The sequence below is a fragment of the Ictalurus punctatus genome, chromosome 14 (assembly GCF_001660625.3).
Source record: "Ictalurus punctatus breed USDA103 chromosome 14, Coco_2.0, whole genome shotgun sequence".
Taxonomy (NCBI): Eukaryota; Metazoa; Chordata; class Actinopteri; order Siluriformes; family Ictaluridae; genus Ictalurus; species Ictalurus punctatus.
The window spans coordinates 17,978,353-18,041,212 of NC_030429.2; the positions used below are offsets into that span (position 1 = coordinate 17,978,353).

The 62,860-nt window shown below is 38.4% G+C and overlaps 4 protein-coding genes and 1 long non-coding RNA gene across 6 annotated transcripts; 2 read left to right on the forward strand and 3 right to left on the reverse strand.

The window, feature by feature from the left end:
• Positions 1-1,010: 1,010 nt before the first annotated feature.
• On the reverse strand, positions 1,011-6,584 carry LOC108275329 (cytochrome c oxidase subunit 5A, mitochondrial). The gene is made up of 5 exons (XM_017486084.3): positions 6,391-6,584; positions 3,175-3,291; positions 2,557-2,678; positions 2,184-2,312; positions 1,011-1,174 (listed from the first exon to the last, which is right to left on the reverse strand). The coding sequence occupies exons 1-4, from the start codon at positions 6,566-6,568 to the stop codon at positions 2,199-2,201; spliced, it is 531 nt and encodes a 176-aa protein (XP_017341573.1). The 5' UTR covers positions 6,569-6,584; the 3' UTR covers positions 1,011-1,174; positions 2,184-2,198.
• A 313-nt stretch (positions 6,585-6,897) lies between these two features.
• Positions 6,898-11,829, forward strand: LOC108275328 (uncharacterized). Its single transcript, XR_001814672.3, has 3 exons — positions 6,898-7,203; positions 10,281-10,410; positions 11,770-11,829. It is a non-coding gene; the product is annotated as an uncharacterized LOC108275328 (long non-coding RNA).
• Positions 11,830-11,936: 107 nt separating this feature from the next.
• Positions 11,937-23,547, reverse strand: parp6b (poly (ADP-ribose) polymerase family, member 6b). 2 transcript variants are annotated; one of them, XM_017486082.3, is made up of 23 exons: positions 23,323-23,547; positions 22,520-22,713; positions 22,085-22,162; positions 20,726-20,820; positions 20,575-20,635; positions 20,068-20,158; positions 19,874-19,940; positions 19,204-19,353; positions 18,791-18,941; positions 18,038-18,169; positions 17,838-17,933; positions 17,604-17,696; positions 17,358-17,483; positions 17,149-17,214; positions 16,947-17,014; positions 16,543-16,591; positions 16,320-16,432; positions 14,519-14,591; positions 14,311-14,380; positions 14,142-14,221; positions 13,270-13,333; positions 13,090-13,174; positions 11,938-12,989 (listed from the first exon to the last, which is right to left on the reverse strand). In XM_017486082.3, the coding sequence occupies exons 2-23, from the start codon at positions 22,529-22,531 to the stop codon at positions 12,893-12,895; spliced, it is 1,917 nt and encodes a 638-aa protein (XP_017341571.1). In that variant the 5' UTR covers positions 22,532-22,713; positions 23,323-23,547; the 3' UTR covers positions 11,938-12,892. The 2 variants fall into 2 exon arrangements, with proteins under 2 accessions (XP_047015861.1, XP_017341571.1); XM_047159905.2 differs by lacking the exon at positions 19,204-19,353 and having other exon boundaries at positions 11,937-12,989.
• A 2,786-nt stretch (positions 23,548-26,333) lies between these two features.
• pkmb (pyruvate kinase M1/2b) lies at positions 26,334-33,541 on the forward strand. Its single transcript, XM_017486260.3, has 11 exons — positions 26,334-26,413; positions 27,692-27,869; positions 28,076-28,167; positions 29,294-29,425; positions 29,670-29,856; positions 29,997-30,267; positions 30,597-30,747; positions 30,917-31,069; positions 31,823-31,989; positions 32,553-32,734; positions 32,967-33,541. Exons 2-11 carry the CDS (start codon positions 27,719-27,721, stop codon positions 33,071-33,073), a joined length of 1,593 nt encoding a protein of 530 aa, XP_017341749.1. The 5' UTR covers positions 26,334-26,413; positions 27,692-27,718; the 3' UTR covers positions 33,074-33,541.
• A 4,603-nt stretch (positions 33,542-38,144) lies between these two features.
• On the reverse strand, positions 38,145-57,796 carry hcn4l (hyperpolarization activated cyclic nucleotide-gated potassium channel 4l). The gene is made up of 8 exons (XM_017484802.3): positions 56,899-57,796; positions 50,232-50,655; positions 49,533-49,694; positions 47,608-47,826; positions 45,702-45,848; positions 45,310-45,550; positions 40,796-40,960; positions 38,145-40,320 (listed from the first exon to the last, which is right to left on the reverse strand). The coding sequence occupies exons 1-8, from the start codon at positions 57,516-57,518 to the stop codon at positions 38,795-38,797; spliced, it is 3,504 nt and encodes a 1,167-aa protein (XP_017340291.1). The 5' UTR covers positions 57,519-57,796; the 3' UTR covers positions 38,145-38,794.
• Between the last annotated feature and the right edge of the window lie 5,064 nt (positions 57,797-62,860).

Below are 62,860 nucleotides of genomic sequence, written 5' to 3' on the forward strand. Positions count from 1 at the left end.
TTTTCCCCCTGTCGTTCAGCGAGACACGGGCCGTCCAATTATATTTGAACTTTAGATCATGTGCCTGGAGCCTCTGCTGTTGCATAAGAGTGTGACAGGTGGCGCTATAGCACAGAAAGCTGTTTTGAAAACCAGTGTGAACACTGAAGAAGAGTATTCCGGAAGAGAATGGATAGAGTTCTTGTTATCGTTTGCCAAATTTCTATCAATTTTTTTGCGCATTTCTGTTATCGACAAAGTGAAAGTGCGTACTTTTTTTTTTTTTTTTTTTTTTTATATTTACTATCTCTCGTTTCTTTCCATCCAATTGGCCTTTTACCCCGCAGCACAGGGAGAACATGAAAACTCCGCACACACAGGGCTGTGGCAGGAATCAAACCCAAAACCCTGGAGGGGTGACGCGAACGTGCTAACTACATGCTAAGCCACGTTGAAACGTGTCAGTAATAAAATATAACAGGAGAGTAAGAACTGAACTGTCAATTTATTTATCAAAGTTCTTCCACCACAGAAAAAAGTGGGCTGGTCTTGGGCAATAAAGTGGGGTTTTGTCGCACTACTGTGTTATTGCATTATATTTCACATTATTTCATTCATACTAAAACAGCTCTATGGTGCTGTTCAAAAAACTTTCTGCCTCCCTTACTGCGTAGAAAACACATAAAATAAGAAGTTAGTTTCTGTGCTTCTTAACACTGTGTTGTGGTGCTATGCGCCAACGTTTAAGTGATTCTTCTTCTCAGTGGTCAAAGACGAGAGGCCGAATATTGAGTGTGCAGGCGTAAATTGCATTCTCGGTCAGCGCCACCTATCGTGCAAGCGTGAATTAGCTGAAGGCGGTCAATCGTTTGAAACTAGCTCGCGTACTGACCTCTAGTGGTGCGAGTTGACTTAGGTGTTTATTCCTGTATATTTTCATGACAGGTGCTGGTGTTGCACAAAGGTCCTACAGCTCAAGCAAAATGTAATGTTACAGTGAATTCATACACAGCTGTAATTCAAAAACAAGATTCAGTAAATATATATCTCCCTTTATTATGTCCACCATTATTTTACAAGCAAAAGAACATTATACAGGGCAATTAAATATAACACAAATATCCTGACATGTGGCAAAGACTTCAAGTACAGAAGATCCACTCAGCCCCAACAATGGCAACGGTCCCTCAGAAGACTGTCAGAAGAAAACACAGGAGAAACACAGACAAGTTACACGCAAATATGCTCATTTTCCTGACTTTACAACAATTTGCTGCTTGTGCCACGGCTGTACTTACTTTGTTAGAGATCCTCATTAACAACACAGACAAAGAGCATGTTATTCAAGATTAATTAGTTGTCCATAAAATTTTACCTGCAGAGCTTTGTTTGCTCCACTGTTGCACTTCATGATACATCACCCTTTTTAGTGAGGATGATATTTAGACCAATGAATTGAGTCTCAGCCTAGTTAATTCATCATTTCGAAATGTTATCAATAACATGCAAGTCAGTGTGTTAACACAAAATATGTACGTTTATACATATACATATGTATAAATTGTGTATGCTCTATATATGTTTTATCCTTCTTGCTTTTGAATTTAATTAATTCACTCGGTTACTCTCACTTATGTAACACCGGCATGAATAACATGAATAACACTGGACAGGAAACGTAAACGTACACTAATATATAGCATAGCATAGAACAAAAAGAACACAAGCAAACCCATGCAATTTAAAATCAAATCTTGATCATATTAACATTTTTAATAAGCCCCGACTTCACAATAATACTGTAATTGTACAGTTTGTCTGAGAGTTAAGCAGATATTATCACTCAGCAAATAATATTGTTCCACTTTATATTGAAATTGGACTATTCCTGTGATTTTAGAAAACTGATAAAATTAGACCACTATTAAGAGAGATAATATTTTATTTCATCTTAGATTAATATTTGCACAATTATATGCAAAAATTTAGCCACAGGTTTATGTAAAATATTTTGGGTGAGATATCCTTACATCAACTGTAAACTACATGAGCTCATAGCTCTAGTGAAAAACTAATGAAGCAAATGATGGACATCGTGTGTGTCTTGGTTGATCTACTACATTTGGGGAAGATTGTGTTTATTGATTCATAAAACTGTCCCTTTAAAAGAGGCATGATTGTTGTATGCATGTGCAAACACTCACCATGACTGCAGAAGTCTATGCTTTGTCAATGCCAAGCTCCTCAGGTGTAGGAATTCCCAGCTCATTAAGCGTGGGACGAAGCTCTTGGATAACATATGGATAGATCTCTTTGTGTGGACCTGCTTTGTCCTGTATCCCCCCCCAAAAAATAAGAAGTATTTGTATAAACATTAGCTGCATGATAATTACTGGATTTGTTTTTAAAACTAAAACATTCACAATTACAATGTTAAGGTAAATAGTATGCTAGGGATTAAAAAAAAATTACATTGTCTTAACTAAAACAAAGAGGAAAGTTAATAAATGCACAGAACAATGACCACATCAATGCCATAATATATCTCAAAATGTTTGCTTAAAATACTGTACTGACCTTAACTGCCTCAAGAATACGGATGGCGCTGCCTAAGTCATTCAATCGCCGACAAGCTCTCAAAGCTGCTTCCAGGATTTTGGGCTCAGGTACCAGGTCATACCCAATCAAAGTGTTCATACCTGGAAGAAGAAAAAAAATCAGACACACAGTGAAGCACGTGTTATTCTGACTGATGGAGGAACAGTAGACACTTCAATGCACTCAAAAACCTGGATGGATACAAGTTTCATTACTAATCCAATTATATGTAGGCCATCATCATGATTCACAATTTGATCAAAGTTGGACTTGCAGTAAGAAAATGTCATTTGTACTACTACAGTCATTTGAAACCAAAGTTTTCAGCGATGAATACACTCATATAAATCATTTAAAAACGGGATGATCTGGTTTTAAGAAACCAGGAAAAACATGGTCTTGAAAAGCATGAACAGTTGGAAATGTTTTCTCCCTTCATCACCATATCCTTTACAGAGAATGCTAAGATAATATTCAGTTCAACGAAAAAAGGTCACTTATCTACCCAATAAAGGTTTAAGAGAAAGATTAAAAAGAACAACAAAAGCAAATATATAACAAAAGCACAAATTTATATTAAATTACTTATTAAATTACCTTTCCTGAGCTCCCAGGCATCAATGTCCGGTTTGTTGAAGTACGTGACCCAACGGGCATCAAACTCCTCATCTGTCTCCTGCTTGCCATGGGAGTAGCAGCGGCTAGCTAAAGGAGCTGACAGGAAAATAATATATTAGGGGGGACAGCAGGCTGCATGAAACCCCAAATTAGTAATGAAATATACTATATGGCAAATCTTTGTGGACACCTGACCATTACACCAATATGTGCTTACTGAACACCCCATTCCTGATTTACACTCCTTTTGCTGTTATAATAAGCTCCACTCTTCTGAGAAGGTTTTCCACTAGATTTTGGAGCATGGCTGTGAGGATTTGTGCTCATTCACCCACAAGAGCATTAGTGAGGTCAGGCACTGATGCAAGAGAGGAGGCCTGGTGTGTAGCTGGTGTTCCAGTTAATACTACCGGTGTTCAGTGAGGTTGAGGCCTCTGTGCAGGACACTCGAATTCTTCCAATCCAACCTTGGAGTGTCTACATGGACATTGCTTTGTGTACAGAGGCATCCAGTGAAGAGTAATCTTAATACTACAGCATACAAAAACATTCTAGACACCAGTGTGTTTCAAACTTTCTGGTAAAAGTTTGGGGAAGAACCAAATATGGGTGTGATGGTCAGGTGTCCACATACTTTTGGACAGTGTACGAAAAGGCCAAATCATAACTCAGAGCTGACCTGGTATACTATAAATGCATTCTTATCATAGCACATTAATGTAAAAAAGCATACAGAAATACAGCTAGTGTGCAGGATTCATTGCAGGTGTGCTTTTTGTATCCATTGATGTTCATGAACATGGTGACCAAAGACAACTCGACATGTTGAGGCTTCACAATTCAACAAGAAACCAGATAAAACAACGAGTCAAGATCAGAATCAACTGCTATACTAAAACAAGGTTAAGAAGCAAGAACATAAACATGGAGTACAGGCGGAAAAATATATACACACACACCAATGTTTACTTATAGACTGAACACTAAATATTACCAACTCAAACTATTTATTACATACATAATGAGTCCAAGTGAAAGGCTTAACCTTTAATAAATATGTGATATGGAAGAGCAAATATTCGAAGAGTTTGGATGTGTTAGTAGGCCTTGTTCAAATTTCTATAAAATGCTTCACCCAATAAAAGCAACAGGACAATCAGGCCAGTCACTGACAGTGAAAAACATCAGGGTCCCTTAAATAGAAGGCAACATGCACTGTATCTTTATGACATGTGTCAGGGCAGTAACTTAACAGGTCCTCAGTAGATGAGCCGTTCTGGCCTATTTGGAATACATATACAGCAGGCATGATTAATAAACCGTCAGAACACGCTGTATAGTTTCTATAACTGCAGAATCGAGCTCTGATCTCTATAGCAGTAACAGTACTTCAACTATGGCTAGGGGAGTGTAAGAGTACACTGATAGTGGGTATTAGCTGGAGATTACAGCAAGGTTTCTCTGTGAAATGTCACTAAATTGATACAACAAGTAAATTTTTGAAAGCACACGTGTCACCAAAACACAATGTTTTATTAACAATGGATCAGACTTGATAATGTCTTGATAATAGTTCTCCCTGGGTGGGTCAGCGAAGTCGAATCATACATTTGAGAGAGTCCAAATCAAAGCAAAATGTTACCCAACTTCATTCAATCTGTAATCTACATAAAGTGCCATATCCGGTATGACTTGCTCAGTAAACTTTAACTGACATCAAAAACATTCTCTCTGGAAATATAATTTTTTATGTTCTGCAAGATTTGAACAGCAAATAAATGTTATGCAATGAGAAGCACACAGCACCCATGCACAGTATACATCTTAATCAGATTGAATCACTTTCATACTGAATAAAAATTACGATCTACGCCGACACAACGTAACCTGAGCGAATCAGGGTTAAGTCTTATAGTCTAAGGCAAAATTAATCAACTAGACTTTGTAAAGGTACAGTTAATTTCAAGATTTTATACATGAACGCACATTTCCTTGTCCAAATCATCATAAATGTTTTGTCTTCGGTGACAACCGTTCATTAAATGGATGATGGAGGGTTTAAATAATATATAAATAAAAATCTGTGTAAACTCTCCTGCTGTAACTGACCTAGTATCTCCAACCCTGTAACTACTCTCAGGGTCTGATGACCAGCTAAATAATTATGATACATGCTAACTTATAGAGATTTATCAGCCCTGTAACAGGATTGATTCGTGTACTCTGTGTGGTCCGCTGAAATACTTTGCTGGCTCCAGATCCGATCGGAGGTCCACCAGTTGACAAGCCCTGCTCTGTGGTCCTGTTAGGGAAAGCATCCAGTGTGACATGGTGACACAACAAGGCCATAAAAGGCTAATTTTATTGGACAGATCGAGTTGACGGTTATATATTAATCAAAGTCAACAAGCAGTGCATCGAAAGGAGGAATTGCATTTCTGCAGTCAGTTTCGTGTGTGGAGAAGAGGTTTGATCAGACACATACTGATTTGCCTCCTACAGCTTCAAAAAGCCTTTCACTTACACAGCTGCAGCACTTCCTTCTGTAGTGTACTCTTTCACAACTTCACCAGTATACACACAGTTAAGGAAAAAAGCATTACTAGTTATTACTAACAGCACTTATCCACCCAGGATTGTAGACACTGGTAGACATTATCTTGCAGTGCATGTACTTGGTAAGCAAACTGCTGACTACGGCAGGCGAGCACTCTCAGTTAAACGAAAATAAAACGACAAAGTGTGTTTTACTAAAGAAACAAAGGAGTACAATGGGACAACGTAACTCACGTTACATGTTTGTTAAATATACAAGACCCAAAAATCTGTTCTGAGCTTGAAATGAGCAAGGACGAGTGAAACAAGGGCAGAGTGCTACAGAGAGCTAGCCAGCCTCATGCACTTTGTCTGTCGGGCCTGAAACCTATAGCGGGTCATTACAAGGACACGGTCAAAATATAACTAGTGCCGAAATATCATTAACCAAAACGCAACTTATGCTTTAAAACATAACTAAACGATGTAAAAGATTAGACAGGATTACAAAGAGCAATATCTAGCTAGCCAAGATTTTCTGTCTAACTGTGATTAGCGCGCGAGCTAACTCGTTAGCTGCTAAGCTAGCTGATAGTCAATCTAGAAGGTGCTCTCAGCACAAGGTCGTCACATCAAACATTAAACCATGCAACATTTTACCTATATTCTGTGGCCGGGCTTGTGTTATGCTCCGAGCAGCGGAGAAGGAAAGGCGGACAGCGGATCTGAACATGCTGCAGGACACCAGGCTCGCTGAGGCTCTGAAGTACAGGGTGAGTTCGTGAACACGGGAAGGCCGACACCGGGACCGGTCTACAGCAGAGACTCCACCGCGCATGCGCACAAAATCCAGTCCATCCTCTTCTTCTGTGGTGTTTTTTTTTTTCTTTCTTTCTTTTTTTTTTTTTTACGGCAGCTGGCATCCAAATTGTTGCATTACTGCAACCTACTGTCTTTCTTTGACTTAGTCCTTGTTAATTGAATTCATCTTTCCAGTCCACTCCTCCTTAGGAAATTAATCAAATATTTCCATCGTTGATCATTAATTCTACATCCTATCATACTTTTAATATGGTACTCTCCTATATCCATTCTCCTTAGCTGCTACTTCATCTCTTCCCTTTCTTGTATATATCTCCTGCATGACATAAAGATCTGTTTAACTGTCTCTTCTTCCTGACATTCATTGCATAAACCTGTAGGATGTTTTCCTATGAAATGTGTGGAGTTTGCATGTTCTCCCCGTGCTGCGGGGGTTTCCTCCGTGTACTCTGGTTTCCTCCCCCAGTCCAAAGACATGCATGGTAGGCTGACTGGCATGTCCAAAGTGTCCGTAGTGTATGAATGGGTGTGTGATTGTGTATGTGATTGTGCCCTGCGATAGACTGGCACCCCGTCCAGGGTGTACCCCGCCTTGTACCCGATGTCCCCTGTGATAGGCTCCAGGTTCCCCGCGACCCTGAAGGATAAGTGGTAAAGAAAATGGATGGATGGGTGGATTTTCCCATTATCTTTTTCCATACTATATTCTTCCCTTCTGAATTTGATAACTTAATATTGACATCAACATGTCCTTTTTCTGTTGCCTCTTTTGCCAATCTATCAGCTCTCTCATTTCCCTTTATTCCCATATGCACTGGGACCCACATGAATGTAATACTTCTCCTTAGGCTGCATATTCTTGAGTTTGTAAACAAAATTTCATACAATAATTATTGATGATTTCGAGTTATTCCATACTTAATACTCATAAGGTCTGCTACAGAATCGTTACATATTAAAATGTTGTTATCCCTGGTCTGTTCAATTCATTCTAATGCTATTAATATAGCATACAATTCAACTGTATATACATTTAAGCTGTCAGATGTTCATTTGCTGACTCCCATTTCATATTTAGGGATGAATACCACAGATCCTTTTGCATCTGATTGTAAATCCTTTGACCCATCTGTAAATATTTGAAAGCTATCGTTGTACTTATAATGTATTTAATTGTATTTAAAATATTCACTGGCTATATCTATACTTCTTCTACTTCCTTTAATTTGAATCTTTAAAAGATCTAGATTAACAGAAGACTATATCCTGTTTGAGGATATCTGATTTCCCTGCTAAAATATGAGAACCATTACAGATTTCTACTGTGTTTTGAATGGGTTGTCTGGAATGATAGTTTCATGAAAGGTGTTATTTCTAACCTCATTAGACCTCAGTAGGTCTAATTTTATTCTGATGGCAATCATCGCTACCCATAAACAAAGAACCTTTTGGGATCTGGTGGTATTTAACAATAACCAGAAAACCCATAGCTTCAGGAATCTGATTAAGCCAATTCCCATTAAAGTCCTTTATTTTCCTAATGCATTGTAATTCTTTTTCCAGAAGGGTTGTTCCTTTGTGCAGAATGATAAGCAACATAATGACAATAATGTACTGGCTTTATATTTGGGTCTATAGTTTCTAATACTCGTGGGATTTGATAAAACTATGTAGAACACTTCCCTGTAAATCTCAATGAACTAAACAATATTTATTAAATCTGCATTAATTGCAACAGATGTTATTTGTTGCCAGAATTGTAGTTGAACCGCGTGTCAACTCAAATATGGAAAATATGCTCAGATAATAAATAAGTTGTTTTGAAATTGACACATGCATAATTAAAGGTACTAAATTTGACATTTTATCTAAGAGTGATTATGTAGTGCTAAAAATATTACAACCATCTGTTTATTTGAAGACTATTAAATAAAACCCATTGAAATTATTTAAACCTACCAGATGTGGAATCTCTGGTGTTGAAAGCCACTTGTGTAATAATATTTCATGATGTAGATTGTGTTGAGATCTCCCTCCACAGTGAGTGACCACAATCATAAAGAGTTCAGGTCTGTCCCAAACTGTATAAGGCACACTAAACAGTATACCTAAATAGTATTAACAGCAATGTTGTAGTAACATACTATTTAGTATGCAGTGTGGGAGAGTCTGCTCAGTCGTTCAGAAGTGTTATGAGATTAATGCAAATTTATTGTGCACAAAAAGACTGTCACAGTTAGTGAATACCAGATGAAACCGGTACTGTCAAGCAGCAACAATCATGAATCACAGATACCACATTGTAATTGTGTTCATTTTGCAAAATCATAATCAGCATTTAACATACAGAATGAACTAATAATCACATAATAATGTTAGCTAGCTAGAGAGAATATGTATGCTCTAGCTCTAGTTCTAGAATGCATTCATTCAATAATATAGCGGAGGTTCATGTCCAGCAGAGGGCAGTATTATCAGCTTATTTATTAATTATTTTCCCAAACAATAATTTGTTGATTCCCCCCCCCTTACTTCATAGCTATTCACACATTTTTTTGTTCTTTTGAACAATAGAATCTATGTTTGGATATATTACTGTTTAAAAAAAATCATTTAAAAATGCTATATTACAGACTATTCAACTGATAGAGCTGTTTGCTACCATGCCCCATGGCAGTTCTTTGTGCATTAGGAAAAATCACATGAGAGGAATGCCTGAAAGTTCTTTTCCCAGTAGTTGCTGTACCACTTGCATGTTCATTCTCCTCTGATTTGGAGCTTGTCTCAGTAGGGGATTGGTATCCTAACTCCTGTGGGTCCAGTGGCTCTTAGGAAAGGAGAATGCAAATTGAAGGAACAGTTTTAAGTACATTCACTCATTCACCCTCCAGGTTCTCCAACACCTCCTGAATGTTCCTTTACTGAAGCTTTGACATTTGATGCAACCCTTCGACTTTACATGTCACAATCTCAGCACAGGTAATGGTCTTAGTGATGGCTTGACTCAGGCTAGTGAACAGAACCTGAGATGCAGGCATCACATGTCCTTCCCCCTGCAAGTGAGAAATAGCAAAATGCAAAAGGTTTCCAATTTCAGTCCCCTCCTTGACGCGCATCTTAGCAATCCAGATCCTAATCCTGGAATTGGACATTGGCTTGGTTCTCCAGTGGAAGTCACTTTTCTGAATAATGTTTGTCCTGGCTTTATAGAGTAGACACTTTGACTCACAGTCATGTCTGCAGCAGAATGATCAATATCAAAAACAGATGAGTCAACTCTCCACTGGACATGATTAGAAAACATAAGAAAATTACAAATCGGTTTGCATTTAGTAACTTAAAGAAAATGAAGATATATTAGGAAATGTGTCAGTCTGCTCGAATCCAAAACAAGCTTGAAGCTATCAGCAATTTCCCACTTACTAACTTTCTAATTACTGTTAATTTACTTTAATTCTGAGTGGGCTTTATTGACGAGCTCCTGTCAATCTGAGTGTGTGTGAGTGTGTGTGTCTGTAATGTAAATAATTGCATAAATAAATATGACTAAACCAGTTCAATCAGAGATGCACACAGCATAGAAGCACAACACAATGTGTAAGTAATATTGTGTAAGTAATACAGTGTGTAAGTAATAAAGCATCTTCAAAAATTCTGGACAAAATATTTATACAGTGCATTATTCCTCTTTGCTCATTGTATGTTCTTTGCCTGTTCCAATTTGATAGCCTTGAGGCAGTGAATTCACCCAAAGAGCAGAAGGGCATGCAGTGCTCCCGTTCTGCTTCACAAAATCCACAGACTGTATCTGAGAGACTGTAAGGCATCTATGACCCTCATATCGACACAGAAAACAAGGTCAGCAAGAACGTTGCAGTGTAGAACTATTTGATCTACAAAACACATCCTATTATCAGTGTATGAAGGTTGCATAATGTATGTTTTTGAGATTTGCAAACAAAATCTCTAATAAATAGGGAAAAATTACAGTAGAAATGTGCGGCAACTGCACAAAGTGTAAAGAATAATATGACTACTTTGAGAATGGTGTAGTTTAGCTATGCTACCTAATATCTAATAAAACTTAGTTACATAGTAGTTAAAAGGTTGACTGATGTGATCATTATATAGGGAAAGTATTTTCAAGGTCCATAACACTACTGGTTCCAGGGTTTACTATTCAGAGCATGTCTTATAATGCATACCAATCAGAGTGACAAATCTGCAGGCTGCTGCATAAGCACACATAGAATAAAGATTACACTTCCCCCCTAAAACACTCAGCTAATTAAAGTGACCTATTCTGACTACAGCTTCTGTTTCTTTTATCAAATGCCACAGATGCTGCACACACTCAGCCATTATCTGGCAGACAACAAAGGCTTTGCCACAGGCTCTCTCCAGTGGGTGTTTCTAGAAGTCTTATTAATTTGATTAAAAGGAAATGAAGGCTCACAGGGAACTCAGGAGGTTTACAGTATGGAAATGTACTAAAATTGAGTTAATGGTTTTAATTTTCTAACCTGGAGCTCTGTTTAAAACATTCATCAAATGACATTTTAATAATAACAATTAAAAAAAAGTGCAAGATGAACGAAATAACAAACCCTCTGCTGAAGATGGAACTCTAACATATACGGTATGTCAAGATTCAAAGCTTGTTTTAAAGCACACATAAATGTGTAATTCTTTAAAGCCTTCCTTAAGAGTATCACATAGAATTGATGATATTTGTGTATTATGGAGTTTAACTATTTTGTGTTTACTATTAACAGTAAGGTGGCGGGTTTACAGTAAAAAGAATTCATGAAAAATGTCATTGTAAGTAGGGAGGGTGGGGCGGTGACACAGTGAGTAGTATTGTCACCTACAGCTCCAGGTTCTCTGGTTCAACCTGAGCTCAAGTCAGCATTTGTGTGGAGTGTCACATGTTCGCCACATGTTTGTATTGTTTCTTCTCACTGTCAAAAACATGCATGTATGCAGATTGGCTACAATAAATTGCCCAAGGTGTTAATGTGTGTGTGTGCACTGACATGGACTAGCATCCAATCCAGGGTTATTTCTCCTGCCTTGAGCCCAGTGTTATAGGGATGGGCTCCAGATCTACCATGACCCTGACCAGGATGAAATGGTTACTAAAGATGAATGAAATAAATAGTGAGGAAGCAGATATGGGAGGGAATGCACTGTAATATATGATGTTTTCTTCCTCAGGAGAAACAAGACTGAGCCTAAACCATGCCAGGCATGCTGAAAAGCCAACTTGGATTTATTCACAGCACCCACTATGTGTACTACATCCACAGAAACACTCTCCTTTTAACACAGACAGACCATTGTATGCAATTTTTAGTATCATGCTTTTATTTAAAAAAAAAAAGAAAAAAAAAGAAAAGAAAAAGGAGTTTCCGTACAAATGTGGGCCGTGTCCACAAAACATAACCTTTTTTTCTTACCTCAGAGGAAAACAACATGGTCATACATTTATTGTATGCTTATCTACAATGTTAAGACAAAACTCACTGCAGGTGTCTCTTTGCTGTACAGCACAGATTAGGTTAAGTGTAAAGTGTTTGATGATACAGATATTGCCTAGGTATTCAGCTTCAGAAACATTACTAAGTGTACAGCAGGTTCATGTCACCTTTATAATATCTCTTTTCTTCAGTACCATTAAAAACAACAGACCACATCTCTCAAAAACAGCTCAGGATTGAGCCTAATCAAAAATCAGTGGCTTGTACTGATTTCTAAAAGTGTAAAATTAAACAACTGGTGTTAAGTGAACATAGCTGAGTACTTAACAGAATAATACCTTACAGTATATATATTTTTTTAATTGGTCATTATGTAGCATATTTATCAGGGCTCTTCTGGAAATACAAGCTTTAGCACCCCTTCTATGCTGACATCTAATGTAGCACCTTTTTCATGTAAGAACAACAATGTCAGTGTTAGAAAAGGGTCGGAATCATAAACAACAAATAAACCTGTGCATTAATATTGACAGTGCTTGAATGTGGTGACAGAGTCCCTAAGTGGACACATGGAAGGAATAAAAAACAACCCTCTGAATACATACTGTAACAAAGCATGCAATCAGAGGAATGCTGTCAAGATAAAACACACACACACACACACACACACACACACACAAAAAAAAAAGGAACACACAAAGGTGGAATGTGTAAAAAATAGGTTAAAAACAACCTTAGTAAAAAAATTTAAAAAGTTTGCTTCTTCACAACCACTTTGTAATTTGGCAACAGCGATCAGAGGGATGACAATAACCCACTGCAGAGTTAATTCTGTCTCTCAAAGAGTCAAATCATGACATTCAACTCGACTGAGTCCCAATAACCCGCAAGATCTCTCTCTGAATTCTGGCTTCCTGTGTGTTAATGTTGGCATCTCCCACCTGACCATCCTCATACCTGTTTAACATACACATGGGTATGGTTAGCATTTGTGAGCAGGTAAAATTAGTTAGTTGTTTAAGAAGAACAGGAAAATGTAGCTCGATTAAAAACTCACACAAAAAAGAAGCGTGTGCAGACATGGTCAGGTATTGGGCACACCCAAATATTCCCATGTTTCTGGAGATCTTTGGATGTTATTACTGTGTATATATGACAAGAAAAACAGTATGTATGAAATTCAAAATGCTTTTATTTTAATGCTTGATATTGGAAGGTCATTATGGCTGTATCTTACCCTCACAGAGAGCGACACAGTTGAGATTCCGACTCTGAAGAAACCTCGACTGAACTGGGAGACTCTGGGAAAAACATGAAAATAAATGCGGTAGAATATCGCAATCCTCAATATCAGTCACTCATTCATGACAGATGTACAGTTTAACCTACTGACTTGTCTGAAGTAAACTTTTAAGTGTGATTAAAACTGCCTTTTAAGATTAGTACTCGCACACTGAGATTTTCACAAAATCTAGGTTTAATTCTAGAACAGACTGTGAATTTATGTGTTGTCCATAACAAATTATGTGATGAAGATCCTCTAACAATAGACTTGTGATTAAAGGAAATTACTATGTTCTGCATATGCCATTAATCAGAGGGATACAGGCTCATGCAGAAAATTAAGAGTTTCAGACAAAGATATTTTTTCTTTCCATTAGCATGTTTCATTTACGTTTCGCCATTGCTACTACCATATCTGTAGCTGTCCCATGAGATTTCTGTAATCCTATGTGGCCCTAGAATCCCAAGAATTCTTTTATGACGTGTAATTTTTGTCTGTGAATACAAAATTGGGCCAAATAAATCATGAAATGTAAAGCTGGCTTCATCAAGTGTAAAGATCTTCCTTCATGAAAACTTTAGCTCCAACCATAATCATGCCCACCCAACCACCTAATCATTGAAGTTCTTGATCAACTAAAACAGGGGTGTTACATTTTGGTTGGAGATTAAACCTGCAGGAAGGTAGCTCTCAAGGAAGAGGATTGGTGACCACTGCTTTCCATAAATAATTCAAATAGAAAAAAGAACCCCATAAGTCCAAGGAAAACCTGTAAAACTCTCAGCTGTCCAAATGAACACACACACACACTCACACACACACACCTGTGAGATGGTGTTGACTCTGTTATAATGATGTACTAGCTCCTCCTTTGTGGGCATGTGGTGCTGTCCTTTACCCATACCTAGGAAAAAGCATTTTAGTTAAACTATTCCTCAAAGTGCAGTGTTTAGTCTGACCCAACCCTACAATACATTACAAAGCCTGTCCTACCCGAGTATCCAAAAGAGATGCTGGAAATGGGACTGAGGTAGATGCCCTTCCCATATGCTGCCCCATGCAGCTTGTATTAGAGAAAACATATGGATGTATATGAACAACACAGTTTGTAGAACAGGGTATCCTAAGAAGTCATCAGGTGATAGTTTAATACTCCAACAGTTCTCTATCAGTTTGTTTGCTAAGGTGGGACATACTATACCTGCAGCTTTGTGTAGGAGGCGTTAACTAGACCATTTCGTAGAATAGAGTGCCAGTTTTCTATGTGGGAACCACTAATACACATAGGTAGAGATAAACATGCATTATATTGAAATATTGTTGTATTATATTGAATGTACAGTCATCTCCTGAATTATTGCTCCCCTTTGGTAAGGTGGGAAAAAAGGTTAGGAAAAAAATATCTTTGTGGTTAATTAGCTAAATCTCACACTGGATATATTAGAGAAATCTAACCTTTAATTGAAGTAAATTTATTCTAAGAAAATAAAAAATAAAAAACCTGAAAATAGTCTGAAAAGAAAAAACTGAAAAGTCTACATCCCTGAGAGCACAACAATTTTGTTCTCTTGCACTCCCGGCCATGAATGGCTGTGGCATCATCGGGATTTAACCTCCTAAGTCTAGACGATAGGTCAAACGGTTTACTGTTGTACCACTAAGGAGCCCTTCTATACAATTCATGTAGTCATGATACACGTGTATATAGTTCATGGAGTCATGGAGTCTTTATACAGTCCATGGAGTCCATGATGCCATGCATCCTAAAAAGGTTTCCAGGGGGTTTGAAGGAAAAACACAGATCCTCCACTATACTTATCAGTGGGGAGTAGCTTCTTTTCTGTATAACAGTCTTTCTTCTTATGCCAAACCCACCTTGAGTGTTTGTTGCCAAAAAGCTTTACTTTGATCTCATCTGACAATAGAACCAGGTTCCAGTCAAAGCGTCTTGCGAACTACAGGTGCCTCCAGTTATGGTTAGAAGTAACAATACTTTTCAACATGCCAAAAATGACTAATTTGCTACTAATTAGTGACTAATAGGATCCCAAAATGCTATCCCAAAACTATCTTCTGTGATCCTTGGGGAAATGTTTGCCACTCTAACCATCCTTTCAACCAACCATTTATTCTCTAATCTTCTCCATGGTGATGAATGACAGGAATGAAGGGAATTTGATCTCTGTCACATCTAACATTACCCAGTGACACAGGAAGTCAAGGATGACAAGAGTTTATAAACATTTAGGTGAACTTAACAAATATGAATGGGGAACATTCTTCAGGTACATTTTGTTAATCAGATGTACATTTTGTTAGTCTGATTTTTAAATGTATTTAGTTTTCTTAGAAAGAAACTTTGAATAAATTGACTTCAATTAAAGAATGTACTTCTTTAATATTTTTAGGGAAATGGCTTTGTGGAATTGGTCAGTGTTTTGCATGATTATAGTTTCTTCTTCTAAAACCATCCATCCATTTTCGATACCGCTTATCTTTATTGGGTCACGGGGAGCCTGGAGCATATCTCAGGAGGCATGAGGCACAAGGTGGGGTACACCCTGGATGGGGTGCCAATCCACTGCAGGGCACGATCACACACTATGGACAATTTTGGACATGCCAATCAGCCTACAATGCATGTCTTTGGACTGGGGGAGGAAACCGGGTACCCGGAGGAAACCCCTGAAGCACAGGCAGAACATGCAAACTCTGCACACACAGAGCTGCGGCGGGAATTGCACCATCAACCCTGGAGGTGTGAGGCAAACGTACTAACCACTAAGCCACCATGCCCCCTTCTTCTAATACAGATTATGCAAATTAAGCATAACCACAAATATTTTATTGATTTATTTATTTTTTAGAAAACCGTTCCCCCCATCTTTTGCAAGAGTTCCAATAATTCTGGAGCTGACTGTAGATCAAATAAAGATGCCAGATTATCAATCTTCGCTGTGACCACGACAGTGAAGATCTAGATATCATATTAATGCACCCACTGAAAGGCAAAAGTGCTGCCATATAGTTTCCTAGCTGTGCGGAATCGAGCCTCTTTGGCTGGAGGGCTACTGAGCAACAGAAACTGGTGGGTAGTGTGCATGAACTTGAGTTGCTGTCAGCAGAAACAGAAAATAAAGAAATTAGATAAAATGGAATCAACTCATGTGTGTCTTTTGTTCATATAATAGCAGCATTTTGTTCATTTCTAAGAAGGGCACTTACCCTGCTTAAAGGCAGCTTGACAATATGAGATCGATTGCTGGATATAATCCTGCAACAGATGAATATACAGCATTATAGCACAGAACTTTGTTTTGCACCGTTACAACATCAGTACAACAGTAGTACAACAGTTTACCTGTTATCACTGCACAAAGCCAATTTCACTGTTACATACTGTATGTCTGTAAAAATTTTGACATTTACAAGATTATTTACACCTTTATTTTATAATGCATTTTTAGCATATATTAATTGATCTAAAAAATAAACTGTTTCTTTTAAGTCAGTTTACTCTTTTATTTATTTTGTGCTTCTTGCACGTTTGTAAATATTCCAGTGTCTGTTATCTGTATTTCCTTATATGTGTAACAAGCCTGGCAAATTAAACCGTGTCTTATTCTTACCACTGTAACAGAGGATGTGCAAGTGGATCCAATTTGTCCATCTGTTTCTTTATCTCTACATATGAGCCCTATAGGAATGTGACAATGTTGGTCATTTTTGTCAGACCAGATGATATCCGGTACCATAGTCATAAGTCAAATATAAGGTTTCTTTGAGATCAAAGGTAAATTTTTCATATTGATAGCACAGCTCTTTCCATACTTGTGTTATTTCTCGTATTGACATGATGCTGTCCAGTGCTTTTTGCAGCCTATCATAGCTTCGTTTCTGTCAAAAAAGGACAGAAAAAACAAACTATTATAGGGTGACATGAAAAGAATGTAAGTGTAAACAATTTATTATTTCACATAGTGTAATATAATGGTCATGACCACTGTCAGGATGTTATTATGATAGATAAATCCCTGTACCTTAGGGTTAAAGGCCAAAGCCTTGGGATCGAAAGGGTCCACCACTGATGGATAGGGATCAAATATAATGCTTTTACGAGATGACTCCAGGGCAGCTCTGCACATTGCTACCAGCAAGTCAACCACCTGCATGAAAGTGATCAAACAGCCACTTTGATCAGGCTGATGGAGTTTCAGCAACGCAGGACAAACTCAAGAACTCTTTAGGCTTTCTCAATATATTTGTGTGTGTTATATATGCATTACCTCGGCTCCCGTTGCCACATCTTCAACAGCCCCTGACATAACTCCCAGTGTGTAGTAGGAGAACACACACAGCTCTCTTGTACACACTGCTGGCTGGAAAGACATGTAGATTTCATACATAAATTTATCTCCAATGACAAATTTAGTCAGAGACCGCAAGTAGTTCAAATATAAACAATATAATGTGTACAGTATATAGGAAATCTATAATTATTTGTAGTTACTTGTTTATACCTTGAGCATGGAGCCATTCTGAAAGACATGCTGCTCATCACATACCACACAGTACTCATTCAGGGTGGGAATTCTCTGTTCTGAGTACTTCATAATCTAGAAAAATAGACAAATTTCATGTATATAGATACAAATACAGGCATCAATATAATAAAATAAAACCTTATAAAGGAATTTAAAATTTTTAATTTTTTTTTTACCTGTACAAGAAAACCGTATTCCAGAGTAGGAATACTCTTGCAGTGTAGGAGAGCTTGTGAAGAGAAGAACAGCTCAATAAGCTGCTTGGTAGTGATCTGAACTGTGGATCTGGAGCCAGGGACTGCCACATTCTACAGAAACACCCAAAAAGTTTATTTTATTTCTAGGTGACCATATACCATAGACCAGTCGCTCTCAAAGTCTTTACACTCAGAGGCCCCTTTAACTGTATAACTCTACATTCATGGAGTCCCTCAGTACAGATTTAATTTGCAAACAAATTGTTAAAAAAAATAGGTGCATTATTTAAATGTGTACAATACTCTTCTTGCTATTTATTAGAACCAGAGATTTTTTTTATTTCTGAATTTTACATTTAAATGAAAATTAGATTAATCATTAGATTCCAGTTGACATTGTTTATAGGCATAATAATAATGGTGGTTAACAAAATGAGAATCCCAGAGCCTCTGGTTCTGCGTTATGGACCCCTGGGGGCTCCCAGATCCTACTTTGAGAACCATGGCCATATGCCATTCAACTTACACTGAATAAGTCATTGCATTCAATTTGTACTCCATCGAAGCGTAGAGCATGAATTTGTTACGCAAAAGTCACTGACACATATAATGCCAATATACAGTAATGAAAAAATATGACAATGTAATGAATGTAATGTAATGAATAATAAAACAAAGTAGTTTTTCTCCTCCTAAATTAGGAGTGAAAGAATGTGGGTTTGGGTATCTCACCTGTCCATTGGGTGCGTATGTGAGCAGGTCTCCTTTTGGCATTTTCATGGTACAGGAAGCTGAGCGGCTCATAAGGCGGCTCACTCTCGGCTCGGGTCCTGATGTCCTCCCCTTCTCTCCAGGGCCCTGGATCAGAGGTACGTTAGGACACCTGGAAAAATGGACAGAAGCAGCCATGAAAAGAATTAATATTGTCCTGATGTTGCAGGTATAGAGTGCTAATGATTTATACATTTCTATAACTTGTGACTTCTATTATTGGTCAGGGTTTGCCCAAATATTTTAAAAAAAACATCTATAAATGGAATGCTAACTCATAAAATGTCATTTTAATTTTGTCAAAATATTTTAGATTGAGGTGGGTTTTATCAGCATGAGTCCAAATGAGGCTAAATATGCTTATCTGTAGGTACTTGGCTATTGGTGTGAAGATGCTGAGGCCAGCCCGGAATTTCTTAATCGTTCCTCCAGCTTTGAACCAGCTATGTCTCTTCTTCTGCTGAGTTCTCAAAAATTCATTACTGAGGTGTTTCCACTGATTTGATATGAATGTGCTTAGAATTCTGGGAAGGAAAGTAAGAAATGCATTTGAGTAATCATCAATGATTACTACTATATACACTATACTATTACTATAATCAGCTAACTATCCATCAATCCATCTTCTATACCACTTATCCTTCCTTCAGGGTCACGGGAACCTGGAGCCTATCCCAGGGAGCATGGGGCACAAGGTACACCCTGGACAGGGTGCCAATCCATCGCAGGGCACAATCACATACACATTCACACACTCATTCATACGCTATGGACACACTGGACATGCCAATCAGCCTACCATGCATGTCTTTGGACTGGGGGAGGAAACCAGAGTATGGAAACCCCCACAGCACGGGGAGAACATGCAAACTCTGCACACACAGGGCCACGGTGGGAATCGAACCCCCGACCCTGGAGGTGTGAGGCTAACCACTAAGCCACCGTGCACCCTTCAGCTAACTAATAATAATAACAATAATAATAATAATAATAATAATAATAATAATAATAATAATGTCAGAAATTTAAAAGAGAGCTGCTCACCTCTTGAGTTGTACACCAACACTGAAGCTATCTTTACAGGAAGGCTGGAACACTTCCACTGTCGGCTCTAAAAGGAATTAACTTTTCAGGTGAACACAGAATATTGCACATGTAATAAGTATGTGAAATGTAAAAAAAAAGTCAGTTACCTATACACAGTGTATAGACAACCTACATATAGTTGTCGTTCCTACCTGGACCATCCAGGTATTGAGACAAAGAAAATCGAAGGCGTAGAACAATAGGTTCTGTTCTGTTGACTTTCCATGCTGAGGCCACCTCCTCCTGTTGGATAATACACAGATATACAATGTTCTCCAGAATTACTGGCATCTTCATAAAAATGAGCAACAATGACTAAGATAAACAAACAATAATTCAAATGCTCCACCAAAATCAAGTTTTCATGGTATTATTTTTTTCACTGCAGTGAATTTTTTTAAATTCTGCTTGAAGCGGTATATGACATAAATCAATCAGGACGTCTGTGAACAGGCTCTGTGCAGACCATTTGCACTTGACCTGCTAATATTTGCAATTTCTACTTTTCAGTACACCATACAGCTTCACACATACTGGTTTGATCCATGTTATAAATGTTACGTTGTACAAAATGTAATAAATAGGAGAAAACAATGAACATTGACAGAAATATCACAGGGCCAAGGTCGCAAATCTTAGATACAATCAGGTTAACTTGCATCTAAAAAGCTGATGTTTATGTGCAAGTCGATGTCCACGTCATCAATTGCCTCATACTCCCTGAAAAGAAAAAGGTACATTTGAGCTAAAGCTCTGATGATATTAGCCTTATATTAATTAACAAATATATATTAACCTTATTTTAAGTACCTTACACCAACAGCATTGTCAGAGTAGATATCCTTCACAGCTCCAACATCTGTGTCCAATTGCGGGTGGCAATAGAGATCAGCAGCATAATTACCCTGTAGGAAACATGTATTTGTTCTGTATAGTAGAAGAAATTGGCATTTCTTCTTTCTTCCCTTAGAAATTGCTGCCTGAGCGATGTACAGCAAACAGTTCAAACAGTATTGTCTTCTATGTTACATTACACTGTCATCTGGGTTTCTGTTCATTCAAGGACTGTGTCTTGTCTGTATCCTATATTTATCTGCCGTTTGCTTTTGTGGAATTCTGTGGGTTTGTTTCTAATGAAGGGTCATGTAACAAGTCCACTTCCACCTGCATTAATCCAAACAGCATATACACCGATCAGCCATAACATTAAAACCACCTGCCTAATATTGTGTCGGTCCTCCTTGTGCCATCATAACAGTTCTGACCCAGCAAGGCATGGACTCCACAAGACCTCTGAAGGTGTGCTGTGGTATCTGGCACCAAGACATTAGCAGCAGATCCTTTAGGTCCTTTAAGGTATGAAAGAGGTGGGGCCTCCATGGATCTGACTTGTTTGTCCATCACATCCCACAGATTCTTGATCAGATTGAGATCTAGGGAATTTGGAGGCCAAGTCAACACCTTGAACTCTTTGTCATGTTTCTCAAACCATTCATGAACTATTTTTGTGGTGTGGCAAGGCACATGATCCTGCTGAAACTGCCATTATTGAATACTGTTCCTCTGAAACGGTGTACTTGCTCTGCAACAATATTTAGGTACATGGTATGTGTCAAAGTAACATCCACATGAACGCTGGGACCCAGTGTTTTAATCTGTGCTACAGTAGCTCTTCTCTGAGATTTGACCAGACAGGCTAGCCTTCGCTCCCCATGCGCATCAATGAGCCTTGCGTGCCCATGACCCTTTTGCTGGTTCACTGGTTGTTATTCCTTGGACCACTTTTGGTAGGTATTAACAACTGCATATTGTTAACAGCCCACAAGACCATTTTGGAGCCCTTTTGGCAATTCTCTGACCCAGACTTCTAGCCATCACAATTTGGCCCTTGTCAAAGTTGCTCAGTTCCTTATGTTTGCCCATTTTTCCTGCTTACAACACTTCAAAAATTGACTGTTCACTTTCTCCTTCATATATCCCACCTCTTGAAAGGTGTCATTGTAATGAGATAATCGATGTTATTCACTTCAACTGTCAGTGGTTTTAATGTTATGGCTGATCAGTGTAGTCAGCAACACTCAGGTCCATAGAAACCAAAATTTATGTTGAACTGACTAAACTGTATTACACAAACAACGGTTCAGCCTATTGTACATTTTATATAGATACCTGTGCTCCATAGATGATGTTTTCACAGTCAATGTCCCCATCTGATTCCTCATCACTCCAGCACTGCCCACTGACACTCTGAGAGGCAGACAGGTTAACCAGGTCAGCTGTGTCCTTCTCTGTCTCCTTAAATCTCAGTGATTTACTTGTTCTCACCACCTTCACTCCCCTATCCCCGTCCCTTCTTCAGCAGATACTTGTATCAACCAGCTTAAGTAATCTACTCAACTAGGTGAGTGTGACAGTAGGACAGCTTAACATATTGCACACATAATCTAAGATTATCTAAGACGTGTCATGTTGAATTTCTCCAATTTATTTTCCATGTTATACAATTGTTTGCACATTTCAAACAGTCAACTGAGCAAAAATAATATTAATAGCATTATGTATCTCAGGCTTTATATGTTAAAGATTTTGCGAGAGGATCTTTACCATGTTGATCATAGATTTAGCTCCAGTGACCTTTTGTTGATTTTCTTTTCCATTCCAGTGATGAGGAGTTTGCCAAGCACAGTATGTTGAGATCTGGTTCAGACTCTGTGATGAGGTCAAGCATTACAACCAGCATGGAGATGATGCTTATTCAGCCAGAACAGCTGAGTAATCCCAAACCATCCCAAAACAACCTGAAAAACAGAAAAAGGAAAAAAAAAAAAAGAAGAAAAGAAAAAAGAAGAACAAGAAGAGGAAGAAGAAGAAAAAAGGGTGTGGGCGTTTTCCACTCATTTATGTTATTTCCATTCCATATTTCCAATAGATGAAGAAAACCAAAACATAAATAAATAAATAAATAAATAAATCCACATAGACACGAATAGAACAAACACATAGACAAAGGAGATAGAAAAGAACAATAACAGTATCCTCAGTAAAATCGCACAATAAGTTACAACCTCATTTCCCATTGTAAATGCCTTTGTTTACGTGTTTGATGAAAGAGATGCATTTCACATGTTTGATCCACAGTTTTTTAGTGCAATAAATAATAATTCAGTTTTATCACAAAGGAGAGAAAAATCCAAATATACAACATCAACTGTATCTAGTAAACATTTTTTAGCAATTCGGTCATCCTTTAATCTCTTTGGCTTGCCCTGTTGATTGATTTCGAATGTGCAGCACCGCAAACGCCCAAATCTCAACATGCGAAGGGCTCCTCAGTGACAATGAGCTAGATAAAAACCAATTCAGCACCAATCTATTTCAGCACCATGAAGGTAAATTGTACCTCTTACCTTCTGAGAATAGGGAAGTGAAGATTCTCCGTATTTTATGTGTCATTAATTAAATGAAACACGTAAAAAGACCACGATAGAAATGGCAACAAATGGGCAATTATTTAAAAGGTTTCATTGTGTGCTTCTCTGTCTATCCGTGTCAGCTGATAGCCCGGCCCTGTCTCGCATTTGTCGCTGTTGATGTCTCGCTGTGCTCGCCGCTTTCTCCCTGACAACGCTTGGCGTGTGCGCATGCGCAGGATGCCCTTGCCTGGTCACGAGACCACCCATAGGGCGCGCGCTCACAGCAGCTGGATTTGAACCGTATACAACACAACAGGAGCAAAAAACCGCGTAATGAGCAGAATGTGCGCTATTGTCTTCTGTAATAGAACAGAACAGAACAGAACAAAAGAGAGTAGAGCGCAATCTGTTCATTACGAGGTTTTTGTTCGTGTAATGAAAATAACAGAACTATTCCCTTCTGTTCTGTTCTATACTCTTATCTTCTGTTCTATACTCTTAACTTCTTTTCTGTTCTATACTCTTCTGTTCTATACTCTTATCTTCCGTTCTGTTCTATACTCTTATCTTCTGTTATCTTCTGTTCTGTTCTATACTCTCATCTTCTATTCTGATCTGTTTCTTTCTGTGCTATACTCTTATCTTCTGTTCTGTTCTATACTCATCTTCCGTTATGTTCTTTTTCTTCTATTCTGATCTGTTTCTTTCTGTTCTATACTCTTATCTTCTATTCTGATCTGTTCTTTACTGTTCTATACTCTTATCTTCTGTTCTATCTTCTGCTCTGTTTTATACTCTTATCTTCTGTTCTGTTCTATACTTTTATCATCTGTTCTGTTATCTTCTGTTCTGTTCTATACTCTTATCTTCTGTTCTGTTTTATACTCTTATCTTCTGTTCTGTTCTATACTCATCTTCCGTTCTGTTCTATACTCTTATCTTCTGTTCTGTTATCTTCTGTTCTGTTCTATACTCTTATCTTCTGATCTGTTCTTTTCTGTTCTATACTCTTATCTTCTATTCTGATCTGTTCTTTTCTGTTCTACACTCTTATCTTCTATTCTGATCTGTTCTTTTCTGTTCTATACTCATATCTTCTATTCTGATCTGTTCTTTACTGTTCTATACTCTTATCTTCTGTTCTGTTCTTTTCTGTTCTATACTCTTCTATTCTGATCTGTTCTTTTCTGTTCTCTATGCTGATCTGTTCTTTTCTGTTCTATACTCTTATCTTATGTTCTGTTTGTTCTTTTGTTTTATATCTTCTATTTCTGTTTTATGGGTGGAGGTACTGAGATATCATTCACTTCACTTCATAAGGAGTCTAAAGTCCTTATTTATTTATTTAGAAAAGAAAAAAAACAATGCTTGCATTACTTATTCTACTGGCAACCTTCTGGGAACAGAGTGGGGCATCTACAGGACAGAGCATTCCGAGGACCACCAGCTGTCCATAAACCATTTGTGATTGTCTGTGATTTCTTTATGTTGTTACCGTGATGGAAATCACAAGCCACCATGATCACCAAGTTATTGTATTTATTATTGACCTCTTAGTTATTAGCTTATTTGACTGGTCACTTGAACTGAATTGGTTTAATCAAAACCTCAATAACACAAATACAAGCAGGCCTAAAAGTAGTATCAACTTGGACTTAATGATATTTTTAATATCATTCTGTTTTAACGTGTACCATGACGTGTTCTGTTAGTGGAAATGTCTGAAATCACTGAGATCATATTTCCCCCCACTTCTGATGGTTGATGTGAACATTATAGCTGTTGGCCCGTATCTGCATGATTTTATGCATTGCACTACTGCCACACGATTGGCTAATTAGATTACTGCATGAATTAGTAGGTGTACAGTTGTTCCTAATAAAGTGCTCGATGGGTGTATATCTTAAGCCAGTGAATTTATACAACATATTTAACAAAAACAATTGATGTATTAATATAGGGCTCTAAAGACCTCCAATGTTCGGAAGTCATAGGTTGAGCCTCAGTAGGCATACATATAGGGCATGAAATAATGCGCATCCAGGTAATGCCAAGCCAGGCACGTTTCTGGACTGGACCATCTCCATGATCAATCATGCATGCAGCTGTGCGATTTTAATCGCTATACTTTTGACACGTACGGAACATATTGCCCAAATGTTTGGATCCAAGTAAAGTAGCTTCCACTGTGTAGTTATTTTTGTCAATTTTCCTAATGTGTAGGAAAATCTTCATTTTGTACAGTGAAGCCATACTGTAAAGCACGCACATAGACAATATGCAAAGGTTAGTTATGGAGCAAAGTTAACCCTTGTGTTCTGCTCAGATCCAATAAGCTATATTAAATATTTACTGAATGAGCAAGCCTAAAGGGTATTTTCCACAACAGGACACCTTCTCAATTTCTATAATAAATAACCTCTTGCATTTTTTTAAAATGATAAATTTCTGTAATAAATGGCTGACCTGCAGTCACACGTGCACCTGCATGCTGCCCAAGCGCGAGAATGACTTTTGAGCTCTATATCCAAAAAATGGTGTTTACATTGGTAATAACTGAAATGTAGCCTACAGGATATATGATAGTTATTTTATAACATAAGTTTGGTATTTTATAACAAAACGAACATCCTGATTTTTCAGTGTTACCAGTGCTTTGCTTTTTCATTAACCGATTCATGTGAACGTCACCCTGCATAAAAACTCATTGGAGCTAGTCCCAGAATTGTCAGTAATCATCCAACTAATATCACGAGCTTCATTGCCTTCCTATAATTTATCCCAGGTGAGGTTTTCGAACACCTTGGACGTATCAGCTCATAGTCTAAACATTGCTTTATTCAAAATTATTATTATTTATTATTATTTTTTAATGTAAAACATTTCAGTGGAGACATTGTTTAAATTGCTAGACTTTTGATTTAGAGCGGGAACTAATGTTTGTAGCGGGGAATGGAAACATGAACAGTCTCGCAAGGATACAGTGTTGTCCCTCTGGGAAGTAGTACCGGTTAGTAACGGTGTTAAATTAGGAGCGCGCGGTGGGGAACGGCGCTCAACTGCTTGTGACCGGCCAGCGGCTCCGGTAGGTCAGAGAGTATTTATGATTCAGGGTATTTTTTTATTTGCAGAAGTAGACTATCTTTACCTAAATAAACTAGATTAAAATAAAAATCATCGCCCTTTATGAAAAGTCAAAACCTCGATAGTAGAGTAATATTGTAAATTCACCGCGCGCTTATATAATGTTACTATAAAGGTATTTTAAATATAGCTAGTGTTTGAGCGTTTCTGCTATGCGTTTTTACTGTGCCTAATCTGTGAAAATGTACAATTCTAGGAATATCAGATTAAAGTTACAGATTAAACTATACAGATTAAAGTTATTATTATTATTTTATTAGTATTATTATTAATTCAGTAAATACAGTGACACGTGACATTCTGCTGACCAGAATAATCTTAACCTTTGACACACAGAAGAATGTAACATATAGTCCTTCTAGGTTGCAGTCAAGCATTTAAACACCTTGCCCTTTCTTTGCACTCATTGCTAATATCATTGCCACTGGCTTCTAGTTACTTAACCTTTAGTGACAGTGACTGCATTTGGATGACCAGTGTTTGAAGAGCCACAGAAGCAATATGATCACACTGTTTTAAGATATTTTTAGCACAGCAGATGCTGTGGGGTTTTCTACAACGCTAGTTGTTAGCTTATCAAACTATTTTTATAGCAAAGCTTGCAAAATTACATGGTGTTTATATGATATACTGTATATACTCTTTCCTTGCCAAAAAAGCTTTCTTTATTATAATTTTTATAGCTTTTGTTATCTCATCACATAATTAAATATATGTCTAGCTGGTAGCTGGTTGTCACTTTCAGACAGACATCTTTTCCCAGACAAATGCTTTTAACTATTCTAAAGGCTATTTTTTAAATGAAATTTACCTGAGAAGAAATATAGATTGGGTCAGTAGATTGGACAATGACTAACATGTGTATGGTTTATAAACTATGGCTTTGAATATATTAAAAAAAAAATATAATATATATAAAATATATAAAATATTTGAACATAAAACTAACCACCTTCAGTAAAAGCCAAACCTCTATAAGCAGTCAATCCTTAACAAGGTCTAAGCAGTTTAGCACATTTAGCTAGAGCTAGTTCAGGTGGCTTTTTGAATTTCATGTGAATCAGCATCTATTTTTTCCCCAGTGAATTTATAGTAAAATTTTAGCAAAGTCATAAAAATATCTTCTACAGGATTTAATTTTTCAGAACAAAAGAGTCCTTATTTTCACATACATTTTTGGGCAAAGCGATTAAGATTTTCATGCTTTCTCATATTGCAGGACGTTCCAGCAGACACTGCTCCAATAATGTCTAAGGCTAAGGATATGAGCTCTTCCCTCATTCACTCTCAGCAGCTCCGTGCTGCTATGGCAGACACTTTCCTGGAGCACCTGTGCCTGCTGGACATTGACTCTGAGCCCACAGTGTCTCGCAACACTGGCATCATCTGCACAATTGGTCAGCAAAACACTGACACTTTAGTCACCTAAAATTATTATTATGTTATTTACATACAAATGAAATTCTCACACCAATTATGCATACTCCATTACATAGTGTGGCATTAAATGAATATAAATGTAATTAATTACATTGTGTATTTGTCCTCATTTTTAACCCAGAACTCTCTAAGATGCTCTAAGTTTGATTTATACATTTTTTAGGGCCAGCTTCTTGCTCTGTGGAGAAGCTGAAGGAGATGATCAAGGCTGGCATGAATGTTGCACGCTTGAACTTTTCACATGGAAGTCATGAGGTTGGTACTCTCATTGAATTATTACAGGTCCTCATGGTTAAAAAAATTATGTGGATATCGTCACAATAAAACCTCAGTAGAAAGGAGTTGGATGTAGGATTGACCTTTCCATTAAACATTCTCTGCCATTACACCTTCATATGATACCTTTGATATTTCAGCTATAGGTCAACACCAGTTAAAGGTCAGCAGGACTGTTTATTAGTTGTAGGTAGAAGTTACAGTCAGTAATAGTGAAACTGTTATACCCTGTCTTGTCCAGTTAATGAATTTGAACCTTATTTATATAAAACTAAAAAGCGAAATTTATTTACATATTAACATGCACCTACTCTTTTGCTTGAAGTCTGATGTAAGGTGAATCCCAATCATTTGACTAGAGGGCTGTTCTTAAATATGACAGCAGTTTTATATTTAAGACTTTTTGTGGAGAATATCCGCTGACATTTTCCACAGAGGAAGAGGATCTTCACCTTTTTGAATCTTGGGAACAACACTGACTTAGGGTGATTTCTCAGATATTTTAAATTCAGTTATTTACCTCTTCTGATATACAAGCAGTTGTGTAAATCTTTGTAGTGTGGCAGTCAGCTGGTCAACTAATTATATCATAGGAAATATGATCTGTGCAGACATGCAGTATACAGTATCCTCCAAGATTGCCTTCTCAGATTCAGTTACAGTTCACTATATTCATGGCATCTTTTAAATATGCCCTAGACTCCTCACAGGTACTTAATTATCGATGGACAAGTAAAACAAGCAGGGAATAATTGGCAAATATTTGTAAGTGCAAACATTCTCTCATATATGCAGAATATACAGTACATATACACACACAAATGTGTCTGAAATGTTTGAATTTAAACATTAACAAATGATTATAAATGATACATCATATATTGTTCATGTGTCTATTGATAATTACATCATACATGTTTTCCCAGTGAAAGCTTTTTATAAAGTTTTGCCTTGTAATGTTTTGTCACATGGAAAAAAAATCTTATTCTTGTAGATTTGCTATTGGGAAATTGATGTTGATCAAAAGCATGTTTTCAGGTAGTGTATTATTAAATATTTTTAGTGTAGCACTTTAGTGAGATTTACCTGCTTCTTTATTCTTTAGTACCATGCTGAAACCATCAAGAATGTGCGTGAAGCCACTGAGAGCTTTGTACCTGGAAGCCTTGAGTACAGACCCGTGGCCATTGCACTGGACACCAAAGGTCCTGAAATCAGGACTGGACTCATCAAGGGCGTGAGCGTGTCTCTTAGATCCTTAGCATACCACTTCTTGTTTCCTGTCAAACATTTTGCTTAGAATTGTCACTACCTAAAATAATACTGATCTTACTACACAGTCTTTATGAGACACTTTAAAGAGAGGAGAAAGAGAGAGAGAGAGAAAGAGAGAGAGAGAGAGAGAGAGAGGTTAAGTAAGATTGAGACTTCTTATACAATTCATCAGTTGTCTATATTTACATTATATGTCCCTTCTCCAGAGTGGTACTGAGGAGGTGAAGTTAAACAAGGGTGAGAAACTCAAGTTGACCCTGGATGACAAATACAAAGACAACTGTGATGAGAAAACCCTGTGGCTAGATTACAAGAATATCACTAAGGTGGTTCAGCAGGGCAGCAAGATCTACATTGATGATGGCCTCATTTCCCTGAAAGTCCTGGAAATTGGTCAGTTTCAGCAAGTAGTTCAGTTTAAACCAAATCATAACCAAGCCGAGGTTGTTAAAAATGAAATACTAATGCTTAGACATTCACGTTCTCTGTGTTTATACTTCTTTGTCTAATGCTTTCTGTGGTTTTTGATCCAGGGGGTGACTACTTGATGTGTGAGATTGAGAATGGTGGAATGTTGGGCAGCAAGAAAGGTGTGAACCTGCCTGCCGCTAAAATAGACCTGCCCGCTGTGTCTGAGAAGGACATCCAAGACCTGCAGTTCGGTGTGGAGCAAGGGGTGGACATGGTGTTTGCCTCCTTCATCCGCAAGGCTGCTGACGTTCATGCTGTCAGGAAGGTGTTGGGTGAGAAGGGCAAGAACATCAAGGTCATCAGCAAGCTGGAGAACCATGAGGGTGTCCGGAAGTGAGTGTGCAGGAGAACGTAATGCCACTGAGTTTTCTTAGTCCAGCACTAATTATTTTTTGTTTTCAGTAAAAAAAAAAGTTTCATTTTGTTTCTCTTTTGATGAGATCGTTAATTTTTTAACTCTAAATATTTTTTTTATTGGCCTCTATTGCCAAGTTTTAATAAGATTCTTGATTTGAAACATGTTGTTTGTTTTGTTTTGCCTAGTTTTTATGAGGTGATTTATGTAAATTTGTTGTTTTGTTTTGCCATTATTTGCATAGTTTTGATGAGTTGTTTTATTTGAATGTGTTTTGCTTTGCTTTGTTTTCTCTCCCTTTCCCCAGTTTTGAAGAGATTCTGGAGGCCAGTGATGGTATCATGGTTGCCCGTGGAGATATGGGTATCGAGATCCCCACAGAGAAGGTCTTCCTGGCTCAGAAGATGATGATTGGATGCAGCAACAGGATTGGCAAGCCTATAATTTGTGCTACACAGGTGAAGAAATAAAAGCATTATCAAATTTTTTATCATGTTTATCATGATAACGTTTTTCTCATGATAAAAACGTTATCAACAGATTTTGATTTCTTCAAAATAAATAAATAGATAAAGCAGTTGAATTTTGGTTACTTCTGACTGACTACTTTGTTCCTCTGAATGGCAGATGCTGGAGAGCATGATTAAGAAGCCCCGTCCTACTCGTGCTGAGAGCAGTGATGTAGCCAATGCTGTGCTGGATGGTGCTGACTGCATCATGTTGAGTGGTGAGACAGCCAAGGGCCAGTACCCTGTTGAGTCTGTGTTGACACAGCACCTGGTAAGTGTGATGTTGTCACCCTGGCATTTGAATGCATTTTGACTGCATTTAGTCTAGATGATTTATGTATACGCAACAATATTTCTGAAACTGTTGTTGTGAGGAATCATGTCTGTTATATTAATTTCACCTACTTTCCATCACTAAAAGTGCCACTAAAATGTTATACAGTCCGTCCTGTGTACTGTAATGAAGATGTGGGGTGAGCAGCTTCAGAACTAAGATTGGTTATTTCCTTTTGACTTGGAAAATGAAAAAATCTATTAAAAACCTTTCCTAATTCACAGTGATTAGTAAAGGCTTCTAGTAATAGCCATTTATTTTATGTGTCTGATTTGCCTCACCTTTAACCAGTCCATGTCTTGTCCTCTTATCAGTGTGTTTTGTAGTCTACTTTGGAAAATGCACAAAGCTTGTGTGTTGTGGTGCGATGGTGCCACTGATGTTGCATGAGTTTGAGGAGCTGTCCAACAACTTTACTCACAGCCTGGCACACTGTTAAAGGTTTTTGATTGTTTGATACCACTTTACTATGTCTGAACTTCACAAGAACCCTGATATTAAGCTTGTGTGTTTTGCATTGCGAAATTGTTGCAGTTTCACATTTATAAGTCTAAATTCAGCAAGACATCATACCAATTTTTAGAATACAATGAAAGCAAATTTCAAGCTGTGTATATCAGTACATACTAGACTTCAATAGCTACATTATTCTGATTTCCTCTCCTTCCCTTACTTGCTTGTGGGGTTCAGATTGCCCGTGAGGCTGAGGCAGCCATGTTTCACAGGCAAGTGTTTGAGGAGTTGCGTCGCACCACACACCTGACCCGTGACCCCTGTGAATCTGTGGCCATAGGAGCTGTGGAAACGTCCTTTAAGTGCTGTGCCAGTGCCATTATTGTTCTCACCAAATCTGGAAGGTACAAACAGAGAGACAGTGCATCTATACATATTCAGATGTTTACCATAAGCATTTTGAATAGCACTTTTATACTGTATGTTACTCTCACATATTTTGTTCACATAGAGCACACACAGACACACATACAAACCCCTGTGTTATGCCAATGTGAAATGTGCTCCCTCATGCTTAGCCTGACCTTTGCTGGTCTGAACCCTGACATTTTGCAGGCTAATTTAAACTTCTCAGCTGTTGTGGTGCAACCAGGACAGCTTTGTATACAGAAGGTCTACTTGATGAAGGGCATTCAAGATGCACTTTTATACGTAATATCCTATCAAAATGCTTACCACTGATGCAATACAACTGAAATGTATATATGTAGTATTATTTAGTTTTATACTACTATTGCTTACTTTGATTTTTTTTAGTTAATGTTGACAGTGAAGATATAGTTAATTTTATTTATTTATTTATTTATTTTTAATTCTAGATAGTCACCATAGTCCTGTAGCTGTTACAGTTACTCTTTTGAATTACCATGTCTTGAGTCTCTCTCTCTCACACTCTCTCTCTCTTTAGGTCTGCTCATCTGCTATCTAGATACAGGCCTCGTGCCCTCATCATGGCTGTGACCCGGAACGAGCAGACAGCACGTCAGTGCCATCTGTACCGTGGCATCTTCCCCATCCTCTACAACAAGCCTGCCAATGATGTGTGGGCTGAGGATGTGGACCTGCGTGTCAGCTTTGCCCTGGAGCTGGGTAAGGACACAGTACCTCTTTAGATATCTCTTTAAAAGAGCTATTGTGTTGTTGTAGGTTTTGGGGTTTTCATCCTTAAGTGTGAAAGTAGCTGAGAAGTAAAGACATTTGGGCTCCGGATAACAAAGCACTGGTGTGTCTATTTATTTAGTTGGAAGTTTACACTGGTCATGAAATCTCTGCCTACAGATCCAGGGAGTTGTTAATGGATAACATTATTTTTCTTTTCCAGGTAAAGCCCGGAAGTTCTACCAATCTGGTGATGTGGTGATTGTTGTCACTGGTTGGCGTCCTGGCTCTGGCTACACCAACACCATGCGTGTTGTTCTGGTACCTTGAGCACCATGAATAAGAACTGTGCCACTCCCCATAATCCCAGACCCCCATAGTTTCTTTCTACATAGATTTAATCTAATTGATATGTCAACAGTATAAATGAAGCCCCTGCTATGCCTAGTGGTATTTCCAGAGAGATCTATGATGCTGTTTTCACTGCATTTGTTTCATCTTCAACTCCACCAAAAAGAAATCTCAAAGCACTTTGACCAACTGACCAGAGATTTGCACTCATTAGCCCTACAGTGCTTATACTTGGAGTTCGTACAACACTTTGTTGGTATGCTGTGTTGTGGCTGTTGTATAGGTTTTTGTTTAGTGCTATAGTGTGAGGCAGTTGCCTGTATATGCTTACCAAGTAAATTGTGATACTGCCACACCTCTCTTTCAACTCATACTCTTAAAGCTGTTCTCTTTGCACACTGAACACTCCATTTAATGGACCCATCCATTAAACTGATGATCACCTGATATGTGTTAGTTTCTTTCTTGGCTTCCAGGATTTTAAGTCTGGAGATGGTTAGCATGACTTGTATTTTGGGAAAAAAGATTTGATTTCACACAACCAAGTATCACCCTCTAGTGGACTATTTTGTAAACAGTGTTGACATTCATAGCAGCACAATGTCACTCATTATATGTTCCACATATCATTCTTTGATTTAAAAAAATGTTTTGTTTGTCAGCATAATCCATGCTGGATATAAAAATATATAAAATATATAGATTCATATATATTTTCCAGTATTAGTGAAATTACCCTAAAACAATGCTTTTAGTTGTTATTACATGCTTTACTTCAAATGTTAGTTCATATCGTCTAAACCCGCTTTTACAGTTCAAATAAATTTCTTTGCAGCACCATTATGAAATAAGAACATTTTCTAAATTTTTATTAAGCAAGGGCGTTGGGAGTTAGGGGGTGGTGGTGAGGGGTGGTTATGGCGGTTTGAACACTAGATGGCAGTGTATAATTAGACACCAAATACAATGCAGCACTCCAAAATGTATTCATAGTCATGTTTTTTTTTTTTTCTTAATCCAGGTTACTGATTATTGACAACTAAATTGCAGTGAGAATTAAAATATCAGTGATGAGTTTTTCCATCGACGTGCATGCAAGTTCCAATTCAGATGCAGAATGAGTCAGCACTCGGATTTCCCATTAATATTCACATCACTTTGAATGTACCATGTACACTTCATGCAATTTCTCAAACCTCCACAAGAGCCTATAAAAATCAATGATAAATAAATTCCCTCAGTGTGTCATGGTAATCAGTATGCTCTTACTTTTGAGGATCTTTATCATAAGAGGGAAGTGCTTTATCATTGCCATTGTTAGCAGGGGAAAAGTGTACTTGTTCACAAACTGCAGTGTCAGGGTGACTGGGATCAGCTGGGCAATTTGTATGCAAATGGAGTAAGGCTTAGCTTTGCTTGCACTGTACTGCTGTCACCTCAAGAAGGAAGCGTGTGTTAGTAAAATTCTCTGTAAAACAGAAGGTAAGCATGAAAAAAGACCCCACCATTTCCCCCCATTTAAAAATGTGTCATAAAAGGAATATTTAAATGTATCCATAACGTACAATCTGTGGGTTTTTTTTTTTTTTGTCTATTACCCATTTTTTCAACATCCCTCCAGCTTGTATCTCACTCCACTGTGAAGTATATAGAGTGTAGGCTACATATTCTAGTATATCAGTCCGTTAGCTCAGGAGAGGCGTTGGAGTGTGAGATAAATATTGATCCAGCACTGCATTGGTGGTGTATATGAAGTGGACAATGTTATCTCTATCCCCTCGTGAAACAATGTCAGAAGTGTGATGCCCTAGGACAGTCCGTAAAGCCTCAATAAAGCCCCAGTATCTAAAAGAGAATACTGCTTCTTAATGATATGACCTTCATACTTGCTCTCTGCATGCAATGATGCAAAAGATGAAAAAATCCAATAACACGTGGATGAATGTCCATGAGTTACTGAAAGTGACTTAGAAAAAGTGTGAACTAAATGGTCATGGCACAAAAAAAAAGCATTTTTTAGTTCCCCCAAACAGCCCCCCACCCAACTTTTTAATCATGAGTATGCTTAAATTATGATTATGGTTATGGTGATAAATTCCTTTCAAATAAGCAGTTAATTAAGCAGTTAATCTGTATTTCTGATAAACTGTTAAATACAAAAATCTCCACATTGGGGTATTTTTATTATCAAGGTATTAACATATGTAAACTGATGCTGGCAAGGAAACCTCAAAGTGACACAATCATTTAGAAATGAAATTTGATGCAAGTGACCTTTTTCACTTGAGCTTATTGATAGTCATTCCAGAAGAATAACACTTAAATGTTTAAATAGAAAACAAACGAAAACAAACAAACAAACAATGTAGCAAGTTGTTAATGCTACTATACATCTGTCATAAAAATAATAAATGTATAATGTATAATCCCACATGCACACATACATAGACTCTCACACACAATTAAGCACATAACATAATAATCGACACAGAGTACTTAATATTATGCCATAGTACTGATAAATTGGTTAATTGATGGTAGAATAGTTAGGTAAGTATCTAGGACTGTTGTCACTGTTATAATGTAGATCCCCATGTAGATATTGTATATACAGACATGTGAAAAAATAAAGGCACCCCATGGAAATTGTTGGATGTTTTGACATATTTGGACAAGCAAACATTTGATCCTGAAACCGTGCCTATTAATAACAGTGATACACTCTATCAAATTACATTTTACAATTTAAATTTACAAAAAAAAACCCAGATCAGTTACACGGAAAACATAAGTACAAAAAAATAAATAAAATCCTTAAAATTAGATTCAGGTGTTCACGATTGGGTGCCAGTGATTAGAACCTGCTTAGGAAGTGTAGGTGGAACCTGTCTTATTTATACCCCTCTCGTAGCTAGTATCTGATGTCCCCTTGGTTACTGAGGTGTGTGGTGTCATCATGCCAAGATCTAAACAGATCTGTAAGGCCTACAGAAAAAAGCTTGTGAATGCCTATGAGTCTGGCCAGGGATTTAAAATGATCTCCAAATTATTTGAAATACATCATTCCACTGTAAGGAAAATAATATACAAGTGGCACAGATTTCAAACGACTGCCAATTTGTCCAGGACTGGCCTTCCCAGCAAATTTAGCCCAAGAGCAGACCGTCTCATGCAAAAAGAAGTATCAAATAAACTAGTAAGTCTTGCAACTATTGGTGTCAAAGTGCAACAAATTTGACCTGCATGGGAGGCATGCCAGGAAAAAGCTTTTGCTGTCTAAAAAGAACATTAAAGCAAGACTACACTTTGCCATTGTACATATAGGCAAAGACCAGGCCTTTTGGAATAACGTGCTCTGGACAGATGAATCAAAGAGAATTGTTTGGCCACAGTAACAGCAGCCATGTTTGGCACAGACCAAAGACAGCTTTTCAGGAGAAGTACCTCATACCAACTATGAAGCACGGTTGTACAAATGTTATGGTTTGGGGTTACTTCGCTGCCCCAGGGACTGAAAGCTTGCATTCATTTATTCAACTATGAACTCTGCAGTGTATCAAAAAGTGCTTGAAGATAATATGAGGGCATCTGTCCGAAAGTTGAAATTGAATCAAAAGTGGACCTTTCAAAAGGAAAATGATCCTAAGCACACTAGCAAATCCACCAAGGAATGGCTCAAAAAGAAAAAATGGAGGGTTATGTAATGCCCTAATCAAAGCCAGGATTTGAATCCCATTGAAATATTGTGGGGGACAGTACATGCGAGAAAATCCTCAAACATCTTACAACTGAAAGGATATTGCATGGAAGAGTGGTCAAAAATTCCAGCAAGCTGATGTCAGAGACTGGTGGATAATTATGCACAATGCCTACAAAAAGTTATTTCTGCTAAAGGGGCAATATTAGCTTCTGAGGCCAAGGGTGTATTTACTTTTTCCACAGAAGAATATTAATCTATTGATATTTCTGTTGAATAAATAATTGAAAAAGCTAATTTCCCTTGTGGTTTTGTTCAAATATATCAACTTTATTATATTTTTTTAACAATAGGAACTTTTCAAAGATGATACTATTTTTGCTTGTCCAAATATGTCAAAAAAAGCCAACAATTTCCATGGGGTGTGCTTATTTTTTCACATCACTGCAGATGAAAATGTGGAGACTTGAGGTAGTGTAAAAGGTCATAATAGTATGAATGCTACAAACATGCTTAATAAATGCAACGTAAAGACATTTCTAAATCTTTCTCCCAAGCAAACAAATAAACATACAAAAAAACAAATATGTGTCATTCAAGATATAGATAATTCAAGATACAGAAATAGAACTTACTGGGCAGTAATGGTTATGGAGTGAGTTTTTGTTGTTCCCCGTTTAAATATTTCAAGTCTTGCAGGTTTCAGATCATGTGCAGTACATTCAGCATTACTTCTGCATAATCAAGCAGAACAACCAATGCTTTACAGGAAGGACACTTGATAGTTCGAAGCCAATTATTATGAGTATGGCATAAAAAAGTCTTGATTGTTGAATGTTTTTGTGAAATATCTGGTTGGGACAAAGTACAATTGTCTTTACAAATAGATATTAAATATTAATGTTACTGAAATAATGCCATGAAAAATGTGGAATATGCTCATTTATCATTCATTCATTTTCATTCAGCTCTTTATCCTGGTCAGAGTTGCGGTGGATCTGGATCCTATCCCGGGAACACTGGGCACATGGACAGGATCTGCCGATTCATCACAGTGTGGAATATGCTGCATTTTCCAGTATTTTAAAACAATCACAATGCAAATTTACAGTTGCCGTTCTGGAAACACAAGCTTTGGCATTAAATGGGCTTATATTATATCATCTTATTAACGTGTAATCAGTCATTTTTATTAGCATATATATTTTCTTTGCTAGGAAGAAAGCTGCAATGTACAAATCTCTGTGCAGGTACAAAATCAAGCATACAGTTTTATTGCTTAAGTACCTCACAAGAACACATACAAAGCACATATAAAATGATTGCAATACATTCTTTATCTTATCTCTTTTGCAGTGGAAGTGAGGGGATCATTCCCTGGTTGTTCAGGCTCTAAGGCAGTGCTGTTAAAAAAAGGAAAGGCCATAGATACTGAGCAGTGTGCCTTGGTTAGCAAGGGAGTATAGATATGGGAAGGTCTAATGAACATGACTATGTGTATGCCTGTGCATGTGAATTTGTGTCCTGAACCTGATAAGTGAGATCTTTAGTAACTGTTCTTTCACCACAATGACATGATATATAGCAAGAAGTATATTTGCATCTCTTTCCCAGCATATTTCCCAAGGATCACCCATAACCATGTTATTACTCTACTGGTTTAATGTTGTTGTTGTTGTTTTTGGAAACTGCTATTTGTTGCATATCCCTACATAATGTCACCATCATTAGTATTGCAAAATTGCTAAAGGAACTTGGAAGACAAAGTCAATAGTACACTTATTCACCACACAGTCACAAACCCGCACTTACATACACTCTCATTCAATCATTAGACACCTTTCTATCCCTTCATTTGGCATTATGAATTGAGAAGTAGTCTTTGCACTGTTATAAATACAGGTAGACAAACATCTTCTTAGACATAAAAGTTATGTTATTTGATAGATGTTGTTCATTGATAAAAACATGGTCTGTACAATAGACAAGGGTAGAATCCATTCTCATAAGTTTGATGGGAGTTTGGGGTGTAAGCTTGGTGTCCCTGGAATGGAACTGTCTCGAGACCCAGGACTACCAGAAGATCCAGTCTGGGGTTGGAACACTATGGAAGTCTGTCTTGACAGGGCCACATGGCCAGGTATTGAACTATAGGGTTTGGTAACAGGGGTTGGGAAAGAAGCATGGCTGAACCCAGACATTGACACCAGATGTGACTGATCTGGAACATGTGGGCCTTGTCGTAATAATTTGGGCCTCTCAAAGGGTCGTGGGGAAGGAAGCGATAAGGAAATAGTGCTGAGGTCCTGAGAAGGGAGATCAACCAGAGACCCCACCCTCTCTTGTGACTGGGAAGGCAGAGGACAAAGCGTCTGAGGGGACAGGAGAGAACTTTGGGATCCTGAGGTACTAGAGGGATTGCTATTAATGGGTGCCTGCTTCCTCTGCACCATAGGACTCTGGAATGTAGGGCTCCAGGCTGGTGGGGTGCTAGAAGGGGAAGCATTTCCAGAGCCATACTGAGCAAGTGAAGCCAGAGCAGATGGTTCATGGGAGAGCTGTAGGAGATGATCATTACTCTGAGGATCCTGAGTCTGGGGATTTGGGACAGTTGGCTTTAAAAGATTTGCAGAGAATAGTGGGGATCCAGTAGAAGGTGATGGAGTGGTTGTCCTAACTGGTTTGCTCACCTCCTGACTACACTGAACTTGAAGAGGTTTGGGTTGAGTGGACTGCAGTTGCGTCAGTATAGGGCTAATGGAGTGGGCTATCAAAGGAGTGATAGTAGAGGCAGAGGGAATAGCAAACTGAGCCAGGTCTCTTCCTACTGCCCCTTTCTGGAAAAAGCCAGGCAGTGGAGCAGAAATGCTGGTGAAGGAAGCATGTGGAAGCTGAGGTTGGGGATGGAGCTGAGCCACACTGGAGAATCCAGAACCACCGGTGCTGAGAGGTCTCTGGGAGAAGGTGGAGGCTTCACTGATGCTGGATGTGATGGTGGTGATGGTGGTTGTTGTGGAAGACGGCAAAGAACTCGAGGCAGAAGGCAATGGAGACGTGGAAGCTCTTGCTGAACTCTTGGCTCTCAGTGTATCCAAAATAGGTGTCTCCACTCCAGAGCCAAGCTGAGAACTTGCTGAGGATGAGCTACCCAACGCAGTAACACCAGAAACCACAGGGAACCTTTTAAAATGGCGTGGTGGATCTTTCAGCGAACTCAGCATGGGTACCGGAGGCCGGAAAAGTGTATGGGGAAGATGTGGGTGGCGGGTAAGGGCAATAGCCACTGAGGTAGTGGCTGCAGCAGCTTGGAGTGGAGCCTGGATGAGAGGAGCCCAGATAACTGGAGTGTGAGAGGAAGGAGCTGGGGTTGTGTGAGGACCTGGCGAGGGGTTCTGCATTAGGTGGGCACAGTGAGCCATGTCCCTATCGTGCTGTACAATCTGCTGGATAATTTCATTCTCCTGAAAGTTCAGCACACCTGAGTTGAGATCTCGTTGCACTTTGTGCTGGAGAACAGAGTTTTTCTTTCCTATACCGATAAAGCAGAAAGAAACAATATACAACACTTACATAATATTTAGACAACACTTTATAACTTACATTATACAATATAAATATTCACCTTGTTATTAGAATCTTATCTGAATTTGTTACTGGGATTATCTAGTATTCATGTATTTTTGTACTATGAACTTCTATAACTCAATATCAATAGCTATGGCTGAAACTAGTAGGCAAAATATGCATCACAAAGTGCAATAGCATTAATGCATCTAAAAATATAATACTGATGTTTGATTTGTTAATTTTTTTTTCTCACTTTGTGTTTATCTACGTATAAAAGAATGACTAAAACACCAAAGCACAAATGTGCTTTGAGCAGCTGTCCAACTGCAAATCAACAAATCAAGCTAACAAATGATACACCTCATAGTCTTGGTTTAACTAAAGTGACGTTTATCAACAGCAGATAGATCAAACCCCACATGAAAGACAGCTCTCACCAATGCGATCTAGACGATCAAGGGCTACTGTCTCAAAAGCCTGACGCATCATTGGATACTCTTCCAACACTTCATTAAAGTTGTCCACAGATAGAGAGTATAGACGGCAGTATGTCTCTGCTCTCACACTGGCTGTTCTTCTGCCCCGAGTCAGCAAACAGATCTCTGTACAGAGTATTAAGATCTATATTAAAATCAGAAGGATCATGGCACATGAACATTAAAATTATAACATATCAAAAACAAACAATAGTTTAATGTCTAATTCACTAATTGCTATACAATGATCCATGTAAAAATCCATCCATCCATTTTCTATACCGCTTATTCTACAGGGGCATGGGGAACGAGAAGCCTATCCCAGGGAGCATCGGGCACAAGGCAGGGTACACCCTGGACAGGGTGCCAAACCATCACAGGGCACAATCACATACACATTCATACACTATGGACACACCAATCGCCTACCATGCAAGTCTTTGGACTGGGGTAGGAAACCCCGCAACATGGGGAGAACATGCAAACTCTGCACACGCAGGGCAGCAGTGGGAATCGAACCCTCAAACCTGGAGGTGTGAGGCGAATATGCTACCACTAAGCCACTGTGTACCCTTCATGTAAAAATCAATTTTGAAATCTCTTTTCAGGTTAGAGTTCAAAGTTCAGTTATGTTACAAATGTATCATGGAGTAAAGATCGTAAAATAATTGCAGAAGGTATGTAAATAGTGTGGGAGGGAGAGTGAAGGAAAGCTGTAGAGAAGTAATTGAGCCTCACAGAAAATGAAAACATGCATAAGTCATTTATATGCCATTTCTAAAGCCTGTTTAAGTGAATGCATATAATTACAAAGCATACATTACATTATACCTTACTACAGGAGATGTTGGTAATTGGTTCAAGCTGTACATTTATGAATGAAAACACAAGACCGTAAATAATGTGCCGATGGCCCTTCATCAACCTGGAGCCAAAATGAAATGGGGAAGTTTGGATAAGATAGAGCAGCAGAAATGGCCTAAGGGATTACACTCTCTCTCCATCCGTCATGGCCACAGTAATAAACAACAATGAGAAAAGAGTCACTCCATCGATGCTCACATACTCACTATCACACATGGAAGTAGAGTGACAGAAAAAGAGAGAAACAAAGCTGAGACAGAGGGGAAAACAGTAAAGGACAAAACGAGAAAAAACAGAAAAAGTCAGGATAAAGATGAGAAAGCATGAGACAAAGTGAGAAAGTTTTCATTAAATCTATGGTCCAGCTTGTTTTTGTGTGTGTGTGTATGTGTGTGTGGTTGTTGTTTTTTTTTTTTTTTTTACTCATGTCTCTCTTTCATGCACAGGGAGATATGGGGAGATATTATGAGCAGCTTGTTGAACATGTATTAACTTCAGATGAGTCTGGGCAGAAGGCATATGTTTTGTAAAATGTTATTTATTCCCCTGTATAAATCTATAGTTCTCTGATGTTAAGGGAAGAGAATGCTACAAATAAGGCTACTGTTCATTTTGTGAACAGGTGAGCCAGAATTTCCAGAAAATATTTGTATAATCTTCATTCCCTCACCATCTGTGAGGCATCAATATTGCCATTTTAGTGCCAAGCATTGCTCCTTTAAATTTCATTCAACAGTTGACATTAAAACATAACTGATGCTTTTCCAGACCTGAACTAAAACAGTTAATTTATTGGAGAACAGTTTGGAATGGAAACCTGAAGTAAATAGCCTGATAACAAGTCTTCACACCATCTAACATTATAATTACCCTCCATTATTTTCTTTTCACTCCTCTGTTCACCTATTATTTGAAAGTCGTTGCAAAGTCCCACTGAGCGACAGTTGAGGAAAATTAATTTCATGAATGGCTAACTGATGTCGGGTGAGGAATTTCCCAAGGCTCCTGAAATGTGCTCATTCACTGCCCCTGAGGATCAGCTGATAGCACTGTTATAACAGCGCACTGCCTGTCTGCACAGTTAAGCTTATTACAAAAAAAACAACAACAACAGCCACAGCTAACTTAAAGGGAGCCCTACCAAAATTGTTATGCAATTTTATGCATATTATGTTATGCATATTGTTATACATAATATGTTGGATCCTACAGTATTTGACTGGAATGCATCATTAGGTGAGCATGCACTACTGATTGTTCTTGGAGACTTGCTGGGTTTTGATGTGTTTGATCACAAGACTGCGGTGTACACATCACAGTTTTTCAGTAAACAGATCTTCATCCATCATTTAGGAATGCTGTTATAGGTTGAAACAGCTACAGTCCCCTCGGAAAGTATTGGAACAGCAAGGCCACTTCTTTTGTTTTTGCTATATACTGAAGACATTTGGATTTAGGTGGCATGTTCTAAATTGTTTACCACATGTAGATTTATACATCAGAAAATTAAAGATGGAATATCATCTAATATTCATATTTTGGTCTCAAACTCAATTGTCTTCAGTGTGTAGACAAAAAACAAAAGAATTGACCTTTTCATTCCAATACCTTTGGATGGGACTGTATATACAAGGTATAGCTCAAAAACTCATTTAATATCATGCTGGTAATGGCCTTATGAGTCATTTATCTGTGCTCCTAATGAGCCCAGGATATTTGTTCGCTTGGATTATGCTGGTATTTGCTAACTCTGCATGCTTGTTGTCATGGTAATGGTGACCATAATAGCAATCAATGGTAGTGTGATATCATCCTTCTACCACACTTCACATAGACATTCTAGTACTATAAACAGCTGTACAACACACTACATCTCAAATGTGTAAATTTAATGTTAAAGAATGTAGTCTGTTGCATATACCTACATAAAACAATTCTAACATGATGCTAGCACACGGCAAAATCACCAGTGGTGATTTAACACCCACAGTGTTGAATTTACACCCTACAGTGTTTATATAAGTCCAGTGGACTGAAATGAATACTCTGGGTGTTAATTCAACACTAAGGATTTTACTGGGCAGTTTGCAACTTCAAATCATGTGTAAGAACAAAATAGATAGAAATCTGGCAGTGATGTTATAACAAAATGAATGTCCAGAAAGCTGTAATCAAATCTCAAGTAGCAGTGAACTACTAAAAGGCATAACTGTGCAAGATTCTGTATCCTGACGATACTACAGCAACTGAAAGAGCATAAATGACCATACAGTCGGTGGAAAGGATGGTCAAACAGTGTAACATTAGCCATTAGTGGGTGTTTGTTATCTCATGTACACAGAAGAGGGTAGTTATTGCTCTCTGTGACATGATGTGGTCAGTGGTTTGGTGTGTACAGGAGGAACCTATGTCCGCCCAGACTGACAGCCATTGTGCAACACTTAGACACTAAGTAGACTCTACTTAATTTTTAATTGGTTACTTAATTTTAATGACATGTTTTAATAATTATATAGTTTAATAATTCAGTTGAACAATTCAATTAAATAATTGAAATACTAGACAAAATATCTTAAAATACATTTTGGTCTCTGGTTTGTATTAATTTCTATACATTACAATGTATATTGTTTTATTTATATGTATATGAATTTTATTCATTAATATGAAATTGCATACATCGGTATCCAGACCTCCGAATTTAATCCCCCTAAAGCACTGCTCTGCCAGGTGTGTTTCAGTTATATGGTATTCTCACCATAAAGAGAGGTGAACCTGTCTTGCTCAATATTCACTCTGTTGACAAGCTATATTAAGTTTATGTTAATATAATGAAAAACAATGAAATACAATTTCCGGGGTGTAATTCTCCTGCCTTGCACCCAATGTTGCTGGGGTAGGCTCCATAAACCCAGAGTCCTTGATCATGTTAAAATGGTTACTGAAAGTGTGTGAGTGTTTTCATCCCTAAACTCCATGACTGTATTATTAGAAAGTGAGGAGCACAAAAAACAGTATCTAGGAGCATTTAAATATGTCTCGTATGGCCAGCTTCCATTATATTCTGCTCTATACTACTGTAAAATCTTTTGCTGTTGTATAGGCTGGCAGCCAAGTGAATTTGAGTAGATTCCTGATGGCTGAATTATGACAGAGATGTCAAATAAATGTGATTGACAACTAGGGCCATTCATGGCTATCACTATTGATATATTTGCAATATAACTCTACCAGTAATCTCACATGATTTATGGACATACTACTGTGGTATAATTTTTTTTTTTTTTTTTATCTTTCTAACTTCTAATACCATATAACAGGTTATTCCAAATCTTTGAATAGTAGTGAACACTACATGACACATTTTCACCTCCCCTTGAAAATACTTTATATCATCTGTATTCGTGAAAAATGATCATACTTAATATAAAGTACGTTTTTACATGGAATATGTAGTACTGCATCTGTCTAAAAGCTCACCTAACTGTATAGTTTCTCATTTAATATTGTTGACATGATATCTTTCTCTGCAGTTTTCTCCCCTCATCATTTCTCCACCATATAAGCAATCTATGACCTGTTGTCTAGCAATAATATGAATATCTGCTTACCTCCAAAGTAAGATCCATCTGAAATCTTTGTCTCTTTACTGCCCTTGGTCAGAACTGTTAGCACCCCATGTTGGATGAAATACATTTTCTTTCCTATGGTGCCTTCCCGAATGATGTAGTCTCCTGGCTGGAAGACTTCAAAGCGTAACTTGGTAAGCATGGAGGTTACAAAGTTGGGATCCGCATTAGCAAACAAAGGCATGGTGGCCACCAGCTTTCGACAGTTGAAACTGATGATCTCCTTCATGTGCAAAGAGAATGGAAAAGGAAAAGTGGAAAGGAATTTATCTTAAGTATATTATTCATTGTCTTTGAGATTACAGCTATACAGTTTATCAGTATTCTCCTACACGAGACACATATTGAGAAAGGTGAGTGGATTCAAGGCTAACCTCTCGGAGTGGCTCATTCAGCTCTCCAAGAATGCTCTCTTCATCAAACATCTTGCCCTGATAACGGTGCTCATAGTAGTCATGGATCCTTTGGCGCATGTCAGCAGGAAGCTTGTGGAAGGACATGTACTGCTCCACTTGTTTATACTGCAGAGATTGTAGGCCAAAGAAAATGCTAGTGTTAATAAAACAGCATCTGATTGCATGAAACAAAATATTAAAATGGACAGTACTGTGGTGCAGTGGGTATTGCTACCAGCACACAGCTCACTGAAAATCTTAAAAAAAAAAGGTTAAAAATGCTACACTGATTGGGACCTGTATTACATAACTACTGACTAAAAGCAACAGGCATTGAAATTGTAGGAGGCAAGCTAGATGTTTATATGTTTTTTTCCATAATACAATGTTTTCACACCAACAACCATTTTTTACTTCTCTGTGTTTCTCTGCCTGCTGGTTTACCTTCTAAAAAGGACTTAGGGGATTGATAGAGTTTGCTTTTTCAATTCTCTAATTTTTTATTTATTCTTTGAGCAAAAGAGATTGTTTAGGCCTGAAATATTCCTGCCCTTCTCTGCACATCATCTTCCTCCTCACTATGCTTTTCTCTCCTAGCCATTTTATCACTTTCTTGCCTACAGGCTCCCTCCACAGAAAAATACATTTTCCTTTTTTCTTTCCTACCCCCTCTTTCTGTTTCATAAGCTTTCTCGACAAGGTTCCTCCACCCCCGACAATTGTTCTCTCCTTCTCTTCTCATGAACTCCTTATTGACTGCAGTGGTTCTACTGTGCCCTTCACTTCATGCTCATGCTCCATGCTGCCATGTCAGCTGTGTCTGCTTTCACCAGAGCTGTATGCAGCCTTGTTGCTTCTCTCTGTACTGCTGCTGATATTCCAATATGAATATTATCATATTAAGGACATAAGACAAAGCCAGCAGGGACAACTTGACAACAGGAAATAATGTCAGACAGCGCTGTTGAGCTGGACTCTTGAGACCAGGGGGGTTAGTAAAGCCACATACAAAACTGTCAGGATAAAGTAGGCTAAGTATGACTCACAGCATCAGAGAAAAAAAAACAAGTGTCATTGGAATTTGTCCTTTTCAGGACTAGGAGTAATGCTATTGTCAGCAGGTTGTTGCTAATAACAATGCCATCAAGGAAGCCTTTCCAATCAAAGGATGAAAAACCTGAATAAAGTAAATAATGAAAGGAACATTTAACTTTGTTAAACATTAGGAAGCCATTGAAAATTCTTGGTAACTCCGTCAGCTCTCTTTCACCTTTTCTTAAGCTTTCAGTGCTGTAAAGAATAAACTGTGCATTTGTAAACCAGGATCAATGAACATTAAGTATTATCACTATACAAGACGTTTTTTTGCCTTCTGCATGATGTGAAAAAAAAAAAAATTGTCAAGGTACAACGTAATATGCTGTGTTCCCTCTTGAACCCTGTTTTATAGGACAGCATGAGCTATTTGGTATATCCACAAGGAAGCTGACGCTCCATCAATAAAACTATCCTGTGTCAACAAGGCACGTTGCCATAGCAACTGCAAGGGGGGCAGAATTGACTCAAGTCTTTTGACACAACAGAGGTCAAAGCTCCTGTGTCTCCATCTTATTAAAAATGGCAACAGATTAATTAACACTCAAACATTACTTGGTGTAGAAGACGAAATAGTGTACACTGAACACCACAGAGGACAGGAAGTGCTATTATAAATCAAGTACCATAACATGAACCTCTTTTTAATAATTTACTAGCTATACATAGTATGCCTAACATGTGGGTAACTACACAATGGTGCCTTTAATGCCAACTATGACACATTATGAAAGATTAGTTTTGCTCATATTACTTTTTTCATTATTTAATATAATCACATCACACTAACCTTCTCCTGGTATTGCCTTCGAGATGAGTCTAGTGATTGAATAAGGGCAGTGGCATGGCCCACAAACATGGCATAGCAGGTGGCACCCACAATCATACTGAGGATGGTCAGCCACACGTCTGTCATGCCCACGGGTGGGTACATGCCATACCCAATACACAGCATGTGGCTCATAGCCTTAAACAGGGCGTAGGAGTACTGCTGACCCCAAGTATCGTTCTGCAGGGAAAGAGGGGGTGGGGGGAGGAGGAGAAACAGTAAGAGAGAGAGAGAGAGAGAGAGAGAGAGAGAGAGAGAGAGAGAGAGAGAGAGACACAGATGAGAGAAGACACACACAGAATAAATATATTGTATGCACATCATTTAACATGTAAAAAACTAATCACAGGAACAAAGATGGGAAAAGGAGAAGCCAGAATACAGTAAAGAAAGAAAGATGTAAAGATGAGAGCTATGAGCAGGGGTATATAGGAAGGAACCATCATGAATATAAAGAGAATCAGAGAGAGATTTAAAAAAAAAAGAAGCTTTATTTCATAATAGAACAGTAGAAAGTATGCAAAAATAGTAAATTATGCTCATGTTTATGTTCATATTCATGTTTTTAATGATAGCCTTGGGATTTGGGCAGCATTTGCAGGTGCCTAAAGTGGATCAGATACTTGATTTTAATGATGGTCACCAGAAAAAAAAAAGGAATGAGAGAGATATTTTCCTAAAGGAACAATCAAAGCTAGAAAGTGTTACCCTCTATGATAATCTTTGACAGTCCATGTGTAATAAAATTTTGGAAGTGTATTTATCCTTAAAATGTTTATTTTGAAATTATCTACTAAATGTAGTCTACATCACAACTTGTATCATATTGTATCATAGCACACATGTATCATATTTTGGATGGAAATGAACCACCTGCAGTGGTAGCAAGAGTGGGGGGAGTTTGGTCAGAGTAATTCTGGAGTGGCTCGACACCATGTACCCCTTCAAGAAATTTTTTGAGGGGGTGGGCTCCTGACCTAACTAAAACCTCCCTGCCCCACTTTGGAGGTCACTCTCTCTCTTTGCACCGCTGCCCCTCAGTCTCACAGAAGACGCCACTACAGATCACAGACTTGCCATGGCTGCCACTCCATGTCTCCACTTGGGATGTCGCTCCCCCTTCCTTCTCCGCTGAGGACATCGCTCCACCTTTTGCTCCACTGAGGACGTCCATTTGCCTCATTGCTCTGTTGAGGTTGTCGCTCTGCCTCCTTGCTCTGCTGAAGACATCACTCGTCCCCTTTGCTTTGCGGTGTGTACCGCTCCCCCCTCTTGCATCGGGGTGTGTGCTGCACCCTCATCCGGCTTTGCAGAGGACATCGCTACTTTCCCTCTGGCTCCGGGGAGGACATTACTCCCCCTCTGGCTCTGCCTGGGGCTATATTCCTGCTTCGCAATGGCCGTCACTCCGTACTCGTGCTTCATCTTGGACATTGAGCCATCCCTCAGCTGTGCAGAGCAGATAGCTCTGCCTCGTTGCCAGGTGGGACGTCGCATCTTCTGGTGGGTGGTGCTCGTAAGAAGCCTGATCAGCTGAGGAACGTCTCTTCTGGCTGGCTATCCAGGACCCGCTCTCGAACACTATCAGCACCCCTACTTAAATCCTGCTGCCTGTCCAAAATCGGTTACTGTGACAATACCTACTGCCTTACTAACAGTGTGTCTGTTTTGCCTTTTTTATGTTTATGTTTATGGTTTTCAAAGTTTTGTTTGTTCTGTTTTGCTCTTTATATAATAAAATCTGCACTTGCATCTGCTGCCTCTACAGAATCATGACAATATGAGTCTATGAATACAGTTTTATATATAAAGCTTAAACTTGCAACACATAGAGGATAGAAGTTTCAGCACAGTGGTTAATAAATAATTTGTTGGTTTCCACTTACCACCATTTTGTTTTTGGAGACCCAGCAGTCGGCAGGAAAGTCCTGAAGCATGGGCACAAGGAACTGCAGACAACCGTCCCAGTGGCACAGCAACAGCATCATACCAATCAGGTTCACTATACGCACCATAGCACTAGCCAGGTCATAGGTCATGTGGAAAATCTGGGGAAATGGAAGAATGTGACTGGTATTGTGATTCTGACAGCAGCATGCTGTACGAGTCCCATTTAAGGATTAATCCAAGTTATGGGCTACATTGCTGTTAAGCTGGTGTAGGTTAGAAAAATGCCATGGATGTGGTATGTTACATAATGCTGTATATATCTTTGCCGCTATGGTCTGTGAGAGATCTGTGATATAAAGAAAAAGATTAGGTATATACAGTGCATGCTGTTTAGTGAATTCCACACAGACAGGGGTGCATAAACCTCGGTCCTTTTCACACAGATTTCTTTAGTTTATGAACTAATGGGCTGATAGGATTGAAAGACCTTAGCAATTAAAACAAAATAATGCCTGACCATCTAATCATTGCCTTAAGAAGTTCTTGATCAACTAAAACAAGTGTGTTAGATTTTGGTTGGAGATGAAACCTTCAAGAAGGTAGATCTCAAGGAAGAGGGTTGGTAACCACTGCTCTAGGGTTTAATACAGAAACACATTATTCACACAGTTAGTGTGGCAGTAGTGCAGACATACCTCCTCCCACTGATGAATGTACCGGATGAGCCGGGACAGTCGCAGCAACCTGAGCAAACTCAGAATCTTAGTGAAGCGAACGATCCTCAAAGCTCTGGCTGTCTTGTAGAAGTCTGAGTCAATCCGTGTCTCAACGATGAGGAAGATGTAATCCACAGGGATAGAGGAGATGAAGTCCACGGCAAACCAGCTGCGCAGGTATCTCACCTTTATCTGCTGTGGGTCCAGGATGATCTCTGTGCTGTCCTCTTTCACAATGCCAGTCCGGAAGTTCAGGACTAGGTCCACTAAAAAGAAGGTATCAGAGACCACGTTGAAAACAATCCAGGCTGGTGTATGTTCATCTTTGAAGAATGTGATGCCCACTGGGATGATGATCAGATTTCCCACCATCAAAAGCAACATTATCAGATCCCAATAGAACCTGCATTGGACAAAGAGAGCACAAATTATTGAACATACACCAAAATAAGGGTGTGCTTTATGGTGAAAGATACAAAATCATTGACACAAATCAGTCCAATTTATTATACTGACTAAATAATTATTACACAATCATTTAAAAAATATAGTAAGTATTTTGAATATTCCACTGTGGCATCAGTAACTGGATCTATATTTGATGCGTATGTAAATGAAGCATATTTTAGTCGAACACACCACATGCAAGACTGCTTTTGTATCATTAAAACATCTGCTGCAGGATAAAACTGTTACACAGAAGACAGTATAATTGCTGTACCCAGCTTTAATTAGCACACAGACCTGCAAGATTTTAAGCTATTTGGTTTCCTCAGTTCATAAGTCACAAAGCAGTAAACATCCCGAGACTAGATTTCATGTCTATTTTATCCTCCAGTTTGTTCATTGGCCTCTAAGCCACTCATAATAGTAAAAAAACAAAAAACAAAAATACATGCTGTGATATTATTAGATAAGAGTGTCAGTTCTTCTCCACAAAAACAAGTTTTGAAGTTTTTAATTACTCATGCTCACCATGATGTTCCATATGGCCATATGTTTATATAATAAATTCTTGTTCAGTGGTGTTGTGTTGTCATTTAGCAGGCAGTGGTCACACAGATGCTTGATATACTTCATAAACCAGTAGAGATTGATGCTCAACTTTTTAATAGATTTTTTTTTTTTATCTATCTAAGTCAAATTTGCAAAAGAAATTAAACATTGCTAATCCAAACAGTATTCATTTCAAGCTTAACAATATTGCATGAAGTTCACAAAGAATGAATAAAATACTAATTATACTGGGACGGTTAATCTACATTACAGTGGTAAGGAAAATCCTTGTATTACAGGAAGCTTTAAAGAAATACAAAGCAATTAGGACAATCAACGTTGATTATGATTATGATTATGATTGCTGGGTTCACTTTTCAAACATTTAGCATTTCTATTCCACATTGCATAAAATGAGCTTTAGTGGCCCAAGAACAAAGCGTCTATACATAGTGTCACTGCAGCTGTCAGATTATTCTCAGTTTTCAGATTATAAAGGATTTACCACTGACACTTCCATTCTGACAGATGTTTTAATGGTCTGGACAGTGAATACAAAGAGAAGGGCTTAAACAGTAATTGTACAGACAAATTCTATGGAAAAGATCTTACATTTATATGATCAAATTTTATGACTAAACAATTCTTTCATCCAAAGGTGTAACACCTTTGTGAATCACAGTGTGGTATATACAGCATTATTGTCATTCCTACAATCTTTAAACTATGGCTCAATTTGAATTGTTCCAAAAGTTTGTGGAGACATGACCATCACACTCATGTGGGCTTTTCCCAAAATACTGGAAGCACACAATTGTATAGCATGTCGTTGTATGCTGTAGCCCAAACCTGTTCCAGCATGTCATTGTCCCTGTGCACAAAGTGAGGTCCATGAAGACATGGTGTGCCAATGTTGGAGTGGAAGAACTCGAGTGTCCTGCACAGAGCCCTGACCTCAACCCCACTGAACACCTTTGGGATGAACAACCTCTGGAACGCCAACTATGCCCCAGGCCTCCTCAACCAACATCACTAATGCTCTTGTGGCTGAATGAGCAAATCCCTACAGCCATGCTCCAAAATCTAGTAGAAAATGGAAAAAGTGTTATAGCAAGGTGGACTAAATCTGGAATGAGATGATCAAAGGGCACATATGGGTATTATGGTCAGGTTTCCACAAACATTTGCACAAAAAAACTGTTAGAACAGTCATCCAAATGAAGGTAACTTAGCCACATAAAATATTTGTAGCTTGCTAGACACATGTTTTCTTAGGCTTGCAGTTGATCCAAAGTGAGTAAACTTGCAGTTGCTTTAATATTAAACATAAAGTTATAGAAAGCAATAAATATTTGCATAGTTATAGAAAATTATAGAAAGCAATCAAGACAAAAAAACAAAACATATGGAACCACACTGCTGGCCTGTAGGTTATACTAACCTACAAAACGATAAACTACTGAGACATTAGGAAAACTGCTTGTAAAAATGGTGAAATATTTAGATCAGCTTTGCTGGGTCGATACTGCTTTTAGTTGAATCCTCAAAGCCCGAAAACAGCATATTTGCTAGAACTTCAGCTTTTAATTTGTGTGTGTGTGTGTGGGGGGGGGGGGGGGGGGGGGGGTCTGGTCCAATCAATCAGCCCGGCATTTTCAGGTAACCAGCATTGTCCTATCAAATGTGTGATGAAATGCCTTAGACAACAAATGGTAAGGCCTAATTTCTAGCTATCAAGGAGATCATTTAATTAATTTTAATTTATTATTAGTAAGGTAATATTTTTAACCCACTATTTTTAAGACAGGCAGTATTTACTATAACCTCTTTTACTATAACCTTTTTTTAAATTATTCCTGTCATTTAGTGAGAAAAGATGATTCTATTGTTACATTATAGTTTCAATTATTGGAAGCTTTTACAAGGTTCAACACCTCTGAGAGGTTAGCCAAATATCATATAGAATAGATGAGCTCCAGGGAGGAACAAAAATACACCTACTCTCCAATAGACATAAATATGTTTTCTACTATAGAAAAACACACTTGATGCCCTCACTGATGACACAATTTTCTATACTTTTTATTCACTAGAGTGATAAATTGCACGAGTGATGGGTAAAAGATGGTAAAAATTTCATTGCATTCTTTTTTTCCAATGAAATTTTAGGGTATGCCATGCTTCTCACGCAGTCTTGAAAGCAGGCGTCTGTGATTCAGACCTCCCCTCTGCACCTGAGTGTATCATCAGATGAACCATCACTTTGATTAATGTTGTATCTCTTAGAGAACACATGCATGATTCCTAGCTATGATCTTTTATTTTATGTTAACACTTTCATCATCTCCTCAGGCTATGCAAATATGATTAACTAAGCAGTTTTGTTATCAGAGGGTGAGTGATAAGGACCCAAAGTCAAGCAAGCTTGCCAACATAATTTGTACATTCAACCAAATACAAAATATATTGAAACAGCAGTACACACTAGTCTATTTATAGCATTTGTGATGCGTGACTGGAAAAGAAGCAGCCCACAGATATTTCATTAAGATTATCATAACTTTGGGCTGGTGTATTAACATTAAACCTGCATTAGAACTCAAGTTATTTATTTCTTCTTTCTCAACATTTTATTCAGTCTTGCAGTAAACATGCATATGCTTATATATATATATATATATATATATATATATATATATATATATATATATATATATATAAGAAAATTCCTCTTTGTATTATGTACCTGCAGATTTTCATTCCTATTTGCTGTATAGCACTTAATAATCCAAACAAAAAAAATCTAACAAAAAAATATTGTATTTCAGTAAGAACAACTTTCTCCAGAATAGATGTGTGAATATTTAAATAACTGTAATGGTTGGGGTTATTGGTCATAGGTTTTCATATATATTTTCCATTTCTTATAGTTTCAGAAATCCTTTTTTTTTTCTTTTTTTTTTCTTTTTTAAAACGCCCCAAAATGTCCTTCTCCAGCTAGCATGCTTACAATATTGGCTAATATTGGCAAAGCTAGCTCCTAGCAATGAACATTTATACATATTCAGTAACCACAGAAATCTTTAGTGGCATCACTAAATCATCCTATACATGCAATGTTAGCATACTATGCCTGACAGAAGATGGCAAGAAGCTGAATTTGTGCTTGACCACTGAATCCACAGAAACCTTAATCTAATAAGTGTCAAAACACAAAATCTAAATTCTGGTTAATTAAAAGACACTGGTTTCCCACAAGCACAACATCAAGAAAATCATCATAGCATAAAAGCCTGCATCACTGCATTATGCCTTTCAGTCACGTAGACACTGCTTTTTAATGACAGTTAGGTTCAAATTGTCTTGTATCTTTTATCTTTACAGAATAGATCAAAATATTATTTCATCAACATAGAAATGTACATACACACTAACATAGGCTTCTCACAAGTTAGAAATATACAGTTATGATTCAAAGGTATGACATCTTCATAACTGATCATGCAAACTATAATATGTCACAGCAACTAGTTCTGATTTACACATGCACAAAAGTTTTCTCTATTCATTCCATTTTTTTCCTGCATGAGTTTATTGTGATGGCAATTTCCATTGACTGGGATTAATACATTTAAATATATTTGAATACATTCTGGTACATATAAAAGCAAAGTGATTAAATGCTTAGCCCTAAAATGGATGATAACACCTAAAGGTGTAAGGTTTAAAGGACATATCCAATTATCCAAATAAATGGCTGGGCCATATTACAGTATATTACAATAGCACACAGTGACATAATCACTGCCAATTGGACAATCATAAACTAGGCATTTGCGTTAAAGCAATATTTAAAGATAGTAAAATAAGGTTATGTGTAGAAAAAACAACACTAAAAATCCTAGAATATGAACCCTGCTCTAAAGCCTTTGATGATAATCAGCTTTCTCTTGTTCATCTGCCAAAAATGCACTCTCATTCTCAAATTTTATCTGGTACTGCTGAGAATTTTATGGGTCCTAATTGTCTTTGTCAATCCCCATGCCAGCACTTGTGTTGAGCTCTTTTGGGAAACTGTCATCTCTTGTTGCCAACATCAGTCATCAGCTCTGTCGACAAATGTTTAGCGTGCAGCTGAAATCCGAAAACCTGTTCATACACAATAAATATTCTAGTAGCTTTAACCTGTCAACAGTCCATACTTGCTGCAGGTCCTTTTTGTGCTTGAACCAGGTAATGAAATAAGTAAGTGGACCTTCCTGCAAAAAAGCACATCTATCCCACTCTACATGACAAGATTGAACGGTCATGTGAGGGAGACAGAGAGAGGGAATGAGAGGATTAGAAATGTGAATTGGAAACTATGAAAATGAAGGATGACACTATAAACTAAAAACTAAAGCTAAAAGGTCAGCAACCTCAAATTCATAGTATGTTGTTTATAAATTCTATTCCTGTTAAAGTAGTAAACAAAAAAGGCCTGGAAGAAATGTCCCTTTTAGACACATCAGTGAGTCGATACAGCAAAAGATACATCCACTCCTTGAAAACAGGTCACAACTGACAATCTACAGGATCTCTCCATATGTCCCTCTGGGTGATTCTTTAAAATGATCTATGTAGATCCCTACAAACTAAAGGATTTCTTTCAGGATATTGGCAGATTTGTACATGTGATGATATGGTAACATAAAAAAAGACTGGATTCAACCCATTTTAATTCAACTCTGTTTCCATCAGCTTGTTTCTGACACCAAAGTGTATGCATATTGAAATATCCACAAAAAATAAAACAATCACACATAAACAGTGAATTAATCACAGTATCACAAGTTGGGTGACCTAGTTTAGGTTGTCCATTATAACCATACTAAAGCCATGTGGTCCATTTCAATCACCTGACTGTAACAATTACTCCATCCATACAAGGACAGATCCATTAAATAAATTGTGCTGTCATAATCTATTTGGATGTTTGCTCCTAATACCAAATGTGGTTGTGGTAACCCATTTTGATTACACTGTTTCTTAGGTTCATAGCCATGTTTGGCACAACTGCTAGTGGACACCCACAACACATGGGAGTGAATGGAAAAATGTGCATCTTCCCCATTGCTTGGTCCAACAGAAAACATAACAATGCTGGACTTTTTCCCAAGCTTCTTTATCCTGAGCCAAGAAATATCCACTATATTGTCAATACAAGCCTATTATTTATAAAGATTTCATTAGAAATATATAAATAAATCTGCCATTATTCTAAGGGGTTGGCAGAAACTGATGCTTCAGGGTTTCTGTCTCCTATCACTGGTTTGTTGAAGGACAAGTAGCATGTCAGTCATTTATGCAGGCAGTAATTACTACACAGCAAAATCACAGTTAAATCAAAAATATTTATTTATTTCTGAGAATTATCAAATTATCAGCACAAATTCTGTCCAAAATAAACCATCAGCATGACCAAGAGGAAAAAGTGAAAAAATAGCCTATGTGGTATAAGAAAAAATAAGACAACCGTCAGAAGTTACACACATGTTGCGTGTAGACACCTGGAACAGATCTGTAGTGGTGATAGTGATTTATGCAAGAACAGACAGACGGGTTTGTGTGAGTGGTGAATCAGAAACACACTCCTGTGGTGAATCCTTACCTGAAGTCGCTGTACGGGTGAATTATCCACGACCCGACCGATTTGATTCGCTCCTGTTCGCGCTCCACCGCCTTCTCGCTACCGAACATGCGAAGAGAGAACTTGTTGACTCCGGGCTGCAGCATGGCGCCCAGCTGCCGGTGCACGAAGCCTGTCTCGTAGAGGCGCTCGTCGTCGGGTGCCATCTCCTCGACGTCCTCCAACTTGATGAAAGTCGCGTGCTCATCGGAGGCCGAGCGCTGGCTCTCCGTGCCACCAGCAGCGCCGCCGCGCGCGCCCGCCTCCGCCGCTCCATCCTCCTCTGGACTTCCACCGCCGTTGTCGACTTCTTCTTCGGCGATGAGGCGCTTCTGCTCGTGCGCTTCGGCGTCCGCTCCGTGGCGGCTGGTGACAGACGACAGGCTCCCTTTAAACCTCCGGCAGTCGCCGTTCGACTTGCCTCTGAGCGCACTGAGCGCGTCTGGATCGCCTCTCGCGGCCTCAGGAGAGACTGACGGCGCCAACGACTTCATGCGTACGCTCTTCCTCCGCGCGTCCACGTCGCCCTCGTCCGATTTATGTCCGATTTGATGGGGCAAGCTGTAGAGACGCTTGCGCATGGAAGAATGCAACCTGTCCATTTTGGTTTAGCGCACGAAGCGATGGTGGGCACGAGCGAGAGAACGATTCAGAGTTAGATAAGGGCAAACGCGTGCATAGCCCTTAGGTTTCCGACAGCAGACGCGTTTTCGTACCAAGCAGACGACTGGTCACTCACAGGTATTAAAACACAAATCTGTGCAAGTGCATCCTGCTGCAGCTGGATCCTCATGTAATATTCCCAGGTAGGTATGTGACAGCAGAATGAACGCGCTCCTAGAGAGATCTGCTGGATGCTGGAGCACTGACGTATCGGAGCGACGAGGAAACAATCTAACGAGCGTTTCAATGACAAAGCGCCGCGTGTTCCCAAGTGTTCCGTAAAGGGCAGGATTGAAGCTCAAAAACGCTAAGGTGCATGCGATCAAGCGCCATCGCTAATCCAAATAGTGTTTCTTCTTGTGTGAACGTACACGAGGACAAAATTCTGTCACGTTGCTACAGCAAATAAGCTCGAACCACCTAAACCAAACAGGGGAGGAGGGGTGCTATAAAAAACGCCAGACTCGTGTAGGCTATTCATTTGCTGATGTTCGATTGGGATTATTGTATACTGCACACGGTGGGAACATAGAATAAAACACACTATATACTATTAACTAGAGTGATCACACTGGGTTTGGGGTAAAGACTTAGAGGTCTCCATTAGGGTTGCGCAATATGTTATTTGTTAATCGTTTCTGCGATGTTGACCTTTGCAGTACTCGTATCACAGAAGACTGCGTGTGCTATGAGCGTTCAAACAACAACAAATATCTGCGCACTGCACACCTTTAAAGGATCTTTGAAAAGGGGTTTTTGATTTCTTAAGTTCCTTTCTGATGGTTATATATGGTACTAAGTGTATGCACATGCGATCTATCGGTTCTCCCTTCCCTTCCATCTATTGTACATGTAAACTTTTCAGCCTAGGCCCCTTAAGGTCCCCTCTCCACCCCGGGGCCCTGGATACTCAGTTTCACTATTCTGCCCTGCAGTGACGCCTGTGATTCTGACCAATCTCAGACGCCCCACTTTCTGTTAGGGTTTTGATGAATCACAGCAGTCACATGATCTAACAAGAATATTAACAACCAAGGGTGTATGAATGTGTATCTGTTATCTTATTAGCTGTATTACAATTGCATTATGATACTTTATTTATATTGTATAGCTCTACTCCCTTTTATGTAATAAAGCATTTGATGACCTTAGACTATGATTGACAAACAGCTGTACTGTTGAATGTGGGTCATACAGTGCCCTCCACTAATATTGGCACCCTTGGTAAATATGAGCAAAGAAGGCTGTGACAAATTGTCTTTATTTTTTAACCTTTTGATCTTTTGTTTAACAAATTTCACAAAAATACTCTGTTCTCATGAATATCAAACAACTCCAAACAAAACACAGGTTTATCAAAAATTAATTTGTTAAATATAGGCATGCAACAAATATTCACACCATTTTAGTCAATACTTTGTGCTACCTGATTGGCATGTCCAAAGTGTCCGTAGTGTATGAATGGGTGTGTGAATATTTATGTGAGTGTGCCCTGCGATGGATTGGCATCCTTTCCAAGGTGTACCCCGCCTTGTGCCTGATGCTCCCTGGGATAGGCTCCAGGTTTCCCCATGACCCTGAAGGAAGGATAAGCAGTATAGAGGATGGATGGATGGACTTTCTGCTACCTCCCTTTGCCAAGATAATAGCTATGAGTCTTCTCCTATAATGTCTGATGAGGTTGGAGAATACATGGCAAGGGATCTGAGACCATTCCTCCATACAGAATCTCTACAGATCCTTCAAATTTCAAGGTCTATGCTGGTGGACTTTCCTCTTCAGTTCACCCCACAGGTTTTCTATGCGTTTTAAGTCAGGGGACTGGGATGGCCATGGCAGGACCTTGATTTTGTGGTCAGTAAACCATTTTTTTGTTGATTTTGATGTAGGTTTTGGATCATTGTCCTGCTGAAAGATCCAACCATGGCTCATTTTAAGCTTTCTGGCAGAGGCAGTCAGGTTTTCATTTAAAATCTGTTAATATTTGACAGAGTCCATGATGTCATGTATCCTAACAAAATGTCCAGATTCTCTTGCAGAAAAACAGCCCCAAAACATTAAAGAGCCACCACCATATTTAACCGTGGGCATGAGGTACTTTTCCATATGGCTACCCCTCTATGTGTGCCAAAACCACCTCTGGTGTTTATTGCCAAAAAGCTCTATTTTGGTTTCATCTGACCATAGAACCCGATCCCATTTGAAGTTCCAGTAGTTTCTGGCAAACTGAAGATGCTTGAGTTTGTTTTTAGATGAGAGTAGAGGCTTTTTTCTTGAAACACTTCCAAACAACTTAGGTGACTTCAGATTGTAGTTTTGGAGACTTTGTGACCCCAGGATGCAACTAACTTCTGCAATTCTCCAGCTGTGATCCTTGGAGATTTTTTGGCCACTTGAACCATCCTCTTCACAGTGTTAAGAGTATTAAGTCTTAACACATTGTTGAGACAATATAGACACACGTGCAATTGCAGGTTGATTCATAACATTTCCAGTTGACTGGAATGTTTTAATTATTGCCCTGATGGTGGAAATGGGCATTTTCAATGCTTGTGCTATTTTTTTATAGCCACTTCACATATTGTGAAGCTCAACAACCTTTTGCTGCACATCACAGCTATATTCCTTGGTGTTACCCGTTGTTATGAATGACTAAGGTAATTTGGCCTATGTGTTACCTCATATTTATACCCCAGCGAAACCGGAAATCATAGTTAAACAATTTCCTGCTACTAGTCACCTAGGTGTACTAAAAATGTGAAATATCAATGAGAATATACTTCAATAAAGAAAATTTTTCACAACTTTCTTTGCTCATATTTACCAAGAGTGCCAATATTGGTGGAGGGCACTGTATGTATAAATGTGTTGGTAATGATTGCCCTTATGTGAATATCAGTATATGTAACTGGTGGTTAAACTGGGATTTAGAAATTGGTGGAATAAACCCCCCCCCCCCCCCCTTTTTTTTTAAAGATTGATAATATCAATGCTGATATCAATCACATTTGTTGGAGCTTAAGGTCCAAATATGTACCTTTAAGCTTTACTTTAAAAGCTAATTAAAGGTGCACCACATGGTTATTCCAGGTAAAAGATACACACCAAAGATACAAAACATGTACCATTGATGGTATCACCCCACAGGCAAGGAAAAGTACATCTATCCATCCATTTTCTGTACGGTTATCCTTACTAGGTCACGGGAAACCTGGAGCCTATCCCAGGGGACATGGGGCACAAGGCGGGGGACATTCACGCACCCATTCATACACTATGGACACACCAGTCTGCCTACAATGCATGTCTTTGGACTAGGGGAGGAAACCAAAGTACCTGGAGGAAAACTCCAAAGCATGGAGAGAACATGCAAACTCTGCACACACAGGGCTGTGGTGGGAATCGAACCCTCAACCCTAAAGTTATCATAAAAATAAGTGAATCATGTGAAATAATAGGGACACTGTGGAGCAGATGATAGCGTTGCTGCCTCATAGCTCCAGTCCACAATTCTATTCATAGTTCAGGCTACTGTCCCAACCAGAGTTTTGCATCTTTTCTCCATGTCTGCATGGATTTCTTCTGGGTTTTCTGGTTTCCTCCTACTCTCCAAAAACATGCAGGTAGTGGATTAGCTACACTAAATTGCCCCTAAGTGTGAATGTTTGTGTGAATGTGTGTGTGCATGTTGCTCTGTGATGGACTGTCATCCCATCCTATGTAAATGTGGACACATTTTCCTTGAATTATCAAATACACAGAATATACACAGAAATTAATACGTCTTTGACTGAAGGAATATAGTTTACAATTTTGAAATGAAAAGATTTTTCTATAAAGCAGTGTGAAACAGTATTACAGTGCAGATTTCTTCTGTTTTTGTGTATCTCGTAGTAAATTGTTTCAGAAATTAAAACAAAATCTAAGATAACACAAAGGCAACCTGAATAAACACAAAATACAGTTTTTATATGATAATGTTATGTATTGCAGCAAAAATGTTATCCAATACCAACTAGGCCTGTGTGAAAATGTATTTGCCCCCATAGTTACTAATTTGCCAAATCTATGAAACTGCATTCATAATGGGGTTCAGCTGGACAAGACACAACCAGGCCTGATTAATGCAAACCCTTTTCAATCAAATCAACACTTAAATAGAACTTTTTCAACAGCATGAAGTTGATTAAAAGGTCTTACCCAGTAATATACTATGCCAAAATTGATAGAAATTCCAGAAATGACGAGGAAGAAGGTGATTAATATACTTTACTCTGGAAAGGGTTACAAAGCTATACAAAGTCTCTGGGACTCCAAAGGACCTCAGTGAGCACCATTATCTCCACATGAAAAACTAAGCACAGCGGGAACCTTCCCAGAAGTGGCTGACCTTCCAAAATTCACAGCAACTACTCATCCAAGAAGTCACAAAAGAGCGAATGACAACATCAACGGACCTACAGGCCTCTCTTGCATCAATAAAGGTCACTGTTCATGACTCGACTCTCAGAAAGACACTGGGAAAATATGGTATCCATGGAAGAGTTGCAAGGCAAAAACCACTGCTAACCCAGAAGAACATTAAGGCTCATATGAATTTTGCCAAAACACACCTTGATGATCCTCAAACCTTTTGGGAGAATGTTCTGTGGATTGATGAGTTGAAAGTGGAACTGTTTGGAAGACAGTGTTCCCATACATGTGGCATAAATTAAACAATGAATTCCACAAAAAGAACATCATACCTACGGTCAGTCATGGTGGTGGTAGTGTGATGGTGTGGGGATGCTTTGCTGCTTCAGAGCCTGTGCAACTTGCAATAATTGAGGGAAACATCAATTCTGCTCTCTACCAGAAAATCTTAAAGGAGAATGTCCGGTCTTCAATCCATAAATTGAAACTCAAGAACAACTGTATTATGCAGCAAGACAATGATCCAAAGCACAGAAGTAAATCCTAGTCCTAGAAGTAAGTGAAAGTCTGATATCCAGTTATCGGAAGTGTCTGGTTGCAGTTCTAGTTGCTAAAGGTGGCAAAACCAGATTTTAAGTTTAAGGGGGCAATTTGTTTTTCACATTGGTGATAGGTGTTGGATAACTTTTTTTGCTTCAATAATAAAAAAAAAATAAAATAAAATAAAAACTGTATTGAGTGTTTACTCAGGTTGCATTTGTTTTATGTTGTATTTCGTTTGAAGATCTAAAACTATTTAGTATGAGATATACACAAAAACAGAAGAAATCAGGATGGGGAAAATACTCTTACACAGCACTGTACTTAT

What these genes read in the sequence shown, in the direction of transcription:
- parp6b (XM_017486082.3), bottom strand. An exon ending in ATCTTCACACCAATAGCCAA is followed by an intron (nt 18,942 to 19,203) that starts GTACCTACAGAT and finishes CCATTTTTCCAG; the next exon opens with GTGTCCTAACGTACCTCTGA. An exon ending in GCACATCCTCTGTTACAGTG is followed by an intron (nt 16,592 to 16,946) that starts GTAAGAATAAGA and finishes CATCTGTTGCAG; the next exon opens with GATTATATCCAGCAATCGAT.
- LOC108275329 (XM_017486084.3), bottom strand. Translation starts at nt 6,568, where the DNA reads ATGCGCGGTGGAGTCTCTGCTGTAGACCGGTCCCGGTGTCGGCCTTCC. An exon ending in AGCCCGGCCACAGAATATAG is followed by an intron (nt 3,292 to 6,390) that starts GTAAAATGTTGC and finishes TTTTCCTGTCAG; the next exon opens with CTCCTTTAGCTAGCCGCTGC. An exon ending in TGCCTGGGAGCTCAGGAAAG is followed by an intron (nt 2,679 to 3,174) that starts GTAATTTAATAA and finishes TTCTTCTTCCAG; the next exon opens with GTATGAACACTTTGATTGGG.
- pkmb (XM_017486260.3), top strand. Translation starts at nt 27,719, where the DNA reads ATGTCTAAGGCTAAGGATATGAGCTCTTCCCTCATTCACTCTCAGCAG. An exon ending in CCTGAAAGTCCTGGAAATTG is followed by an intron (nt 29,857 to 29,996) that starts GTCAGTTTCAGC and finishes TTTTTGATCCAG; the next exon opens with GGGGTGACTACTTGATGTGT. An exon ending in CAGCTTTGCCCTGGAGCTGG is followed by an intron (nt 32,735 to 32,966) that starts GTAAGGACACAG and finishes TTTCTTTTCCAG; the next exon opens with GTAAAGCCCGGAAGTTCTAC.
- hcn4l (XM_017484802.3), bottom strand. Translation starts at nt 57,518, where the DNA reads ATGGACAGGTTGCATTCTTCCATGCGCAAGCGTCTCTACAGCTTGCCC. An exon ending in TCTCCAAAAACAAAATGGTG is followed by an intron (nt 47,827 to 49,532) that starts GTAAGTGGAAAC and finishes CTTTCCCTGCAG; the next exon opens with AACGATACTTGGGGTCAGCA. An exon ending in AGATGGATCTTACTTTGGAG is followed by an intron (nt 40,961 to 45,309) that starts GTAAGCAGATAT and finishes TACTCTGTACAG; the next exon opens with AGATCTGTTTGCTGACTCGG.